Consider the following 67,992-nt stretch of genomic DNA (forward strand, 5'->3'; position numbering starts at 1 on the left):
CTGGGGAGACAATGAACACTTCTACCAAGAGTACAAATGAATCTGTCCATTTATTAATCTAAACAGGAAATGAGCATCAATCCATAGTGTGTATAAGAACATGAATATATTAACAATAACTCACAAAAGGGGATGGATAGGGAAACTTGTGACACTGTAAGATGTTAACAAGGGAGTCAGGATAACAAAACTGAGATCCTGAAATACTCTTAGCACATATATCCCTCACAGATGACCTCGTTATTTTGTGACATGAGTAAAACTCAATAATCATCATTGTGAAATCAGAGCTTGCAATACTTTCTTAATTTTCAGAGAGCTTCCCAACACTAAATGGGTTTACACTTTTTAGTCTCCCTGCAGTTTTCCTAGAAACCTCCATAAGTGATAGATATTTTAGACATCTCACTCCACTGGGGACTTGGGGACAGTCTTTTCAAATGTTAGCCTCTTAGTGAAAACTATAGAAACATAAATACCAACCACACGAAAGCTCATGGGGGGTTAAATAATAACATGGCTTCTGCAAAGGGACATTTTGCTTTGAGATTCATCCTAGTCTCATCTACTTTTACCTTTACTCTTCTCTCTTAGGGGATTCTTCAGCCTTCCAAAACTGAGGGCTCTCCTGAGCATTAGTATAGCCAAGAATAAAACAAACAGAACTGCAGTACGTATCAGAATCTGTTTTATTCTGTGCAAGCTATGTATTATTACCTCTTAGAATATATATATATATATTCAAAATAAAGTAGTCAGTATAAAGCATATACAACTAAATTGTAAAGAAAGTTTCATAAAATTATAAATCACAGTAAATTGTTAAAAGAGACAGAGTTTGCATTTGCATAATTAGATTTAGTCCTAAAAAGGAACCATTTATCTCACCTAATCTATCTATTATAAATCGCTATTTGTGTTTTATTATCTCTTTCAAAAACTATATTGTTCATGGAAGATCATTGCTAATTTTAATTGCAGTATAATTCCTATTTATGTAACTCATGAAGGAATTAATTTGAAAGAAGATACTTCGGCAACAAGGAAAGCAATAGAAGCGAATGAAGGTTGAAGGTTAGCCATGTGTGTGTGGGGGGGTGTTTTATTATGATTCATTTGTATACAATGTGTAGCCTCTTCAGGCAAGTCATCTGCTGTGAAGTCACCTACTCTGAGCTGGCAAATTATAGGCTAGAGATTGAGCTCCCAGAATTAGAAATACAGTCAGGCTGTCAGATGAAATCTTGGATTTATTTCATTTAGGAACAAATGGAATATTAAATAATACCAGAGAATCAGAGGAAAGTACAACCTTGAATTCCCACTCTCTGCTCAAACTTATGTTAATTATTAATTTATAGAAGCCACTGGGTACTTTTATTCCTCTTCAAAGTTAGCATGAGAGTAGAGAAAGAAGATCTTCTATGAAGAATAAAGTTTTTCTTCTAAAGAGAAAGTCATGTAGTGTATCAGGTATTGGTATAGATGAGAAATATTTGCATAAAGTTGATTGGCTACAGGAAAGTCTAAGATAAAAATGTATAGAGATGTATTTGTCAGGAAAAAGCAAGCTTATTTATAATCACTGACAGTGTTTCTAGTTTGGTTAGCTGGCTTCCTATAAGCACACCATTATGCTGACAGTATGTCCTGTTTTTACTAATAGCCTCTGATATGTTAGATTCTCTCAGAAGGAGAAAGAAGCGTGAAACGTGGCACCACAAATCTCGAAACAGGAAACAATCACTAGGGGATTTGAAAAGAGCCAAATCTGTAAGTTTGGGGAAACTTACATAGTTTCTAAGTTCTATATTTATAGATATTGTCTTACATTCCTATGTGTATCAAGGGTTATAGTCTGATACCATATGTTGTAATTACAACTCAAGTTTTTACATTTTTATAAAAGTTTAATTTTTTGAAATTGTTTTGAACAGTGGATCGTTCACTGAAAATTTTCAATTAAAGATTAGAAATATAACAGAATCTCACTAATTATAGGCCATGGTACTATAATTTCAGAACAGAATGCACATAATACCATAATTACAATGAATGGTTTTTCTCATATGATTATTATTTTCATTACAAAAAAGCATTGACAGTTTAAATATTTTTCAGTACTAATTAATCTGTTATATAAATTATGCAGGTTATGCGCAAATCACAGGTAAATTGTTACTAGAATTTGATATGCTAAGAACATTTATTTATTTATTTATTTATATACTTATTTATTTAATGTTTTTTGCTGAGGCTTGAAATCAGGCTGTTTTTCCCCACTTGTTTTTTTCCCCCTCACCTCTGGTATTCTACTGCTTGAGCTCCACCTTCCTCTTCTGGCAGTATGCTGTTTGATTGGAGGTTAGAGTTTCACAGGCTTTTCTCAGACTGACTCTCAAACTGGGATCCTCAGATCTCAGTATCTTGAATAGCAAGGATTGGAGTCATAGGCACCATCACCAGTGCTGGGGAGGGGAGGAGTATTCTAGTGAATGGTGAGTATTCCACAGTGTGCCTCTGGGTAAGAGGGATCTTCTGAAACAATGGGAAAAATGGGACAGCTATAAAAACTGACAAATGTGAACAGGGGAAGAAGAAGAGACCTAAAAAGCTACATGAAGCAAATTGGACCCAAAGAAACTCATGCTAGTTACATGGTTTCCCTTATTTGTCATAATTACTGTATGTCTAGGATACTTCTAGCAGAGGATCACAATAGCTTAATATCAATGTACATATTACCATATACCATGATGCTAATTGAAATGAATTTCAGCATATGGAAACAACTGGTTTTTTTTTCAATGCACTATGTCAAGTTATTCTTTTTTTCTTTCATTTATTTCTCTTGGGTTTATCCTCTTTTGTCACTGTTTTTGATTTTGGCACCCTGTGTTATGTATATATGCTTATCTGATTTGGAGAAGGGAAGAAGAAATACAAAATATTGAGACAAAGGACAAAATGTGAGCCTATACAACAGTGGTACTCACAAGACACTATATTGGTGAACTTTACAACTTGTGCTGTGGGGAGGGGAGATAGGCTAAGTACCTGCCCCTCATCTGGTGGTTTAGAGAACTCTGTCCCACCACAAAGTCAAAGAGCTAATGTTTTTCTTCTTTGACCCCCTGTTAAGTATCTAGTACACAGATTGATCCAGGATAATTGTCTTTGCTGACCTAAAAGATTCACAGGATGCCTTCTAGCTCCCTAATTTTAAGAACTAATATAGTTTAGTTATCAGAGCCATTAATTTATTTAAGCTCTTCTTAAACTCTCTCTGTTTTATATCTGTTCTCAGGGTTATAATTCCATGTTTACCATCTACAAAAAGTACCAAAAACCCATAAGTAAATACGAAGAACACTCATCCAGTAATATATAAATTCTTTTCTAAACCGAGGACAGTTTGAGCTTCATCAGTAGAACTGTTCAGTCTTTGGATAGAGTTAGTTGGTTGGCTGCTCAGTCACTGATTTTTCTTTTTGTCCAAAATGGTTAGACCTTTGTGTGTAGAAGCTGTGTTTTGGTTCTCTCAGAAAGCAAGAATTTGTCTGGTGACTTGAGAAGTGTGATGACCGTTGTGGCCTCTCCACTTGAGATACTTCTCAAACTTAAGTGGACATCAACCAAAAAAATTTGATATGAGAAACTATGGGACACTGACATGAGTTCCATCTCGTCAAAATTTTGAAACTGAATATAAGCTTCATTAAAGGGAATTTTGATGAGACCGAGTGTTTCTCTTTCTTCTTATTTTATGTAAGCCACTGAGAAGAACTCGTTTGTTAATCATTTTCTGTTCTTTCAAATCTGATTCCAACAAAGCTTTATCTAACCACCTATCTACTTCTTTGTCTTTTTGATTCTCCTCTTATATCTACATATATACATTTTCAGTAAGCAGCCTAGTTATTTCCTGGGAAATTTTGTAATGAAATAGATAATTTTTGCCTAAGGTAATACATGAAATTGTGGAAGTCATCAGTCCCAACTTTTCACAAAAGAAGTATTATAAACATTAAAATATGTTCCCCTCAACTATGAAAACTCAGGGTACAAAAAATCAAAGTCAGTGTGATTTTACTTGAAACAAGTAAATCTCCACGCAGTAATCTCCTCCTCTAAATAGATGTTAGATAAATAATTTTGAGACTTTGAAAATACATAGCTCAAAGACTTAATGTCAAAAGGAAGTGATCAGCAGAAAGCCAATAAAGGCATGTATTTGAATTTTACATCACTTATTTAATGCTTAACTCAATATTAAGATTCAAGAAGATAATCAGTTAGTTGGATGAATAGAAGCAGTATTAGAATATTAGATGGAAATTAGGAAAACATCATTACCTGACACCTGTCATACTGCAAATCAGTATTACTTGAAGTTGGGCTTAATTTCACCTTAACTCTCTGTTGAAAACTCTTGAGTACACTGTAAGTAATTTTAGGGAGCGTTGCAATTTCACAATGAGTTTCTCTGAAATTTGACATCCAGAAAATACAAAACAAGGAGGAGAGAATTATAGAGTAAGCTAATGAGTAGACTGTAGCCACAAGCATATAAAATAGGAATTCATCTACCTCAGTAACTTGATAGTAAATTTTATAAATATTTCAGGTAAAAGAAACATTTTTCAATGTATTGAAGTAAGTACACTGATATTTGTTGTGTATGAGAAACCAAGTTTCCTTCTCTCTGACAATTTTTTGTTAAGATTACTGTTAGCAGGCACCCAGTGGCTCAGGCTTGCAATATTAGCTATGGAGGAGGCTGAGATCTGAGGACTGCAGTTGAAAGTCAATGTGGGCAGAAAAGTCTATAAATTGTTACCACCAATTAATCACCACAAAAAGGCAGACACAGAGATATCACTAAAATATTTGAGCACCAGCCCTGAATACAAAAGCTCATGGTCAATTCTTGGTATAATTACCTGGCATTTTGTTTAGGTGCCATCTCTCTGTCAATATCACATTCGTGTTGGTTTCCAGTGTGTAGAACACCTTTGAGAATTTTTTGTAGTGCTTTTTTGGTGGAAACATATTGTTTCAATATTTCCTTGATGTAGAAGTTTTTTGTTTTTTTTCCCTTAGCTATGAATGAGAGCTTATCTGGGTACAGTATTCTTCATTGGTAGTTATTTGTTTTTAGGGCATGACATATATCATTCCAGGCTCTTGTTTGCATGGTCTGTGTTGAGAAATCTGTGGTTATTTTGATTGGTTTTCCTTTATACATGATTGTTCTCTTCTCCCTGATCTTGGTCTCTGTGGATCATGCATGGATTATAATGTGTGGGTGGGATGTCCTGTTCTGGTCAGGTCTGTTTGGGGTTCTATAAACTTCTGCTATCTGGATGGGCCTGTCTTTTGGATATTTGGGACATTCTCTGCAATGATTACATTAAGTAAATTAACCTACTGTGTGAAATTCTCTCTCTCTCTCTCTCTCTCTCTCTCTTTTATATATATATTTGTTTGTTTATTTGAAATAGGGAAAGAAAGAGGAAAATCAAGACGACTGGGAGGAGTTGGGGAGAGGAAAACTGAAGGAAAACATGGGAAGAGGTATCAATATTCAAGAAGTAAAGTACCCACTCCCTGAAGAATGTAACCATAACCTGTCTATTCTTCACCTCAACTAAAAATACAGTTGAAAAAAATGCTCAGGGTCAACACCCAAGTTTTGATTTCAAGCCCTAGGACTGGAACACATACCCAACACACACACACACACACAGACACACACACACACACACATACACACACACACATATTATTGTTAAAAAATAAAAACACAAAGAAACTGTGTATCCTAAAAACAGTTATGGATTTTCTCTACACCATGTAAGTAATGAATGGGTCAAGAAAATGAGATTTATTTATTTGTTAATTTATTTTTTAATGATATTATGCTAAGCTACTAGGAAGAATAAGGTATAATTATTGTATGTTATATATCTATAATTATGTATTATGTATAATATATAAGATAGATTATATAAAAATCATGTTATATATTATAATATATTGAATAGTTATATATTTTATATGTGTTTTATAATTATATAGTGTATATTATAATATATTACATGTTAATATATATGTTTATATAGTATAAAATTGCACATTATACAAAATATTAATGTTGCCTATCATATAATATATTAAATAAATAATAAAAACAGAGTAAATATACAATAAATAATATTATATATTGTAATTAATTGTTAATATATCATGTTACATTATACACATAATACATGGTGTAGTGATACCATTTAATTATATTATATTATTCTATGTGTAGTTGTATATATATATGGCAAAGTTTTCTGTCTCTGTCTCTCTCTAGGTCTTTATGTAGAGAGAGAAAGAGATCTATATAGAGAGATTATCTACACACAAACACACACACACACACATATATATGTATATATATGTATATATATATATATATACACACACACACAGAGATGGGGGGAGGGAGAAAGAGTTGCTATACATCCTATAGTAGAATTACTTGTGAAAACCTGTGATCCATTTTCATTTAGTAATTCTTTGGATTCTATTGGAATCTGAATTCTGTTTGGTCAAAGGAATGTCCATGGCATGCATAACCAAGATTTGTCATCAGTCAGTGCTGAGAAGAGGGAAGAGCACTTATAAGTTTCTTATGTCCTAATCTCTGCTGCTCTCTCTTAAGCTTTGCAGGAAGTGTCTCTTGGCATTTTCCAAGGCTGTACTCATCTACTCTCTAATCATGGCCTCTGTAGGCAGCAGACTTTATCATAGATCATGGACAGTTTGGGACCAATCAGGATGAGCTATGAGTGAGCTCAGCAGAGAGAAACAGAGTTTTTTTTAAGGCAGCTTTGGCTCTCAGCCATAGACAATAGAAGCAACGAGCTCTGCACCAATCCCTGAAGCAGCATGGATACAGGCTGAGACTAGTGCTGTGGCTCCAGGTGGCAAAGGCCTTCTTTCTTCAATACTTTAGAAATAACTAAGATACATTCCCAAATGTATCCAAGAGATTTCAATAGACCTTTTTTCATACTTAAATTAGTAGCAAGATTTTCTACTCTTTGGTAATGGAATAAAATTATTTTTTCATATATTTTTTATTGTAATTAATAGAAGGGTTACATGATATTTGCCAGATAGATGGTGCATTAATTCCCATACATTGATACCCTTTCACATGTCTTGGTCCCCATTTCCCTCCCCCCTACCCCCCCATCTTGTTTTCCCCCCTTCCCTATCCAATTTCAAATAACCAAATACAAATATATCCCATATATCAGGTAACAAAGTGAGATACTGTAACAATATGAGATAACCAAGGGACAGCAAAAGAGATGAGAGATAACATAGTACCTTGGCCGGGAATTTGGCCTAGTGGTTAAAGTGCTTACCTAGCATGCACAAAGATCCGGGTTCGATTCCTTGGTACCACATATATAGAAAAACCCCAAAGTGGTGCTGAGGCTCAGGTGGTAGAGTTCGATCCTTGAGAAAGTCCAAGGGCAGTGCTCAGACCCTGAGCTCAAGCCAAGGACTGGCAAAAAAAAAAACTAAAAATAAGAATAAAATTATTTTTATACCATTATTCCTATATTAGTTTTTAATGACTTATTTTTTCTTTTATTTATTAATATGTGAATGGACACTCATGTTGTTTTTATAGCTTTACTATTGTGAATAATATTAAAATAAAAACATATCTCTTTTTTCTTTTGCCAGTCCTGAGGCTTGAACTCAGGGCCTGGAAACTGTCCTTGGACTTTCTCAAGGGTATGCTCTCCTACTTGAGCCACAATACCACTTCTAGCTTTTTCTGTTTATGTGGTACTGAGGAATTGAACCAAGGTCTTCGTGCATGTTAGTCAAGCATTCTACCATTAAGCCACACTCAAGACCCAGTTTGCATATCTAGATTTGCACTTCTTCTTCTGTTAACTGTAAACCCAGTAATGGTATTACAGGATCAACTATTCTTAATTCTCAATTCTGTGGGGCTCTCTATTTTACTTTAGACTTCCTTGGGGTCAGTTATTTAAAACTAGAATGGATGTGGAAATGTCACTGAAAATGTCACAAAATTTACAACAAGTTTATGTTAACATCAACGGTAAGCATGTACTGATCATCCACGTTTTGGGTGTTATAGTTTAGAAGAGTACACACAGAAAATACATCAAACAAGTTGTTTACAATATAGTGAAAAGATGCATATTGGAAAGTATCTGTAACATATGGAGCCAGCTCTCTTAGGAATATAAGTAAATGAAGAAGGAAACGATTACTTCATCCCTGAAGGCTGGAACAGTTTTGACAAGAAAGGACATTTATTTCCTTCCCTCGCTCCTGAGACAATCTAATCTTTTAGTCGTATTTACCTGTGGTTTTCTCTTAACTATGTTGCAGAAAATTCATTGCATTCATTTCTGATATTTTGACTGAATTCTTTTTTTAAATGCCTTAATCTGTGATACTATAATTCTTTTTCAAAATTATTTTCCACTTTACTTAAATTTATTGACACTCATTACTCAGTCCTGCTATTCTTAAGGGTGATTTCTAAGTGCTCATAAATTTAACAATTTTCTTTATATTTGTAACGAATATGGTCAATCAAGAATTCAAATCAGGGGCTGGGAGTTTGGCCTAGTGGTAGAGTGCTTGTCTAGCATGCACGAAGACCCGGGTTCAATTCCTTGGTACCACATACTTAGAAAAAGCCAGAAGTGCTGCTGAGGCTCAAGTGGTAGAGCTCTAGCCTTGAGAAAAATCCAAGGACAGTGCTCAGGCCCTGAGTTTAAGCCCAGGACTGGCAAAAAAAAAAAAGAATTCAAATCATTTTATCCTAGGGGTTTTTAATTATCCAACTATACAAATCATTTACTAATCCCCTGTGGAGCTCGATTTATAGTTTGAAAACAGAATTTTTCTAACACTTCTAAAAGGCATAGATAAAAGCATATCACAGGATATGAATGCATTCTCTTCTCTTCCTCTGTTCATTTATTGACCTGTCCCCTGGTCTCCTCCCCACAACTCAATGTATCAGCATCTTCTTACTCGTTTTGTTAGACTGTGAGTTTGTTCTATCAAGAAATACCATCACTTGACTTATATATCATGCTTTGATCAAATAACCACTTTCATACTGCTGTGAAATATCAAAAAATTCATAGACAAAATAGTTAATACAAGTTATTTGTATGGAACCCATATGTACGAAGTAATATACGAATTACATAAGAAGGAATGACATTTTTAGTGGGATGGTTGTTACTTTGGAGATTAGTTTTGGAGTGATTCATTTTTTTGAGTTGTTGATATATTTTAGATACGAGGCCTTTGTCCGTCCTATCGTTGGTGAAGATCTTCTCCCACTCTGTAGGCTTCCTAATTAATTTACTAGCTATGTCCTTTGCCATACAGAAGCTCTGCAGTTTAATGCAGTCCCAGTTATCCAGCCTTTCTCTGATTTGTTGTGATTCTTGGTCCTTATTAAGAAAGTTTCAACCTGTGACAAGGAGGCCTAGTATATCTCCTATTCCTTCTTGTAAAGTTTTCAATGTGTCAGCTTTTACCTCCAGATCTTTGATCTATTTGGAGTTAATTCTAGTGCAAGGTGACAAAGAAGGATCCAACTTTAGTTTTCTGGAGGTGCTTAACCAGTTCTGCCAGCACCACTTCTTAAAGAGGCTGTCTTTCTTCCATTCTATTTTTTTGGCTCCCTTGTCAAAGATTAGGTGGCCATAGTTCTGTGGTTTAACATCTGGGTCCTCAGTTCTATTCCATTGGTCTTCAGGTCTGTTCTTGTGCCAGTACCAAGCTGTTTTGATAATTATAGCTCTGTAATAGAGTCTAAAGTTTGGAATTGATTGTTGCCTCATTCCTCTCACTGTTAGCATAGAGGAAGGCAGTTGATTTTTGAGGGTTAATTTTATACCCTGCCACCCTTCCAAAGTTTTGAATCAGTTTAGGGAACTTGAGAGTAGAGTCTATAGGATTCTTTAAATACAGAATCATGTCATCTGCAAAGAGGGATAGTTTTACTTCCTCTAAAGACTTAAGAGAGTCTTCTCTGAAGAAGAAACAAAAATGGCCTGTAGACACATGAAGAAATGCTCAACATCTCTGGTCATAAAAGAAATGCAAATCAAAACAGCGCTAAGATTCCACCTCACTCCATTTAGAATGGCCAGGATCAGGAAAACTAATAACAACAGATGCTGGAGGGGATGTGGCCAGGAGGGATCACTACTACACCATTGGTGGGAGTGCAAACTCATTCAACCACTATGGAAAGCAGTATGGCAGTGCCTCAAAAGACTAAACATAGAGGTCCCCTGTGACCCAGAAATTCCACTACTTGGCATTTACCCAACCATCCAGAATCTAGGGCATACTAAATCCACTAGGACAACAATGTCCACTGCAGCACTATTTACCATAGTAAAGATATGGAACCAACCCAGATGTCCCTCAGGTGATGAGTGGATCAACAAGATGTGGTATTTTTACACAATGGAATTCTATGCTGTTGTCAGATAGAAGGACATCGCCCCATTTGTTAGGAAATGGAAAGACTTAGAAAAAAATCATATGAAGTGAAGTAAGCCAGACTCAAAGGAACATAGGCTTAATGGTTTCCCTCATTTGTCATAATCAGTAGAAACCTTGGGCTCTCCTAGCAGAGATTTGCAATAGAGCAAAACCTTGATACATAAGGCCATATAGTATGATGCTAATTGAAAGGGCCTCTAGGATATAGAAACAAAAGCCATATAATGAATGATTGTTGTGTTTAATGTACTCTGTTATCTCTCATCTCTTTTGATGTCCCTTGGTTATCTCATATTGTTACAGTATCTCACTTTGTTACCTGATATATCGGATATATTTGTATTTGGTTATTTGAAATTGGATAGGGAAGGGGGGAAAACAAGATGGGGGGTGTGGGGGGATGGTAATGGGGACCAAGACATGTGAAAGGCTATCAATGTATGTGAATTAATGCACCATCTCTCTGGCAAATATCATGTCACCCTTTTATTGATTACAATAAAAAATATCAAAAAAGAAGGAATAACATGGTCAAAATTTAGAAAAGAAAAAAATCGTATAAATCGAGAAGTCCATGAAAAGTAGAGGAGAAAAAAATGTAAATGCAAAAAGTTTAGAGTAGAGCTAATGAACGTAGAATTTTTAGCCTATCTGATTTTCAGATTTTTACTTGGATTATTCAGTTTGCCATGGCTAGTGCTTACGTCATGCAAAGCGATGGTCTTCAACCAACACATTTCCTTAAGAATTTGCAATGGGCAAAGTGAAAGGCATAGGTGTGGCCTCCAAAAGAAAAAGAAACCCCGTGTTTCACATTCTTCTAAGAATGCTGCCAGCCATGGCACCAGGGATTACCTGTGCTCATTCATTATCTCCCTGTAGGGTTAAGTAACCCTCTGGCAATCTAAGTCCCCTGTGACTACAGGACTACTGCTTCTGTATACAACTCCTCCTTACTCTTCACCAGTGGCACTACAAGGCTCGTGGTTAGACATGGGTGTCCCAAAGAATCAAGAATCCACCCTTAATCTGCTTGAAGAATTTCTATGATAGATCATGTCTTTTCCAACGTGGATGCACATTCCTAGAAACTAAGGAATCAGAAATCTCTATGTTTTACATGAACTACTTGGACATATTCTAGAACTTTTCCTGAAGGTCTATTTCTTTCTATCTCAGACTCCAGTTTTGGATTTGTTCTCACAGGTTTTCCTGGCCTAGAAGTTGACTACCCCTGGATCTCCACCCCTTTTGTGGTCATCTATGTCCTGGTGTTCTTGGGAAACTGTCAGGTGCTGCACGAGGCCCACTCACAGCCAAGCCTGCACCAGCCCATGTTCTGGCCATGCTGTCAGTCACCGACCTGTGCGTGGGCCTGCCCACACTGCCCACGGTGCTGGGAGTGCTGTGGGGCCGGGTGAAGGAGGCAGGCCTGGATTTCTGCATGCACCAAGACGTTATTTGCATGGCCTGCTCAGACATCCGCTTCAACAGCCTCTGCGGTCTGACTCTGGTCCTCAGCAAGCTGCCTTAGATGCGGTGCTCATCCTGTTGTCCTATACGAAGATGCTGCACACGGCTGGGGCCATTGCTTCTCGGGAGGGGAGGATCAAGTCCTCCCAGACGTGCGTATCTCACATCAGTGCTGTTTCTGTGTTCTACATCCCGATCGTCGGCCTGACGATGGTGCATGGCTTTGGGAAGCACCTCTCTCCACTGGTTCATGTCCTCATGGACAACGTCTCCATTCTCTTCCCACCCTTGATGAAGCCCCTTATTTACAGGATCAAGACCCTGCAGACAAGAGTGCGAATCCAGAGGTTTTTCTATGTAAAAGGAACCTGACCTCTGCTGCACAGATTGAAGGGATTTAAAGGGAAGGAATGGCGTTTAAAAGGGTGACAGGCTGCCAGCAACTACATTTGCTGTTTTAGTTTAGGAACGGTTTTAAAATCGCCTTCCCTCTATCCTCCACAGCAAAGGTGTCAATATTTTACACATTTGGGAGATTGGTGATCAATGCTTATAAATTAGAACATATATTTTATTGAAGTTGCATTCATGTATGAATTTGATTGAATAGTGGAATTCATAGACAGTTTTTTCCTTTATTGAAATGATAATATTTTTTGCTTTTTAAAATTTATTTTGTTTTTGAAATTTAATTTTAATGTCAAGGTGATGTACAGAGGGGTTACAATTACATACATAAGGTAGTGACTACATTTCTTGTCCAACATTTTTAACCGTTCCATTATTTTTCTCCCACCGTCCCTCCTCCCACCCACCCTGTATAATTCATTTCCAACATATTGGCTTGTGAGTATCACTATTGCACTGGTTCATCCTTTGTCCTTTGTCTCACCAGTTTGTATACCCCCCCTTCCCCAAATTAGGGAAAAATATATATAAGACACAGGGTACCAAAATCAAACACAGTGACAACAGGGGATAAACCTTAAGGAAATAAAAATGAAAGAAAACAACTTCACATAGCACATTAAAAACAAACACCAGAAAGAAAGACATCTTTTTTAATAAGTATCTGGAGTTTATTTGACTGAATTAGCTATTGAACCATTGTAAACCTCTACTAGTTCTATTAAGCTTTTGAAAATAAAGGCCATTTCAATGACCATACATAAGGTCATCCATTATTTTTCTTCCTATTTCTTTTTTACTCTAAGTAGCCATTTATCTATGCTCACTAATCCTCATTTCATCCTTGTCCTCGTTGAATAAAGTCAATATCTTAGGTGAACTTCGAAGTTCAATAAAATAACACCAAGAACAACAACAACAAAGAAAGAATCCTGTTGCAAGACGGTGTATTTACTTAATTTCAATTCAATTCTTCCATATGAACAATTATGAAACTTGAAATAAAAGCAACTAGCAGCTCTTAAAGCACAAGCAATTCGATTTCCTCACGGGGTCTTTATTTATCTACTTTTACTGCCACTAAAAGAACATTTAAATCACTCGAAAAATGTTAACTTTGGTAGGAATTTTGTCTAAACTTTGTACACCCTTAGATGCAACTAAAAATAAACTACTTTGATTTACTGTGAATAAAGTATCTAAACTGGATTTCTAATTTAATATCTTTATTAAAATTTTCAGGTAGTATTATTTTCTACTTTATAAAATAATCTGTATAATTCTAACAGCAAAAATCATATGTAAATTATTTAGGAGATAGGTACTATTGGGATTTGGATACATTATTTCTTTCAACTAAATTGAAATCACATAGAACTGTTTTTCTGCTCCCTTTTTGTTTTCCTTTTATAAAGATTCTAAGTAATTAAGGCCTATTAAAGCATTTATATGGTTTGATGGATGCAAATCACCATGCAAGTATAGAAATATCATAATGAACTTCTCCTTTGTTCAACTGATATATGCCAATAAAAATCTTAATAAAAATTAAAAAGCTATTTATAGATGTGAAACAAAAACCACTAATGTAAATATAAAGAATATACCTTTTGATTGTGATTTATGTGTCTAAATGATGCAAAATGTGGTATATAAAATACATGCATAAAATATATCAACATTTTATGATTTATTAGTCTCGATAGCCACTTTTTCCTATTCAATCTGTGTGTATAGTTGTATACATATTTATAAAACTACTGACAGTTGCTGGGTGCTGGTGCCTCCTACCTGTAACTTTAGGAAGATGAGATCTGAGGAATGCTGTTTGAATCTAGCCCAGGTAGGAAACTCTACAAGACTCTTATCACCAATTTTATTACAAGGCAACTGGTAGAGCATTAGCTTTGAAAAAAAAGCCAGCAATCAAACTTAGGGATAATATCCTTACCCTCAGTTCAAGTCCCAAGACTGGCATGCATACAAAAAGTACTGATAGTCGTCATGTACTTACCAACAAAATAAAGCGGAAATATTTCTATCACTCTTATGTCTGTCTTATGTTTATCTCTCCTATCTCAAGACCTTGACCTTTTTCATATAGATTTGTCATTAAGGGAATATAAATAAATAAAAATAAAATAAAGTAAAATTAATAAATGAATAAAATAAAGACATATCAACATTCAAGGGAATTGTTGAAAAGTTACACTAACTCTTGCCATTTTGTTTTTATATCATTGCATATTTCTCCATCCAGTTCCTTATCTACTTTTAGAGGTAAATTTATGTTTGTAGTATGATGCTTATTTTTCAAGTATCTTCTTTGTGCTCACTTGTGTGAAGATAAATTTCTTATTTGCTATTTATCCTGTAACCTCCATTTCTTTTGGTTTTGGTGATGCTGATGTTAGAATTCATGTCCTTGCATTTTCAAGGCAAGCATTTTACCAATTGGACCATACCTCTAAGCCCTTTGCATGAAGTTTTCTAGAAGTGGATAGGTGAAAATCTGTTTCTATTATTCTCTTATTTTCTATCATCTTGTTACTGCAGGCATTGTCATTGCTATTAGCAGTAGTCAGAGTCCGAGGGGTGAAATTGTGCATCCCATAGTGAAATCATAAAGTGTCCAAAGTGTTAATTGTGCCCTCTATAGTTGTTTAAAGAAAAATGTAGAGTTTTTCGTTCCATTTAAATTGTTTTTATTAGCATGTGTGCCAAATTTTTGAAGTCTGTCTAAGTTATTTCTTCCTTTTCTACACTGAAAAATTGGAATGGTTTAATGTGACAGGATTAGGGAAAGTCATTTTACTGTATAATGTCCGATACTTTATGTAAGAAGGAAGAAGTAAAATGAATATTCCTTTTTTCTATATTTCTACATGTGATGAAGAATGATAATCATTTGTTTTTTTTAGAAGGTGCATTAATTCACATATATGGATACTCTTTCACGTGTCTTGGTCCCCATTACCCGCCCCTCCACCCCCCTCCCGTCTTGGTTTTCCCCCCTTCCCAATCCAATTTCAAATAACCAAATACAAAAAAATCCAATATATCAGATAACACAGTGAGATACTGTAACAATATGAGATACCCAAGGGACAGCAAAAGAGATGAGAGATAACACAGTACCTTAAGGACAACAATCACTCATTATATGGCTTTTGTTTCTATATCCTAGAGGTCTTTTCAACTAGCTTCATACTATATGGCCTTTTGTATCAAGGTTTTGCCCTATTGCAGATCTCTGCTAGTAGAGCCCAAGGTTTCCACTGATTATGACAAATGAGGGAAACCATTGAGCCTAAGTTCCTTTGAGTCTGGCTTACTTCACTTAATATGATCTTTTCTAAGTCTTTCCATTTCCTAACAAATGGGGCGATGAGCATTTCTTCATGTGTCTATAGGCAATTTTTGTTTCTTCTTCAGAGAAGACTTTCTTTAAGTCTTTGGCCCATCTTTTAATGGGATGGTTGTTACTTTGGAGATTAGTTTTGGAGTGATTCAATTTTTTGAGTTGTTGATATATTTTAGATATGAGGCCTTTCTCCATTGTATGGTTGGTGAAGATCTTCTCCCACTCTATAGGCTTCCTAATTAGTTTACTAGCTATGTCCTTTGCCATACAAAAGCTCTGCAGTTTAATGCAGTCCCACTTATCCAGCCTTTCTCTGATTTGTTGTGATTCTTGGTCTTATTAAGAAAGTTTCAACCTGTGCCAAGGAGGCCTAGTGTATCTCCTATTCCTTCTTGTAAAGTTTTCAGTGTGTCAGCTTTTACCTCGAGGTCTTTGATCCATTTGGAGTTAATTCTAGTGCAAGGTAACAAAGAAGGATCCAACTTTAGTTTTCCGCAGGTGCTTAATCAGTTCTGTCAGCCCAACTTGTTGAAGAGGCTATCTTTCTTCCATTCTATTTTTTTTGGCTCCCTTGTCAAAGATTAGGTGGCTATAAGTCTGTGGTTTAATATCTGGGTCCTCAGTTCTATTCCATTGGTCTTCAGGTCTGTTCTTGTGCCAGTACCAAGCTATTTTGAGAATTATAGCTCTGTAATAGAGTCTAAAGTTTGGAATTGAAATTCCTCCGGCACTGTTCTTTCTGCTAAAAAATGTTTTTGCTATACTGGGTCTTTTATTATTCCATATGAAATTTTGGATTGCCTCTTCTATTTCTTTAAAGAATGACATTGGGATATTGATGGGTATTGCGTTGGATTTGTAGATTGCCCTTGGCAAGATTGTCATTTTCACAATGTTGATTCTTCCAATCCAGGAGCATGGGAGGTTTTTCCATTTCCTCAGTTCTGCTTTAATTTCCTTTTTTAGGGTTTTAAAGTTTTCATCAAAAAGGTCCTTTACATTCTTAGTGAAGGTAATTCCTAGGTACTTTATTTTCTTTAAGGCTATTGAGAAAGGAGTTGCTTTCCTAATTATTGCCTCATTCCTCTCACTCTTGGTGTAGAGGAAGGCAGTTGATTTTTGAGAGTTAATTTTATAGTCTGCTACCCTTCCAAAGTTTTGAATCAGCTCAAGGAGCTTGGGAGTAGAGTCTATAGGATTCTTTAAATACAGAATCATGTCATCTGCAAAGAGGGATAGTTTTACTTTCTCTTTCCCTATTTGGATCCCCTTTATGCTTGCTTCTTGCCTTATTGCACTGGCTAGGAATTCTAATACTATGTTAAAGAGGAGTGGAGAGAGTGGGCATCCTTGTCTCGTTCCTGATTTTAGAGGGAATCGCTTTAGCTTTTCACCGTTAAGTGTAATACAAGCAGTGCGTTTGTCATACACAGCCTTTATTATATTGAGGAATGTTCCATGGATTCCTAGTTCCTCCAGAGCTTTTAACATAAAGGGGTGTTGGATCTTGTCAAATGCCTTTTGCGCAACTATTGAGACAATCATGTGATTTTTGTCCTTGCTCCTGTTGATGTGCTGAATTATGTTATTTGATTTGCATATGTTGAACCAGATTTGCCTCCCTGTGATGAATCCTGTTTGATCATAGTGTATAATTTTTTGATAAGTTGTTGTAGACGGTTGGCCAGTACTTTATTGAGAAGTTTTGCATCGATGTTCATCAAAGAAATAGGTCTATAGTTCTCTTGCTTTGATGAATCTCTGTCTGGTTTGAGAATGAGGGTTATACTGGCTTCATAGAATGAGTTTGATAAAGAACCTACATTTTCAATTTCGTTGAAGAGCTTGAGGAGTATTGATGTGAGGTCTGCTTTGAAGCCCTTATAGAATTCAGCTGTGAATCCAACTGGCCCTGGGCTTTTCTTAGGTGGAAGTTCTGTAATAGCCATTTCTATTTCAGAGCTTGAAATAGGCCTGTTTAGTTGGGTTAGTTTTTCTTGGTTCAGTGTGGGTATGTTAATATTGGCTAGGAATTCATGCATTTCTTCTAGATTCTCAAATTTGTTGGCATAAAGGTTTGAGAAGTATTCCCTCATGATATTCTGGATCTTGGTAATTTCTGTCGTGATATTACCATTTTCATCTGTGATTTTGTTTATTTCGATATGTTCTCTTTTTTTTGGTAAGATTTGCTAAAAGTCTGTCAATTTTGTAAATTCTTTCAAAGAACCAACTCCTTGTTTTGTTGATTCTTTCTATAGTTTTTTTGGATTCCAAATCATTTAATTCTGCTTTGATTTTAATATTTTGCTTCCTTCTACTGGGATTAGGGTTGGTTCGTTGCTCTTTTTCCAGGAGCTTAAGGTGAGACATTAACTTGTTGGTTTGCAATTTTTCCAACTTGGTGTTGTAGGCACTCAGAGCTATAAATTTTCCTCTGAGTACTGCCTTTGCCCTGTCCCAAAGGAGCTGGTATTTTGTGTTCTCCTTTTTGTTAAATTTCATAAACTGTTGGATTTCTGTTCTGATCTCTTCGATGACCCATTGGTGATTCAACAATGTGTTGTTCAGTCTCCATGAGTTACAGGATTTTCGTTGGTGGAGATGTGTGTTCAGTTCCAATTTGATGCCTTTGTGGTCTGAGAGCATGCCCGGAATAATTTCAGTGTTTCTGAATCTGTCCAGGTTTGATGGCCTAAAAGGTGGTCTATTTTGGAAAATGTTCCATGTGCTGCTGAGAAAAACGTATATTGTGTTGTTGCTGGGTGGAATATTCTACAGATGTCTGTTAGATCTAGTTGATCTATATAGTTGTTCAATTCTAAGTTTTCTCTGTTGAGTTTATGCCTTGTTGATCTCTCCATAGGTGAGAGTGGTTTGTTGAAGTCACCAACAATCACTGTGTTTCAATCTATGTATAGTTTCAGTGAAAGTAAAGTTTGCTTGATGAAGTTCGGAGCTCCGGGATTGGGTATGTAGATATTTAGGATCGTTATGTCTTCCTGGAGGAAAGTAGTATGTAGTATGTAGTATGTAGTAACCTTCTTTGTCTTTTCTTACTAATTTTAGTTTGAAGTCTATTTTATCTGATATGAGGATGGCAACTCCAGCCTGTTTATGGGGGCCATTAGCTTGATAGAGTTTATTCCAGCCTCTCACTTTCACGAGATGTTTGTTTTTTTGGGTAAGATGTGTCTCTTGAAGATAGCAGAATGATGGATCTTGTTTTTTGATCCAGCTAGACAGACTATGCCATTTAATTGGAGAGTTAAGTCCATTGATATTGAGAGTTAGGATTGAGAGATATTTATTAGTCCCTACCATTTTTAAAAGCTTTTATTTGGGCCTGTGTCTTGACAGTTCTTGTGGTCCTTAGATTGTATGATGTATAAGTGCCATTTCTTTCCCTATATTGCATTTATTTTGGTTATCTATGTGTAGAACATCTTTGAGAATTTTCTGTAGTGTTGGTTTTGTTGCTACATATTGTTGCAGCTTTTCCCTGGAATGGAATGTTTTTATTGTTCCCTCAGTTATGAATGAGAGCTTAGCTGGGTACAGTATTCTTGGTTGGTAGTTATTTGACTTAAGGGCATGACATATATGCTTCCAGTCACTTCTTGCTTGCAAGGTCTCTGCTGAGAAATCTGGGGTTATTCTGATTGGTTTGCCTTTATAGGTTATTGATCCCTTTACCTTGGCTGCCTTTAGGATCCTTTCTTTGGTCTCTATTGATCCAGTTTGGATTACAATGTGGCGGTGGGATAATGTTTTCTGGTCAGGTGTGTTTGGGGTTCTAATAGCTTCTTGTATGTGGATGGGCCTGCCCTTCTGGGTATTTGGGAAATTCTCTGAGATGATTCCCTGAAGTATATTTCCAATACCATTGACCTCTTTCTCCAGACACTCCTCAATGCCAATTAGCCTTAAATTAGGCTTCCTAATTGTATCTTGGACCTCCTGAAGCACTTTCTCATATTTCCTAGATTTGGATTGACTCATTTTCTGTTCTTTCTCTATAACAACTAAATTATCTTCAGCCCCGGAAATTCTCTCTTCTGCATTGTCTAACCTACTATCAAAGCTATCTACTTTATTTTTCATCTCCCTTGCTTCTAATTGCTCATTTTTGATGCCTTGCATCTCTTCTTTTAGATCATGTATGGATTTCTTTAGCTCCTTGATTTCCATTTGAGTGGTTAGCTCAGTAGCTTTATTTTCTTTGGACATTTGCTGGAGTTCAGTCACCTTTTAATTTGTGGATTCTATGAATTCATCCATTTTTCGTTGAAAAACCTTTATTATGGCCTCCTTTATGGCTTCTTCTTTTTCACTTATCACCTTGTTTATGGTTTCCTCTTGTTTAACTATTGCTTCCTCCCTTATCTCTTTCTTTATATTTTCATATTTTTCATTAATGATGTTTATCAATTGCATTTGTGTAGCACTTGGAAGACTCTCCTCTAGGTTTGCCAGTGACTGTTCCATTGTCTGTTTATATTGGGTGGGGGATGTTATTCCTTGATTTGACATTTTTCTTGAGTTTCTTGTTCTGCCCATTTGAAAATGGGAGCAAGATTAATACTAAACACGATTATAGTTTTTCAGATAAAACCAACCTACACCTCTGTAGCTGGAAGACACTAGATGTTCATAATTTTTGATTGGTGTTATCACTGTTTCTTTTTGTACACTTACAGACCAGTCTAATACAACCATTGCTAAGTGTTTTATGACCAAAACAATAAGCCTCTCAATCCAATCTCTATTGTATTTAAGTCCCTCTGAACCTAGAGTATAATTGAACACCTAGATATACAGTATTGCTCAACAGCCATCAAGTGTAGATCTGTGCATTATAATGGTTGAAAGACGAACAGAGGACCAGAGATAGAAAAAACAGAATGAGAGAGATCAGGGGAGGTATAAGAGGATTAACATAGGAGTGTAAGATTATTATAGTAATGAAGAAAAGGTATAGCGTAAGGATAACTGACCTAAGTTGGTAAGTAGGTAGCTCATTTGAGTACAAAGTTTGGAAAGTATTAGATAAAACTTATGTGTTGCTGCATGACTAGCTCTCAGCCCAACCAGTGGCCTCACAGTGGGCCGTGGGATGGATCTGCGAGCTTCAGTCTGAGCGTGCTGGGCAGACATTTTCCTGTGCTGCTTCCAGGGGCGGCCCCAAGCCAAGGGTCTGGGGTTTGAGAGTTTCCAGGGGCTCTCAGCTGGACCAGCAGGAAACTGCTCTGTTCCCAGGGAGGGGGCCCAGCTGAGGATGTGGGCTCCAAGGGCGGAGCCGCGCCTTTCTGATTCTCAGAAGGCGAGCTTGGCTGCTGGTAGGCCCTTCAGATCCCTGCTGTGTTTCCACTTCTTTGTCAGAGAGTCTGTGACTGTGGGGGGCCCCTCAGTGCTGTCTTACTCACAGGATTCCCAGCTGGAGGATGCCCCGCTCAAGATTTGAGGGGGACAGATGCTGGCTCCTATTTTCCTGCACCCCTACCCGCTGCTATAAGGCAGGGACTCAGCGCCCTCCACTCTCCAGATCCAGTGGCCTGGGAGAAGAACCTGTTGGGTGGGTGGGAGCTGGGATAGCTCTGCCTCCCCTGGTGGGGTGCTGAGTCTTAGTGTAGCCCGCCTGTCAGTCTCCAGTCAGTGGGCTGGGAGTTGAGCCAGTTGGGCGGGTGGGAGTTGGGACAGCTCCACCTCCCTTGGTGGGGTGCTGTGTCTTAGGATAGCCCACCTGTCAGTGTCCAGTCAATGGCCTGAGGGAGGGGGCTGTTGAGGGAAGGGACAGGATTCTAAATTCTTTGCCCCCCTGCTCCTGCCAGTCTTTCTCAGGCTGGGTGGAGGGGTCTGAGTTAAGTTCTATTGCTTGGCACCAGCTCTGCTTTCCCGATCGATTTGGGGACCCGCTGTGTTACTCATGCCTCTGCATTCCATCTGTGGGTGTTCCACAGTGGTGGGGAGTCTTTCACTCCCCTCGGGTCCCCTCCACCACCTGTGTTCCGGGTCTGGGGTACGCTGCTTGCTGTTCTGGTTCCGTGTCTGGGTTCCGCTGCTTCTGCGGCTCGCTGGCCCGGTCCTGTGTTGGTTTCTGCAGCGGTCCAGGCTGCCGGGCCCGCGCCCTCCGCCGCCACTTTTTGCGGCTCAGAGCCAGCTGGGAGGGGTGGAGGAGGGGTCCTTGCATTCCGAATTCTTTGAGATAGTTGGATGTGAGCTTTATCTGGATTTCTTTTCCGGTTTGAGTCCTTCTCCGGTGCTTTTTGAGTTTGTTGTTGTGGATTTCTTAAGGTAGTTGGCTCATGGGACTCTCTGGTTCTCTCTTTTTGTGAGAGAGAGCTAGGCAGCATCCCTATTGTCTCGGTGCCATCTTCCATCCTCCAATAATCATTTGTTAATAACAAAAAATAGAGAAGATGCTTAAATTTTATTTAATGACAGATACTACATTAAGTACCATATTCTTATTTTTATTTTTTCAGTCAATCATATTTAATTGGCTTAAAGTTATATACATACATATAATATAAATATACACATCTAAATATATGTACATATATTTGTATATATGTGTATATGTGTATATGTATATATCATTATTTACAGAAGTACACAGAAGCAAAAAATGATGTATACTCTTGGTCAACATCTGGAATTTTATTCTTGAACTCAGAGGAGAAATGCTAAGTTGCTAAAACCTTCAACTAAATATTAAGCAGGACTAGTCTGTATAATCAGTGCTTTTATAGTCTTATTTTTTTAAATAAAATTATACCTTTAAGAGATTATACAATTTTGTTTTTCATTTAATCAGTGTTTGGGAATAAGCTGCAACTTCATGCTTCTTCTTTCTGTGTAAATATAAGATTACCATTGAAAGTCATATCTATTAAGGTTTTTGTAACAAAGATGGATATTATACAGAAAAGAATTACCCTTGACCTAGTAAATTTTTCAAGAAAATTAGTGATAAGAGTTGTCAGATGCATAGGAAGGGCAAATATAGTCAAACATTTCCCATACATATGGGATAATGGAACAAGGAAACTTGTTGAAACTGGTTGGGAAAGCCAAAGAGGGTAGGAAGGAGGAGAGACAAGGGTTGAACAAACGTAGCAGTGAAACTCACTAGACACTGTTGAAAGTGAGCTATACCACTTGTGGATGGAAACAGAAGTGAAAAACTGGGAGAGAGTAAAGAAAGTGGTGACATTATTCAAAAAGAAATATGTATTTTATCTGATTTATAAATCCGTAACTCCTCTGTATATTACCTTAGGATAAGAATAAATAAAATGAAGACAAAACCAAAAAGTTAAGTAAATATGTACTTTTTAAGCGGAAACTCAGGATATAATTATATTTTTTCTCAAAAAAACTGACTATTCTTGCTTGACAAGATTTGTTTCACTATAAATTTGGATGCTTTTCAATTTTTGAAGTATAATAATAAGAAAAGAGAAGAGCTAAATAAATTATTTAAAGGAGAATTTTTAAAAGTTGGTTTAAATCAACAGAGTATATTGCTAGTAGAAAAGACTTGTGCAGCTCTGTCTTGAATTTTCTTGGTCTTGACTCCATAGATGATGGGGTTGAGACAGGGTGGTATCACCACATAGAGATTAGCAAGAAGGATATGGACATGAACTGGTATACTGTGGCCACCAAATCGGTGAGCAAGAAAAGAAAAGAAAGATGGGGTATAGAACAAGAGGATGACACAGACATGGGAGCCACAAGTACCCAGAGCCTTGTGTCGGGCATCTCGAGAAGGGATTCTAAACACAGTACAAAGAATAAGTACATAGGAGACTATGATAATGATCACATCTAGGAATGTGGAAAACAGAGCCACAATCACACCATAGTAGATATTAACTTTGATGCTGTCACAGGCCAACCTGGCAATGCCCATGTGTTCACAGTATGAGTGACGAATGATGTTCCTCCCACAGTAGGTGAGCCGATAAACCAGAAAAATCAAGGGGAAGCAGATGAAGAAACTCCTGGTTACAGAGGCCACGCCCAACTTTCCAATGACTGAGTGGGTAAGGATGGTAGTATATCTCAGTGGATAACAGATGGCCACAAAACGATCAAAGGCCATGGCCAGCAAAATGGCAGACTCTGCCACAAAAATGAAGTGGAGGAAAAACATCTGAGACACGCAGCTACCAAAAGAAATACCCCCAGCTTGGAACCAGAAGATGGCTAACATCTTTGGTGTGGTGACTGTGGAGAGTAAGATGTCTGCCAGAGCCAGCATGGAGAGGAAAAGGTACATGGGCTCATGAAGGGTGCGCTCAGTGAAGACCAGGAATATTAAGAAGGTGTTGCCTACAATAGCTATTATGTACATAGTACAGATGGGGATGGAGATCCAGATGTGTGCATCTTCCAATCCTGGGATGCCAATCATGGTATACCAGATGTCTCTGAGGTTGGTGTGATTTGAAGAAATTAGAGAAGTTATCATTTCCTCTGGGCTCTGATGGTGGAATCTGGAATTGGAAAATGAAGAGAAATAGAAAAAATATCCCTGTCTTCACAGCAAAGTTATTGTCTTAAGAAGTGATTAGTATCCATTGATGTTTTAAGGATAAGAAACCAGTGTCCAGAAAGTTACCACAATTTTTTAAGCATACTATAAATAGGAACAACAATGGTAAAAAATATAGCAAATTTTTGGTGTAATTATAAATGTCTTCAAGATACACTATTCCAGAACTTATTCTCATTGTATTAGCATCTATTCAACTGAAGACTCTCCCATGTTATGGTTCTTTTCTAAAAGGACTATTTCTTTTTTAATGATTGATCACAATTCTCTTCCATGGAACACTAAGAATATACTGATTAGATTATAGTTGTGGTCTTTTTTGAGCTCAAGATTATGCATTAATTGTCATGAATATACTTTGTACAACCACAATTAGCCTTATACTTCATTATGGTTTGTTACATTTGTAAAATAGTTAATAAAATGCATATGCATATCTATCACACTGTAAAGACAATAACATAAAACCATGTAAAGTCTGTTCAGTCTCTTTTTTAAGTCAGACTTGTGACATTCCTATGTCTCCTGATTACTTTGGTGCATTTTTTTCCATTTAAAAATATATTTAAGTGATTATACAAAGCAATTTCTGTTTAATGAAGCAGTTTATGAACATGATATATCTTGATCAATATTTTTTAAAGAGGCGCTCTTTTACTTTTTGTAGTAATTTAATTTGACAGAAATAAATATATTTGTAAACACAGTCTGCAAATAATGTTCTATTGTGACATTGGAACCAGGTTTTTGTTTTTATCATCCCAGTGGGTGTATAAGTTAAATAAATAAAGTACAAAATGGCTATACATACAACACTATTCCACCTCAGTATAGACTTCTCCTATGCCATTTTACATTCTTTCTTCCACCTCTCCATATACTGATTTTATTGCATTATTTTCCTTCTTTTTTATTTTTATATTATTATTTTGTTTCTATCTTTATTTTATTTTATGCTCATATTTCAATATTACTGAAAAGTAAAAAGGCAACTCCTGGTAAAAAAATATAACAAAATTGGATTCAAAATTGGATTCAAAATAAGCAAGTCAGCTAAGAGTTAACCTTACTTTTTGTACAGCATATGGAAAAGAAGATATCAAACAAAAAACTACAAATACTTTCCATCTCAAAGTTTTCATACTCCAAATTATGCAATAATCACTAACTTCTAAAAGCAGTACAGGATAGTAATAGTGGAAAATATTCAATATTTAACTTAAAATATTATTCAGTCATGTGTATTTATCAACCGAGAACAGACATTATTTTTAACCAGCTGTCATTGTAAAGAATCCAAAGTTTTCTGATTAAACCTGAATCTGAACATTTATCTTTAGAGAAAGACACTCTTGAAAAGAACAAGCAAGACAAGTAAAACTCTTAAATGCAGAATGAAAATCACTGCATATCAATACATGAAGCATGTTGAAGACTTAGAGCCAATAAAGTATGACCAGCTAAGTAGACTGTCTTGTCTATTTCAACATTAGAATCTTGACAAGAAAGCTAAGGGCTTAACAATTCCTATCAAATATTTTTATCAAAATATGTAAGATTTTCCAAATTATCCAATTTTAAAGAAAAACAGACCATTACCAAATTATGTTTTATTATTTTATAGAAGTCTTTCCTATAAAGCATAGATCATTTATTTTCTATTTCAGTATTCAAGTTATACACTTACAAAATCCCAATTACATATGTTGTATTATTCTTACCAATATGCCTTAAAACCCAATGACAATGCGCATAATTACCACTTGTAACATAATAAAGTTCTGTCAAGTAAATAAAGTTCTGTCAAGACATTAGAAGAGAGGAAAAGTTCTGGATAATTCTCCCAATGTTCAAAACGGAATAAGAAATAAAGCCTCAGCTGGATGACTCATGCCTATAATTCTAGCTACTCAGGAGGCTGAGATCTGTGGATCACAGTTCAAAGGTATGCTGGGCAGGAGACTTAATCACCAATTAAGTCCTAAAAAAGCCAGAAGTGGAGCCATGGCTCATGTGGTAGAACATTAGCCTTGTGCAAAAAAGCATAGGGACAGCACCTTGAGATTAAGCCCCACAACTGGCATGAAAAAAAAAAAAAGAAGACAAAGAAGAAGAAAGAATGAAGGCTTCAGCAGTAGAAACAAAACTTTTTTTAAGTGTGTAAAATTAAGTGTATGGATTAGTATATGTTTTATGATAATCAGTAATGAATAGAGATGAATAAAAAATTTTGGCATAAATTTGGTACTATATTTTCAATATGAGAGACAAAGTGGAAATTGTAGCATGTGAAAATAGTCAATAAATGGGATATCTAGCTGAAGGAGGCAATTGATACATGATACATATTTTATATATTTGGACAGAACAATCTGGAAATTAATAAATACAGAAGATTTTCTAAGACTTGTGCTATGTACTGGATAAATAAACAGACTGTATTTGCTAGTCCATTTAAGTTATTACTTCAGCTTTTTCATCACCTAACCCTGACCTGGATTGAGGCATGTAATCTTTCTGAACTTGCAATCTACATAGCTTGGTAAGCAAATAACTCAAATCTACATTCTTTCCTAGACACAAAATCTCAGTTGATCATGAATTGGGACTTGGAAGACCAATAAACAAATAAAATATAAAGGAAAACTTGTTGCATTTTAAAAATTATAATCTAAGTCATGACTTTAGATTCAAACAAGAATGATTGGAAAATAAAATTATGGGCACTGGACCTTCCCCTTTTAATTATCTTGGCACAGAGACTATTTTGTAACAGTGAAAGTTCTCAACCTGCTATACATTTTTTTTGACCAGTCCTGGAACTTGAACTCCAAGCCTGGATACTGTCCTTGGACACATTTTTGCTCAAAGCTAGCATTCTGTCATTTGAGCCACAGCACCACTTCTGGCTTTTTCTATGTATATGGTACCGAGGAATTGAACCCAAGACTTCGTGCATGCTAAGGAGCACTCTGTCTCTAGGCCATGTATTCAGCCCTCAACTTACTATACTTTAAAATTCAAAGAATATATTTTAGTACTCACATTATGTGTTAATCTTTTCTCAGCATTTCTCCATGAGATATGTAATTTAAGCTTCATGAACTACCACTCACTTATTGTATTTATTGGAATAAATCAACTGTCTTTCCTAACATGATTTTCATCTCACATATTATAAAATAATGGCACAGCCAGGTTCTGTTGATTCATACTTCCTTTACTAGCTACTCAGAAGGCAGAGATCTGAGGATTGTGGTTCAGAAAAGTTCTTGAGATCCTTATTGCTAATTAATCACCAAAAAATATCATAGGTGGAGCTAGGCTCAAGTTGTAGATGCTTAGAGATGGTGCTCAGCCTCTGAGTTCAAGCCCCAGGACCAGCACACATATGCACATACACAATAAAAAATTTAAATTATGTACAAGAAAATTAAATACTTGCCCAAGGACACAGAACTATTATCTACCTAAGTACAGATGAGGATGGAGATTCAGATGTGTGCCAAGGCATATCACCTTATGTGATCCACATAGAATGCCTGGTAGAACATCCATGCTTACAAAGGAGGCTACATAAGATCTTTAGAGTCAAGTGGTTTTTTTTTTTTTTTCAACAGACAAATCCTGTTTTCCAGGATTAAGGAGTAGGCAAGGAGAAAGAAACAGGTCATGTCATCACAGAAGAAGCCTTGTTGTCAAGCAGTTAAAAGTTAGGCTGCATAGAAGAGAAAGTTATTCCACAAACTGAAAGCAAAACTGGGGAAACAAAAGAGAAATAGCAGGTTTTATCTGAAAGAATGTTTTCCCTATTCATTTGATGTTAGTCAGTAAAGAGGTTCTATATTCTGTCTTTCCACTCTTTTTCTTCTTTAACCCATAGCTGACCTTTTAAACTAATATCATCCTCTTTGTGTTCCTCTATTAACGTTCCTTTAAAAGTACTGAATCATACTCCAAGGACTGTTAATACATTCAAAATGAACACATAAGGACAGAAATTGGTTGATTACTAGCTTATATAACAACTACACAACAATTCACAAAATATACTGGTATAGTGTGATACTTAAAATCACAACATGATCTATTCTCTAGTTACTTGATTCTGGTCTGACAGTCATATAAAGAAAGAACTGAAATATTTTTTTTGTTTTTCTTTTTTAATTCAATGTTATTTGTCAGGGTGATGACCAGAGGGTTACAGTTCCATGGACATTCGTAAAGTAATGAGTACATTTCTGTGGAACATGGTTACCCTCCCATGTTTTTCTCCCACTTTCTCTTCCCTCCCTGCCCTCCTCCCCCACCAAATTGTAAAGTTCATTTCCACCATATTGTCTAATGAATATCACTTACATATATCACCCTTTGTTCTTTGTCTCACCATTTTGTTGTTCTCCTTTCTTTTCCTTTTTCTAATTCAAATAAATGTATACACAATACAATATATCAAAATCACACACAGTGACAACAAGGGATCAAACATAGGAGGAAAGAAATGAAAGAAAAAAAATAAATAACTTAGCTTAGCACCTTAAAAACAGTAACCACAAAGAAAAGCCTCTAGTTTCCATATCCTAGAGTTCATTTCAGTTAACATCATTTTATATGATCACATATACAGAGCTATTAAGGTAATGTGATCTTCTGCTAGGAAAATCTTAGACCTGTACTAATTACTACAAATGAGGGAAACCATGGAATCAATATATCTTTGGGTCTGGCTTACTTCACTTACTATGATTTTCAGAAATGAAATATTTTTATAAGTATTTCACTAATTTCTTCTTCTATCTTAATAACTATTGCCTCTCTTTCTCTCTCTTCTTGTTTTTGGAGGAGTCATGGGGCTTGAACTCTTGCCTGAGTGCTGTCCCTGAGCATTTCAGCTCAAGGCTCCCAACCTACCCTTGAGCCACAATCTCACTTCCAGTTTTCTAGTGATTAATTATCATTACTACACTGTTGGTGGGAGTGCAAAATCATCCAAACACTATGGAAAGCAGTATGGCAGTGCCTCAAAAGACTAAACATAGAGCTCCCCTATGACCCAGCAATTCCACTACTTGGCATTTACCCAATCATCTAGAAACAAGGACATACTAAATCCACTAGCACAACAATGTTCTTGCAGCACTATTTACCATAGCAAAGATATGGAACTAACCTAGATATCCCTCAGTTGATGAATGGATCAACAAGATGTGGTATTTGTACACAATGAAATTCTATGCTGCTGTCAGAAAGAATGACATTGCCCCACTTGTTAGGAAATGGAAAGACTTAGGAAAAAATCATATGAAGTGAAGTAAGCCAGACTCAAAGGAACTTAGGCTCAATGGTTTCCCTCATTTGTCCTAATCAGTAGAAACCTTGGGCTCTCCTAGCAGAGATTTGCAATAGAGCAAAACCTAGATACATAAGGCCATATAGTATGATGCTAAATGAAAAGACCTCTAGAATATAGAAACAAAAGCCATATAATGAGTGATTGTTGTCCTTAATGTACTGTGTTATCTCTCATCTCTTTTGATGTCCCTGGGTTATCTCATATTGTTACAGTATCTCACTTTGTTATCTGATCTATTGGATATATTTGTATTTGGTTATTTGAAATTGGATAGGGAATGGGGGAAAACAAGATGAGGGGTGGGCGGGAGGGAAATGGGGACCAGGACATGAGAAAGGGTATCAATGTGTGTGAATTAATGCGCCTTCTATCTGGCAAATATAATGTAACCCTTCTATTAATTACAATAAAAATATATGAAAAACACTACTTAATAAACACATCTGAGCCTGTAAAAAACAAAAGACTATCTCAGCTTTGTATTGCCTGGGCTGGCTTTGAACTTCAATCCTCAGATCTCAGCCTCCTGAGTATCTAGGAATACAGGCATGAGCCACACTGCTGGCCACTGCTGTTGTTTCTAAAGCATTAATCCATTGTAATTTCAGGATTATGTTAGATCCATAGTTCAGGAGGAAGAAGAAATAAATGTGAGCAATTGGTTTTGAAATCTATAATCCTCCAGAGATAATTGCTAACATTCTATTTCTCATGCACAGTTATTATGAGCAATGATGCTGCATGTGATGCTCCACCTTGATTTTTGTCCTTATACATAAGTACATCTCTCTCATATACTTGGATTTTTGTTTTGTGTCATAGTCTACCTTTTCTATTTTTACTAGCTCTACCCTGCCCCTAGAAAAATAGATATCATTTCATAATAAACAAATGTGCAGGCAAAATTAAAGAAGAAAATTTCAAAATACAATCAGCTATAAAAATCATTCTGAGGTTTCAGCTCTTCCTGTCTTGAGAAACAGACTTTCACACCCTTACTTCCTTTTCTGTTTTGTTTGAAAACAGGACATCTCTTCTTTACCAACTTTCCAAAAACTCTCAGTATCTTTTTTTTGCCAATTATTTCTTTTTTTAATTAAAGATTTTATTAACATTGATTTTTACATTGTATTTCAAATGATATGTGTAGCGAACAAGTATTCACGAAGGGAATCTCTATATACAATCACTGGCACTTAGATTTTAGAACATGATTTAAATTAGGCTGACGGTTTGTATGTCATAGATACATATTAATCTATGTAATAAAACATTATGTGTATAGAGTCATAAGTTTTTATGTCTATGTAGTTGTGTTTATATTTCCATTACCATGTTTACAGCATTGGGTATACAAATATTGAGTCCTCACTTTTGTACTGTTTGGATCTAATAGCCACATATTAAGGATACCATGCGCCCTTTGTTTTTCTGGTCTTGACTTGTCTCACTCAACATAGTTCACTCTAGATTCATCCACTTCCCTTATATCTTGAATATAAGAAAGAAACCGCACAGAAGCCTGTGAAGTAGAATTTGCATAAACATCAGGAATGCGTTTCTTTTGAGGAAACTTATCCTGGGATTAAATTATAGCTGTGGCAGCAACAAACTCTGAGCTTTTTACTTTTCTTGATTCCTAATTAGGGGAAAATTTTTTTCATTCTGTAATAATTCTTTCTCTTTTTTTCTTTTGCTCGTTCTGGGTCTTGAACTCAGGGCGTAGGCACCGTCCTGAGGCCTCTGTGGGCTCAAGTCTATCACATGCCTCCTCCAGCCTTTTCTGAGTATCTTGCTTGAAATAAGAGTCTCACACACTTTCCTTCCCTGGCTGGCTGAGATCTTAGCCTCAATAGTAGCTAGGATTATAGACCTGAGCCACTGCTCCCTGGCTATCATAGTTCTTCCTCATGAAAATCATCTGTTTAAAGGGGCATAAACCACTTCCAATGAATTCTTCACTAGCTGAAAGAATATGGTCTAGAGACATAGCCACACATGATCATTGATAATTAGTATTTCGTAATCCTGAAAAATGAGTCATCTCCAGACTTCATTAATCCTGACCAATCTCTATAACAATGACAGGCATAAAAAGTTAAAACTCACGGTCCCTTTACTCAGATTCAAGTGTGTACTTAATCTAAAATTTGACCCTTGTGGGATACCATCACAGCATAACAGCCATCCAGTGTCTGGTATACAGCATGGGTATTGTTACCTCTACTGTGCAATTGCAGGTTTCTTAATGGTCTGAAAGGTAGGCTGTCCCTCTTCAGTTTAGGTTTTAGCTCTAGCTCAGAGGTTGGCTATATAGCTTTCTCTATCCCAGGAGCCCTAACACTCAATAGAATTGGGAAAACATCTTACATTTAAACAGGCTTTGGGGAACAGCATATTTCTGAGATCGTCCTGAGGGAGTAATAAAAGTTCTACTAATGGAAAATATCTACACTCTGGCTACTCTGACACAAGTAGAAAATAAATAGAATTCTTGCATATTGTTGTGTTTTCCACTTTTCCATGAATGAAGTTTTGTAAGAGTGGCTTTGCCAGTGCAAGGTGTCTTATTCATCATGCTAGAAATACACTTCTTGGGCAATTAAGACATCCTGAAAAATAGAACACAATCCATGGAAGTAAAACTAATGTACAACTCATTATCAATTTGTTATGGTTCAATGTTCAAACTGAAGATCGTGTACATCTTCAGTGAGTGATTTACCATGGAAATGTATTTTCAGTGCATCAATATATATTTTGACTTTTTGTGTGTTAGATGTCACAATGTTGACACAGTCTAGTGACAATTAACTTGCTTTCCTAAGACATTTTCATACTTCTTAAACCTTTTTCACCAAGGCTGAATCAAAGAGGAACTAATAAAAATTGTATTTTTCTGGCCTAATAATCTCTCCCCAACTGTTTTTGTAAGTGTTCACTCTTCTTTAACAAGCTTGTGTGTGCTACTAATATGTTTATAAAAGCTGGTATCTGATCCATTATGTCTTCCATTACCTTTTCAAATACCATGCAGAAGCCCCCCGCCCCAAACCTTTCTCTTTGGGTCATGGAAGATGTCTTGGGGAGGGGATAAGCAGTACATACTGGCACTGTACACACAGGTACTGCAAGGCATGAGGTACATCAAGGACTTTGGCCTATAGATTTTTGTTATAGCTATTGTGCCTTTACCCCTTTTGGTGTGAAATTACCCATTTTGGTGTGAAATTAGTTTGTATCATAAGTTTGGGGATATTCTTTTCCTTTTTATTTTATGGAATCATTGAAGGAATGTTGTTAGTAGTTCCTTTTTAAATATCTGATATGATTAAATATCTATAATCTATAATGGAGATATTATCTGCAAGTCTATGCAGTCCTGGGCCTGAATGGATGGGAGAATTTTTATTATTCTTTCAATGCTTTTGTCCATTATTGATCTGTTTACATTTTAAAATGTATTTTGACTCAGTCTTTGTAAATCACAAATGTTTAGAAGTGTTTCCATTTTTTCTCAGACTTTTCAATGTATTAAAACACAAGTTTTCAAAATATTCCTGTTAGATTTCATTGATGAGTACAATGTGTTCTCCTTTGTATCTCATATCATCTGGCTGTGTTTTCTTCATTTTGCTTTGTCACTTCTACATGCCACTTCAAAGACTCATTTTTTCATTTCAATGATTCTTTTTATTATTCAATTATCTTCCTTTTATTAATTTCATCTTTAATATTTATCATTTCTTTTATTGTTTTAATTTTGGAATTGATCTATTTTTTCATATATTTTTATTGTAATTAATAGAAGGGTTACATTATATTCACCAGATAGAGAGGAATTGACCTATTTTTCTAAGAACATGTTATTCCTATTAAAACTAATTCAAGTTTCTGATTTTATACTGTGCTATATCATCTCTTAAACACACACACACACACACACACACACACACACACACACACACACACATATATATTGCCAGTCTTGGGGCTTGAATTCAGAGACAGGGAACTGTCCTTGGACACTATTTGCTCATGGCTAGCACTCTGCCACTTGAGCCACAGCACCACTTCCAGCATTTTCTGAGTATGTGGTACCAAAGAATCAAACCAAGGGCTTTGTGCATGCAAGACCAGCACTTTACCACTAGGCTATACTCCTGGCCCACTTCAAAATATGTTATGATTTATATCCATACAGCATTTGCAAATGATTTTTGTGGTCATTGTCATACATTAGAGTTATAGAGATGAGTTTTAGCTCATTTATTATGTGCACAGGATTTCCAGAAGTTATTATGTCATTTAGTAAATTAAATTTTGTGTCAGAGGGAGAAAAAAATCAGGCCAGCTGATTATTCAAGCACTAGTAATAAAAAAGAATTTGAAATACTCCCTCACATTTACTATGCTCTTACACTGTTTTAGGGGCCTTAAGTGAATCATCCTGCAAGCTTTAAAATTACCCTTTAATAGTGATAAAACTATAATTCTGACCATTATGTAGATAAAATACTTAAAAGCTGAGAAAGTAAGATTTTTTTTCTTGATTGGAATTCTTGCTACATCTTAAGATAATACGAGATTTGAAAAAATTTCTTCAGTGTGAAGGGGGATCTACAGTTTCCAGTTTTCCCGTGCCAACATAGAATATTAATATGCTATTTATTCAATTTTTATGCATTAAACTGTAACAGATTTATACATAAAAGTTACATGGTGTATAGTACAGCTCTAAACAAATGACATATTAACCATAGAAAGTTAATATTGCATCATTTATTCATATTGAGCATGATAAGTTTAGAGTCATTTCAATTATGGGTAAATTAATGACTGAGCTTACTAATCTAAATCAACATGGTATCTTGTTTAAAGCAAAGGCTTGAATGAATCTCTCTTGGATTTTCTTGGTCTTGACTCCATAGATGATGGGGTTGAGACAGGGTGGTATCACCACATAGAGATTAGCAATGAAGATGTGCACACTGATGGGTATGCTGGGGCCTCCAAATCGGTGAGCAAGGGAGGAAAACAAAAGTGGTGTGTAGAACAGGAGGATGACACAGACATGGGAGCCACAAGTACCCAGAGCCTTCTGCCGGGCATCTTGAGAGGGAACTCTAAACACAGTATACAGTATAAGTACATAGGAGAAGATAATAATTACCACATCTAAAAAGACTGAAAATAAGGCCAAAATCACACCATAGTAGATGTTGACATTGATGCTGTCACAGGCCAACCTGGCAATGCCCATGTGTTCACAGTATGAGTGACGAATGATGTTCCTCCCACAATAGGTGAGCCGATAAACCAGAAAAATCAAGGGGAAGCAGATGAAGAAACTCCTGGTTACAGAGGCCACGCCCAACTTTCCAATGACTGAGTGGGTAAGGATGGTAGTATATCTCAGTGGATAACAGATGGCCACAAAACGATCAAAGGCCATGGCCAGCAAAATGGCAGACTCTGCCACAAAAATGAAGTGGAGGAAAAACATCTGAGACACGCAGCTACCAAAAGAAATACCCCCAGCTTGGAACCAGAAGATGGCTAACATCTTTGGTGTGGTGACTGTGGAGAGTAAGATGTCTGCCAGAGACAGCATGGAGAGGAAAAGGTACATGGGCTCATGAAGGGTGCGCTCAGTGAAGACCAGGAATATTAAGAAGGTGTTGCCTACAATAGCTATTAAGTACATAGTACAGATGGGGATGGAGATCCAGATGTGTGCATCTTCCAATCCTGGGATGCCAATCATGGTATACCAGATGTCTCTGAGGTTGGTGTGATTTGAAGAGATTAGAGAAGTTGTCATCTTTTACTTTGGATTTTCACTGGAGCCTGGAATATAACTATAAATATATAAGGGAAAATCAGCATAAGTGTGTCTGCTGGCATTGTGGTACCATTGCCTTAAGAAAGGATTTTAATCACTCATAATCAAAGTTAACAAATATATGGGCTGCATGAAATTTATCATGGTTTTGTAAATCTTCTGCTATTGGTCACAATAGCAATGGAAATCCAAGTCAGTTTTTATGAGATAATAATTTGATCCAGGCAATGTATTTATTGTACTCTGCTCCTGTGTTGTCTTAGTATTAAACATAAAACCCTCTTCTATGGTGTTTTTTGTATATAACAGGTTTTATTGTTGTTACTGTGTTTAAACTTATCATTTTATGCTTCCAGAGTTGTTATTAACACCACTTCTCATGCCATCAGCCCATAACTGGTTATTTCTGTTGGTTAATCATTACCTTTTTGGACCTCTGGAAATACACTAAACGTTTATAATATTCACAGAGGACATAGACATTATACATCTATATATGACACAATTTAAGAAAGTCATCAGCTTAGTCATTTATATAAAGCCTTCCTTGCACGAGCTCTCCTTTTTCTCTCTCTGCTAATACATTGGGGGAAGATACAGAGATAAAATAAGCGTTGTCTTACTTTTCACAATTAATTTAATATTGTAATAATAAAATAATATTATTGTTTTGTATGGTTGCAAGGTTTGTCAGTTGAGCCAACTGTCTGCAAAGTGAAGACCCAGATAACATTCTTTTCTTTCAGACTAGGGTATTTTCTCCTGCTGTTTCTCACTTTTATTAGCATTAGTTACTTTTGCAAGGATGCTTCATTTTGACATGCCCATGTATGCATGCAACACACCTACATTAGACTCAGCTCTCTATCAGTTTCCCTTAGCCCTCTTTACTCAATTAATTTCAATAAGTTTCATTATCATATAGGTACATGAAGTATTTTTACTCTGACAGGTATTCTGTCCGTTTGTCCTCACCCTTCCCTAAATTCATTTTTGCACATACTCATTATTCAAAATGTTCTAATTTTCTCTCCCATTCATTTAGACTTATTTGTGATTATGTATTCATTTTTCCTTCTTTTTTTTGCCATTTCTATATAAATGTCTCTATTACCAGAGAAAAACAAAAATTAGGCCAGTCAAAACAATGTCAGACAAGAAATGATCTACAACACATGAATCAAGTTAACAATCATTTATGATCACTGTGAATTAGAGTATGCTAAATAGGAATTAGATACATATCACAAGAACCTTCAGTTTCAAGGATTTTATTCCCTTGTGATAACTCAAAACATAAACAACCATCACTTAAGACAAGGTAAGGATGGTAGGAAATTTGCAATCCCATTTGATTATCAATAAAGAATAAATATTAACTTTAAGAAGGGTTGGAAAGAAAAATCATGAAAGTGCTGTCAATACGTCAGTAAAAAATTCAGGCTTTCAAAGCTGTATACCCATATAAATAGGCTTTCATTCTAATACGATTAACATTTTCTTCCTAAGAACATTCAAGACATACAAAACTCTTAAATGTAACTTTTCGATTATTATTCTTAATGTGCAATATGAAGTTATTTCTTTTTTCTTTTTTTCCCTTATGATTAATCCCAGGGACATGAAGATTATAACTAAGCAAATAGATCGTGACCTTGAAGATTCCGAGTTTCGATAGGAAAGATAAGGAATTTTTTATATCTTCATGCTAAAATGATATATTAGTAAAACATATATGAAGAATATTCCACATTACATAAATAATAATCATTTCACAAGAGTGTTTTCTAATGAATATTGTGGATTTTCAAACATACAACTTAAAATACTTATTTGGAAATACAGGAAACTTTCTCAAGGAAAATGTCTAATTAAAAGCCTCTCAACAAATCCCTTCAAGAACTTAAAAGAAGAAGTTCTAGACAGATGATGGTTGATAACAAATATTTCATAAGCCTTTGACATGCTTTTACCCCCAGTCCTATGTCAGTTTAAGACACTGTATTGGAAAAGTGTGGTAGCATGCGCAGACATAGCAGGAAAATAGTCATAGTCCCTTTCCTGAGAATCAGGTGTAGACTTAATTTGACATGTAACAATTATGGAATAATTCCATACTTAACAACCACTTACTATTCAAGTAAGAATACTAGGTGTAGTTACCTCCAGTTTACCTACTAGGTATAGCTTGTAGCAGCTGCAAATTCCTTGTTCTGCAAGATGAGCTGTCCCTTCTTGATCTAGATATGTGCACCGGTGGGGAGGATGATTTTATAGCCTTCTCCATCCCAGGAGCCCTAGACTCAAGTGGAATTGAGGATCAGGAAGTGTCTATATCCTTTTGAATCCTGAATTCCCTTAGTAAAGCAAAGAAAAACAGATCCATTAGGGATTATAGAACAGCGTCTTCACTGGTGACAATGAAACCCTGGATCCTGGTGTGGTTTCCACTTATTAAATTCATGAATTTTTATGAGAAAAGAATTGCAAAACAGAAGAGTCCATTAGTTCTAGAAAGGTACTAGAAAGGTACTCCTGAAGAATTTACTCCTTCCTAAAATACAGGGTTCACTGAGGATAAAACAATGTGCAGTTCATCAACCTCTCTTTAAAGGCACAGCCTTTCTTTCTTCTTTCCTTTCTTCCTTCTTTCTTTCTTTTCTTCTTTCTTTCTTTTTCTTGTGCTGTTCTGTGGCTTGAACTCAGAATCTCATTGATGTGCTCAAGAATAATGCCCTACCACTTGTGCCATAGACACATTTCTGGATTTATTTTAGTTATTTTGATATGAGTCTTAAGGACTTTTCTACTTAGGCTGGCTTTGATTTTCAATCCTCATTTCTCAACTTCCTGAGTAGCTACTATCATAGGCATAAGCCACCAGTGTCCAGTGTATTCTTATAGTACTATTAAAATGGTGTGAATCTGATTGCCCATGAAATGATACAATAGCATTCAGAAGAAAGCAATGTCCAATGCCTACAATGAAAGAGTGCTGAGATAAAAAGGATGATAACATCAATGATAACATCCAATAACTCCATAGTCAGAGCCCTCCTTCACTAAAGTGTTTAGCTGGTCTCACTAAAGATATAAAGAGTCACCATAAGAAGTCAATCAAGGACACCATGTATGATTTTGTTATATCTTGGACAGAGGATATAAACTCCAAAAAATTCAGCAGTAACAATATCTCAATTTCCATGGAAATACCAGGATATAAAGCAGTATTTTGTGTTAGTTATCACTTTCATTATATTATTTTAGATAAAATAAAATAAGCCCATATAAGTATTCAATAAAGTTGGTTGAACATATTTGCAATCAAATTGGAGAAGAAAAAAGATGTGATTTCTTTTGTGCAGCTATGTCTACTTCAGGATTCTAAACTCAATATATTGGATCATTAACTCTGAGATACGATGTTTCAAATAAGTCCTTAGGCATGGTCTATGTTTCTATGAATTCTTTCAGAGCTTTATTCTCTTGGAGGTTAATGACTTTTTTAAAAAAGATTTTCATTATTTTGGGAACTGTTGTTTTAAACATTGTATTTATTTGAGGATTTACATATTTATCATCCTTTTTTTTTTCGGTCATGGGGCTTGAACTCTGGGCCTGCGGGCTGTCCCTGAGCTCTTCAGCTCAAAAGTTATCACTGTACCATTTGAGCCAAAGCACCTCTTTCTCATCCATTTTTTCTATATCTTCTCAATACTGTGAATAAAACTGTATATATATATATATAATAGTCACAGATATTTTGTGCTATTCAGCTTCTCAGAGAAAAGACTGAAAATTGCATTTCAAAATTAGTCATCTCTGTAACAATTTACACCAAGTTCAGGCACTAAACAGTTTGCTATCAGGAATAATCACTTGTAAAGCAAAACTCCTCATGTGTTGTGGTAGACAGTAGTGAGTTCCATGAATTACTTTGTGATCGATTATAAAGACTCTGGGGAACTAAAATGGAAATTGTTGTCTCCTTCAGTGGAAGCAATTTGTTTTGTGGAATCTCCTGTGTGGTATATTTTCACAAGTATCTCATGGGGAATTTTTAATAACATCCCTCTGGAATCTTCCATTTTTGATTCTCTATTTCTTGCCAAAAATTATTCTGCTGCAAGGTAACAGAAATTCAGAAGCTGTGGTCTTCAAAGATTCCACTCATCCTAGTCTACACCAAACAGGTGAGATGGAAGGAGGACTGTCATTTGTCTTGTTTTGATAGTTTGATTTTATTGGTAATGAAGTCACATTTGTTCACTTAAAAATAAACAACAACAAAACCAAAGATGTGCCACTGTCTTTAGAAGTTGCTTAAATGTTTCTTTCCCCCTCCCTCTTTTTCCCTCTCTCTGCCTGATTATTGAGTCTGTTTTCTTTCCACACTGAAATTTGGATGCTTTATATTGATAGTTTTGTATTTCACTGATTTTTCTTTCTAGGAATTTTTCAGATAATTTATTCCTCAGTTCTAGCATTTCCAACTGGACAGTTTTCCTCTCCCCATACATCTTTTTTTCATTAAACATATATATATATACATATATATATATACATATACGTGTGTGTGTATGTGTGGTATGTGTGTGTGTGTGTATCTATCCTGAAAATTGCTTAACATTATTTCTACTGATTAAAAAACTCAATTTTTTAAAGATTGGTCCTGGGCCTTGAACTCAAGAATTGGATTCTGTCTCTTAGATCTATCAGTCAAGGGTGTAATGCTACCACTTGAGCCACAGCTCTACTTCCAGCTTTTAGATGGCTAATTTGAGATGAGTTCACAGATTTTTCTGCCCCAGCTGGCATTGAACCAGGATCCTGATATGTCAGTCTGTTGTATAGCTGCATTTTGTTTGCTCATTTTTAAAATGAAACAAAAAATCACTAATTAAAGTTTTGAATAAAAAAGAACAGGGAAAAGTTGTAAAAAAAAGTCTATTGGAGAAGTGAGAACATTACAGCTGTTAACTTCAATAGTCAGAGAGGCGGAATTGAACAGATATTTCAGAAGCAGAAGTAGACTGGAGGAAGTATATGTCAAAAATGGATTCATGAAAGATTAAAAGGAACGATACTGATTAGAATGGTGATATATCCTTTGTATCTCCAGGAAGAGTCTCAGGGAAAGCTTCCTGGAAATGGGAAATCTAACAAATAGAAGCTGCATTAATTCACATACATTGATACCCTTTCTCATGTCTTGGTCCCCATTTCCCTCCCTCTTTTCCTGTTTTCAAAAATAGTAACATCTACTCTTCAGTTTTCAGTGAGCCTACAGGAAAATATGATTCCAAAGTCTTTCAAATTGGAGTTTAAAGTGGATTTTGGGTTATTGGTGAGTTTTATATACATAGTGGAAGGCCTATGTTACAATTAGGAATGTACAAAATCTTATTTGTTTAAACAAAATATACAGTCTCCACTGTTGGTACAAACTATCCTGAGATAAGTAAAGGCTGCAATCTCCAAATTAAAGATATTTAAACTGAAATTGGGTAAGGTATGGGACACTCATTAGGGCAGTGCATTTAAAAACATATAAAGTCAAATATGTAAGAAAGTATTGCAATGTAGAAGTACATTCCAGAATTTAATGGCTGAAAGAAGTCTTATGAAATGGGATAATCATAAGAATATTTAAGGTATGCTGTATTATCTAGTGACCTTACATTAATGATTTTTTTTCATTGTCAATTGAGACAAAGCATGGAATTTGAGAGTGTGTTGAAAAGATGCAAAAAAAAAATTCTGATGTGAGAATGAAAATGATATCTAGTGGGTTGAAGCACCAATCTTCAGACTGAAGACTGCAACAAAACTAAATTAGTTGAAGAAAAAATAGTCACACTGGCCATAGGTATAGATATAAGAAGTATTAAAAATGAAATAAGATCAGCTGCTGATTCTTCATTTCTATAAGCCTACCTATTCAGGAGGCTGAGAACTGAGGACCACAGGTCAGAACAACCCAGGCAGACTGTGAGACTGTGAGACTTTAATTGCCAGTGAATACCCCTGCCCTCCCCCCCCCACAAAAGACCAGAAGTAGAGATGTGCCGCAAGTAATAGTATTTTCAACTTTGGCATGAATAATCTGCATCAAAAAGTCTTTTTAAAACAACAGTTGTAAAAGCCGGGTGCCAGTGGCTCATGCCTGCAATCCTAGATACACAGGAGGCTGCTGAGATCTGAGGATCATGGTTTAAACCCAGCCAGGCATGAAAGCCTATGAGACTCTTATCTCCAAATAACTACCAGAAAACCAGAGTGGTGCTGTGGCTCAACATGGTAGAGCACTAGCCTTGAGCTGAACAGCTCAGGGATAGAGTCAATGCCCAGAGTTCAAGCCCCATGACCGACCCCCCCCGCCAAAAAAACACCCCAAACAATCATAGGTAATGTTTCTTCTGATTTCTTTATACTGTATTGAGAGGAAATAATATAGTTTTCTCTAATGAGGCTATTTTAAGGTATTTACTAAATATTGATGTTTATTGATTCCCAAATGCAATTTACTCATATTTTGGAGTGGATACATTTCATAATCTTTTCAAGAAATTATTTGTTAATGTTTGATAGTTTTCTAACATCATCTGAGAAGTTAAAAAGCTAATGATTTTGTCCTTCTCTCATATTTTAGTAAGCTTTCTCATTTGGAAAAAAAAAGTCTATCCTTTTCAAAGAGAATATCAAATATAGCCTGGAACTGGTGGCTCACAGCTGTAATCTCAGATAGTCAGGAGACTGAGATCTCAAGATCAGGATTTAAAGCTAGCCCCAAATGAAAAAATGTCCATGAGACATTTAACTTCAATAATCTACTTAAAAAGATGTAAGTGAATCATGTCTCAATTACTAAGAGCAGTGGCCTTGAACAAAAGAAGTTCAAGGACAGAGCCCAGGCTTTGAGATAAGGCCCCAGTAGCTAAAAATTTCACTCTAAGAATGGAAGTTATGTGAAATTCCATAAAATGCCTCGAGCATTATTCACATTATTGAAATATTCTGTGATTTATTTCTGCAAGGAGAAATGCTAGAAAAAAAAGTATCTGTTTCGAGATACCTGAATGTCTACAAGTATAAAGTTGATGTGCTAGAATCCCCCCAGAGTTTTGACAAAAAGAAAGAAAAACTAAAGCAGGTTCACATATAACTAAGCGTACTCTGATAAATAAGGACTTCCAAAAATGATTATTTCCCCTTGAGGCCCAAAACAAATGAATTCCAGTAGTTGTTAGGTTTTTAATACCATTTCCCCTGGTTTCCAAATTCCAGATAGTTATTCAAATGGGTCTGGAAATCTAAAGATTATTTCCTAAATGTAAATGGAACATGTCCAATTGACACTCTTTCAGAGGAATTCGATGCACTATCTCTTCCTATCTTAACATCTTTGCCCCTCTTCCTACAGGCCATTGGAAAGCATATCTGAGCTAACCTTCATGGAGCTTAGCAACAATAGCTGGTTTCAGCCACCCACTCTTCTTCTCACAGGCATTCCAGGACTGGAGGCAGTACAGATATGGATCTCCATCCCGCTGTGCATCATGTACTTCATTGCCCTCCTAGGAAACTGCACCATCCTCTTTGTCATCAAAACCACTTCCAGCCTTCATGAGCCTCAGTACATCTTTCTGTGCTTGCTGGCAGCTACTGATGTGGGTCTGTCGTTATCGACTTTGCCTACAGTCTTCAATGTCTTCCTCCTGAATCACAGACTGATCGAATTCCACTCTTGCCTGGCACAGATGTTCTTCATTCATACCTTCTCTTCCATGGAGTCAGCTATCCTGCTGGCCATGGCCTTTGACAGGTTTGTAGCTATTCACAACCCATTGCAGTACACTGTAATTTTATCTCCTTCTCGGATTGTTGGTATGGGACTTGCAGCTGTGATCCGCGGTGTGGTATTGATGGTACCTCTGCCAATCCTACTCAAGCGGCTGCCCTTCTGCAAGGGTGTCATTCTTTCTCATTGTTACTGCTACCATCCTGATGTTATGAAGCTGGCCTGTGGACGTGTCAGGGTCAACATCATCTATGGCTTGTCTCTAGTCCTCTGCTCTTTTGGAATTGATTCTGTGTTCATTGTCATTTCCTACATCTTGATTCTGCAGATGGTGTTGGGCATCGCCTCGGGAAGTGGAAGGCTCAGGGCACTTAATACTTGTGTTTCTCACATCTTCACTGTCTTCATTTTCTATGTGCCACTCATTGTGTTAGCACTGATTCACAGGTTTGGTTCATTCACTTCTCCTCTTCTCCATGTCACCATGGCCAATCTATTTCTCTTCTTGACTCCTGTCCTTAATCCTTTAGTTTACAGTCTTAAAACCAAACAGATAAGGGCCGCAGTGTGTAAAGTATTCAAGGAAAGGGATATCGTGCTCAATTAGTCACATAAATTCTGAGTGAGACAAAAACCCTTCCTTTAGCTTCTCATCTACTCCCAAGAACTTTGACATCACTTCCACATATGTTTTATTTTATATCATATGAAAAAATGAAGGTATTTTGACTGCTGTTGTGGAAGAAAACTGCCAAATGCATAATTTATCATACTGTGAAAAGAGAGATACATCTATTTTTCCCTCTTTTAAAGAAACGCATAAGATATGTAAATCTTAAGAGACTGTCAAAGAACCAATCAGCTAATTAATCAATTACTAAAAACAACAAAAGTAGGATTAGTCATTTTAAATATTTTTGCAAGGCATAAAAATATCTGATATTCTGGCTGGGAGTTTGGCCTAGTGATAGAGTGCTTGCCTAGCATGCACGAAGACCCGGGTTTGATTCCTAGGTACCACATACATAGAAAAAAGCCAGAAATGGTGCTGAGGCTCAAGTGATAGAGCTCTAGCCTTGAGAAAGTCAAGGACAGTGCTCAGGCCCTGAGCTCAAGCCCAGGACTGGCAAAAAATATATCTGATATTCTAAGCTGTGCTGGACAAGTTTCCCAGAAAGACCAGAGGAAGACTTTTGCCACTTGTTATCTCACATCCTTATTGTGTCATTTATTGTGGACCTCCCTTGGCATAACTATAGTTCTTTAAATCAGTCATAAAAGTTCCTTAGTAGCAGGTCAGTCCTGAACAATCTCTACCTCTGGTTGTCCCTGATTTTCAACTTAATTGATTATAGTCTTACCAGCAAGCATATTCATGTTGTTCTGACAATTCTTGCTAAGATAATCAATTATTGAATATAATTACCATAGTCTATACAATGCAAATGAATTTTGCTCTGGTGGAGATAATGAAAGAGAGGGCGACAAAATATCTAAAAGAAGAGACTTCTAGTCAAAGGACAGATCAAAAGACTGGTCTCAGATGGAGAAGAGAAAGACTGAAAGGTAAACTTGAGTGAGTGAATTAGAGCATCTTCCTGAAATCATGGTGAGGTGGGGCTGAAGGATTTATGAAAGATACAGTTTATCAAGAACCTTAGAAAGTCACTGAAGGTTTTGAAATAGTGAGCTATAAGATCAAATTTTCATTTTAGAAAACTCATTCCAGTTAACTCTGTGGAGAATAACAAAAGGGAAGAACTGGAGGAGAGGAAAATGAAACATTTTGAGACTATTTCCATGTCCTAGTGCAGGGTTAGATTATGTTTCACAATGGAGTAAAAGTTTATTATACCACAGTTTAGAAGAGGGTTGGCAAAATTCTTTCTGCAATCACTGATATAGTAGTAAATCCTCCAAACAATTCTTCCTTTCTTTCTTCCCATGTTTTGTTTTGTTTTGTTTTGTTTTCATTCTTGGGGCTTGATTTCAGGGTCTGGGCACTATCCCCGAGCTCTTCTGCTCAAGTCTGGGGCACTGAGTCACAGTGCCACTTCTGGCATGTAAGTCATTAATTGGAGATGAGTCTCATAGGGACTTTTCTGCCTGGGCTGGCGTCAAACCATGATCCTCATATCTCAGCCTCCTGAGCAGTCAAGTTGTCTTCCCCACATATAAATGGTTGTTTGGAGAACAAAATTCAGAACCATGTACATGGAAGCATTCTTCCCTACCTCTGTTTATCAATAGGAGAGACATAGATTTACAAAGACAAAACATATTGTATCTCCACTTTTTGCCAGGAAGAACAATAGTTAAGGGGCAAGACAGGTTTAGTTTTACGTTAGCCTTAAGATGATACCAAAGAAATTTCTATACTAAGCTTTCTCTGCCATGTGTTCTGACTTTCCCAGAAAGATTTTCCCCTAAGACTCAGTGTCCAATATTAATTTTTCACATTTGACCTTCACTCATGGATTTACAGTGTGAAAACCTGATATGAGAATTGACTATAAGGTCTGTCTACACTTAATGTAATATGAATGATACCAGAGATGCTGGAAAACAAATCTATGCCATTGTTTTAAAATGTCTCTGCATGGTTTTACTCTGACAGTTCTGGAAAGAGGCGATCATCTCCAATTTTAAAATATAAAACAAAGAAAAGCATTTTTAAAACATCATGAGTTATTTAAAAATTTCACATAATTCACTTATGAGATCACATTTCAATCCAAAAAGTCATATAAATATATAATTATTTTTTTCAGTCCTTGGGCTTGAACTCAGGGCCTAGGCAGTATCCTTGGGTTTTTCCTCAAGACTAGCACTCTTACCACTTGAGCCACAGCAACACTTTTGGCTTTTTGCTGTGTATGTGGTAGAAAAAAATTGAACCCAGTGCTTCACACATTCTTGGCAAGCACTCTACCATTAGGCCAAACTCCTGGCTAAAAATATAATTTTTGCATGTGCTAGTCCTGGGACTTGAACTCAGTGCCTGCACACTGTCCCTGAGCTTTTGTGCTCAAGACTGGCACTCTGTCACTTGATCCACAGCTCCACCTGAAGCATTATGCTGGTTAATTGGAGATAAGACTCTTACAGACTTTCCTTCTGGGCTGGTTCTGATCTACAGTGCTCAGATCATAGCCTCCTGAGTAGCTAGGATCACAGGCATGAACCAGTGGTTCATGGGAAAATATTTTTTGAAGAGAATTCCTCCTTCACATTTATGTGAATTAAATCTAACTAAAATCATTTGTGCTGTTATATAAATATGTATTATTGGTGAAAATTTTGATAGATAAAAATATTTCACACAAGAGAAAAGAAGGTTCATTTTTCATAATTTTTACTTAAGTTTGTATTTTTACAAATCTTATTCTGAAACTATTCCAATAATAATCTCATCTAATGTAAAAATTGGGAGATTACAGAAAAAATACAATGAAAGCAATACTATGAAAATTGTTACCTAATACATACTGGTTTCCTCAGTCTGAGTTAAATTGGATTAAATTTTTAGTTAAACAGTATCTTACCATGTAATCTGGTATCTTGTATATATGTTTATTTGTTTATTTAAAATAGGGAAGGGAAAGGGGGAAAACAAGATGAGGGGAGTGGGTGGGGGAGGAAAATGGGGACAAAAACATAAGAAGGGGTAACAATGTGTGTGAAGTAATGCTGCTTCTATCTGGCGAATATAACAGTAACCCCTCTATTAATTACAATAAAAATATATGAAGAAAAAAGATTGACAATATATTAACACATATAAAGATTGACATATTTTGACATATATAAATATTGACATGATTAAAATTATAACTTATCTACTATGTCATTTAGGACAAACAGCTGCAGAGTTACCTCAGTATCCAAATCTATGTCAAGAAAATTATATTATTAAATGCTGTCTACTTATAAGAAATACAAAAGGATAACATCTCTATCAGTTAGATATATCAAAGGTAACCAGAAAATACTATTGTTTCCCAATTCAAAAAGTTCTTGAATTTCTGTAATTATATTTTGCTGTGAAAGTCATGTGTTTGAATACATGCTAAAGTCGCTTCATAATTGTATACAATATATTAAACTATGTGTTTTGTGCTATGAATGTAAACTCAAGGAAAGACATCACATTATTTATTCATGCCTATATTGTCCTTTAATCTTCAATATGTTTTAAAAGAAAGTTAATGTTTGCTTGTACTGCAACTCTAAATGAGCCTCAGAAGATGAGAGTTACTTCTTTGTTTTGAAACTTAGGATAAAATCTATAAATATGAAGCTGAAAGCAAAACAAAATACGAATAAATTAAATTTATGAAATAATATAATAAGAATGATCAATTCTCACACTCCTATTATTTCTTTTCAAAAGGCTTCATTATATTTTGTGAATCACTGAAAGAGGAAAGGGCCAGACAGTCTCTACCACATATACAATCATAAATGTATCATCAATTTGGGTTTTTAAAATTATTATCTTTAAGCAGTTGTGGGGAGAAAATTGCCACTTAACAAAGCCATGTTAGTGAATGCAATGTTGGTTCCTCAGCTGGAACAACACTGACATTTGGAATCAGCTGCCATCTTGCATTTTCTGTCAAGCCCCACCTTGACGCACCACTGTGCAGTCCAGTATTGGACTCCACAACAGAAGCGGCGAGGCTGTGACACTCATTCAATTCATCCTTCAAAAACCAATGCAACTGTGCTTCCACCATCGCCTTCGTGGTCATTTCTATCAGCGTGCTGCCTGCCTTTCCTGCTTCAGTTCCCTTTCTGAAGGAAAGGCCTTGGGACGTGTTTCGCGTGTGAAGTCACAGAGCCGTGCACTGATTGCACTTGGCACACAGTAGCTCCTCAAGAACAGTACTGGCCCCTTCTGCTTGGCAGGCCAGTCTCACTCCCCAGCCACAACACGTTGCACCCAAAATCTCTTGCGCAGGGCCGCTTGGATCTGCCGGGACTTGAGACTGTAGACCAGAGGGTTCAGCAGTGGTGTCACCAGGAGGTAGGCATTGCTCATGGTAGTGTACAGAAGTGGGGATGTTTCCTCACTGTAACGATGAAGGACCGCCAGGCTCAGGAGGGGGAGGTAAAACACCAGCACGGTGCACAGGTGACAGGCGCAGGTGTGCAGGGATTTCCAGCTTCTGTCTTGGATTCCCAGCTTCATCAAGGTGCCCACGATCTTCATGTAGGAAGCGAGGATGAAGATCACATCCACCGCAAAGGTGCAGAGGACACAGACCAGACCGTAGACACTGCTGAGAGTGACGTCTCCACAGGCCAGGTTCAGCACGTCTGGGTAGTAGCAGTAGGAGTGGGAGAGGACGTTGGCCCCACAGAAAGGAAAGGTCCGGAGGAAAAAGGGCAGAGGAGCCAACAGAGTGGCCCCTCGGAGGAGGGCAGCCCCACTGAGGCAGACAACAGTGTAGTGGGTCAGGATCCTGCTGTAGCTGAGAGGAGCACAGATAGCGACCAAGCGATCGAAAGCCATGGCTACCAGCACTCCGGATTCGACTGAGGAGAGAGTGTGGATGAAGAACATTTGAGCCAGGCAGGCATCCAACCCAATATGGTGGATGTCAAACCAGAAGATAGCCAAGACACTGGGCATTGTGGACAATGACAGGCCTAGGTCAGTGAGGGCTAGCATAGCCAAAAAGTAATACTGGGGCTCGTGAAGGTTCTGCTCTGATCTAACTAGCAGGAGGAGGAGAATGTTGCCCCCCAAGGCTAGCAGATACAAAAGACAGAAGGGAATAGAGATCCACATGTGTGCAGACTCTAGACCAGGGATACCAATGAAGGAGAACGTGGGCCAATCAGAAGTGTTCCCGGGAGCTGACATGATGCAAACCTGCAAAAAGAAATCGTGCGTGAGCGAAGCTTGAAGAACAGATTCGAGGCACCAGGAAGGTTGTTTAAAGACCGAATGGTAAAGTCACGTTGCAGGGAACTCAAAAATAGAGCACTGAATTCTGTTAATGAGACTATAGAACAACTGGAATTTTCAGGCATATATATCCCCTTTGGGAAAGAATTCAATACTTTATTTTAAAGGTAAATATGGATTTATCATATAGTATATGTTACTCAGACATTTCACTCCTAAGGAGTTAGACGAGAGAAATAGACATGCATGTCTGCAAAAAGACATGTAAATTATTTATAAAAACCTTACTTATAATGGCAATGACCTGGAAGAAGATCAAATATAATCTTGTTATTGAATGACTAAATGAACTAAATTGCAAAGGGAAGATATTATGGAGTGATTAAAAAGCAGAAATTGATTACTGGCTGTTTGTGAAAGAAGATAAATACACAATAACCAAATACTATAAAATCTTGTTTATATAGAAAAGAAAATTTCACAGCAATGTACCCCTAAGCATAGGAAGTAGAGAGAAAGAAGAGCCTGGCTGTGATTTCATAACAGTGTCCAAACCTTCAGAGAGATGAAAATGTTCTTATTATGGTAGACATAAAGAGTCCATATTTTACATATTTAAAAATATCGGAGATTACACTCAATTGATTACTTTTGTCTGATTGACTAAAAATATCTATATAATAATATCAAATTTGAAGAATTTAGACAGATGTTGGATATCTCCATAACTCACTCATAAAAGAAATAGCATTTGACTTTGTAAATAGTAAAATTCATTACTACATATCTGTGTGTGTGTGTGTGTGTGTGTGTGTGTGTGTGTGTGTGTGTGTGGTTCCTGGAGCTTAAACTCAGGGCCTGCGATCTGCCCCTTAGTAATTTTTTTCTCAAAGTTAAAGCTCTTACCACTTGAGTCACAGCTTCATTTCTGGCTTTTTTTTTTTTTGCTTATGGGTGTATTTAATTACAGATAGGAATTTCATGGATTTTCCTACCCAGTTGGCTTCAAATAGATCTTCATTTCTTAGACTCCTGAAGAACTCAAATTAAATTAAAGGAGTGAGTCACTGATCCAATTTAAAACAAATGAATACTCAAAATAAATTATATATATATTGTGAAGCATTATTCTTTATATTCACCAGAAATCATTAAACTTATTTCTGAAAAACAATGAAATGTATACTATGTAGTCTAATATTTTCATATTAAAACTCTTTTTGTGTTGTACAGAGTCTTCAAATTTGTGGGTAGAGACAGGAGGGAAAAATTGGGAGAGAGCAAGGAAAGGAGTGATATTGTCCAAAAAGAAATGTACTTTTCACCTGACTTTTGGAACTGTAACCCCTCTGTACATCACCTTTTCAATAACACTAAAACAACTATATTATTATTATTAAAATAATAATAAAATAACAATAAATGAATGATATACATGAGGTTATAGGAAATATATCTTTAAATCAATCTAAACTTCTTGATTTATTGTCTATACTTTGGAGGACATTGTAAATATGCATGATTACTTTATCAAGATTTTGGCTACCCAGGGTAGCTTAAATACTTGCTGCATTAAAAAAAAAAAAAGACAGGAGAGGGGCCAGGAATTTGGCCTAGTGTTAGAGTACTTGCCTAGTATGCACGAAGACCGGTGTTCGATTCCTTGGTGCCATATACATAGAAAAAAAGCCGGTAGTGGTGCTGTGACTCAAGAGTTAGAGCACTAGCCTTGAGGAAAGCCCAAGGACAGTACTCAGGCCCTGAGTTAAAGCCCCGGGACTGGCAAAAAAGACAGCAGAAATAAAAAAAGATGTGGCAAGAAAAACATAATAGAGAAAGAAGTAGGGGAAAAAGAATGAGAATTTTTAGGAAAAATAATTAAAGACATTTTGACATTATGGACCCATCTCCATATTTTACTGGTGAGATTGGTACATGTTTAGTAAATATTAGCATTTGAAATTCTATTAAGCAAATACACTTAGTAATTACTAGTAAGTGAAAAATAACTTATATATTTAAATGCTTTATAAATGTTTAGTAGAGGTGTGAAGATTTTGTTTCCCTTTAAAATCTAACCTAAAAACAAACATGCTCTCAAACAACTTACTTATGTGACAATACTCCTGGTACTCACAATTCAAAACTATATAACAAATTTAGTTATTAAAATATCCTGTACTTACACATAAATCTACTCTTACCCAGGGATTTGTTATATACACAGATATATCTTAGTTATCTCTATGAGGATACTTTTATTTTGTCAGTCCTGGGCCTTGAGCTCAGGGCCTGACCACTGTCCTTGGGCTTTCTCAAGGCTAGAACTCTACCATTTGAGCTACAGCACTATTTCTGGCTTTTTCCTATGTACCGAGGAATCAAACCCAGGTCTTTGTGCATGCTAGGCAAGCACTCTACCACTAGGCCAATTTGACTCCCAGCTTCTCTGCTGTCTTTTTTTTTTTAATGCAGCAAATATTTAATGCAGGAAATATTTAAGCTACTGGTAGCCAAAATCTTGATAAAATAATCATGCATATGTACAATATCCTCCAAAATATAGTCCACTAGGCCAAACTCCCAGCTGAGGATCCTTTTTTTTTTCATTTTTTTTATTGTAATGTATAGAGGGGTTACAGATATATTCGCCAGTAGTAGGTACATTGCTTCTCACACATTGATACCCTTTCTTAAGTTTTTGTCCCCATTTCCCTCCACCCCCCTCCCAATCATCTTGTTTTCCCCTTCCCTTTCCTATTTCAAATAAGCAAATAAACATATACACAATATGCCAGGTAACAAAGTCAGATACTGTAACAATAATGGATTAACCAAAGGGCAACAAAAGAAAAGGGAAATAACATAGTACATTAAGAACAACAATCACAAGATAAAGCTCTTGTTTCCATATCCTGGAGACCCTTTCATTTAGCCTCTTCCTGTATGGCCTTATGTATCTAGGTTTTGAGCTATTGTAATTCTCTGCTGAGGATACTTTTTAGTAATTTTAATTTCTAGCTTCTATTCTTTTTTTATTCCTGTGTAATTTTACCTAACTTTATTTATTTTATTTTACTTTCTTTTATGCATTTTATACCTAGTCTGAAACTTTTTTATACATAGTCTAAATTTTGTTCCTGTGTATTTTATTATCTAATTTTATTTATTTTATTTTTCTTCCTCTTATGTATTTTTATACCTAGTCTGACACTTTTCTTATATTGCTGGAAGCAAAGTTTTGTCACCCCTCCTTCTCTTTTGATTATATTGTGGTAGTATGTTATTTTATGCTGCATTATGAATTACCTCCTGTATTAATTTTTGTATCAGATGGAATTAAAAATACCGAATGAAAATTTCAAGCATAAGTGATACATAAAACAATAGTAAGAAAGGATACTGAATCACTACAGCTCAAATATTACCTTTGCTACTTCATCTTTATATACTGAAGATCATTTAACCTTCCTGAGAATATTCCTTATTGTCAGAATATGTATAATCATGTCTACCTTTTTGTGTGATTGTTTTTCTTAATGTACTATGTTATTTCTCATCTCTATGTTGTCCCTTGGTTAGTCTCATATTGTTACAGCATCTTACCTTGTTATCTGGTCTATTGTATTTATGATTATTTGCTTATGTGAGATAGGAAAGGAAAGGGGGGAAACAAGATGAGGGGAGAGGTTCGGGGGAGGGAAATGGGGACAAAAATATGAAAAGGAATATCAGTGTGTGTGTGTGAAGTAATGCACTTTCTATCTGGTGAATATAACTGTAACACTTCTATTCATTACAATAAAAAAACTAAATAAAAAAAGAAAAGGTTAGATGAAAACAGAAAAAAACAATACTGATGAAATTGAAAAAATTCACAAGTTGCTACGCTAAAGGATCAAAGGTATATACCACATTTATATTTGCAGTTATACCACTTTTTAAATTTTAGACTACAGGGAAATTTTTCATGTATAAATTGGAAACTGAGTGTTGAAGAAACATCAGCTGGGGAAGGGTGCATGTGTTTCCTATACTAAGATACAATATTTATATATGACAATGACTTCAAAGGACTTACATTAAAATATAGGCATTTTGTGTTATTCAAGTTTGAAGTTGTAAATCATGTCTCACAGCACTAGAAGAATAATTTTCCACCAGGATCCATTTTGTATAATTTATTTGGAAATTTAAATGTGTGTTTATTCATGATTATGATTTTAAAACACAATCTTCTATTTGAATATCTTCGAACTTAAAAATACTCATTATCTGATGTATATAACTGTAACTCCTTTACAATAACAATATAAATAAAAATTTTTAAAATTCAAAAATATATTTAAAATAATACTGTTCAAAATGAAATATAATCATTGTCTGACTTACATAGCTAGAACTCCTTTGTATATCACCTTTACAACAGCAAAAATGAAACTAAAATAAAAAGGCAATTATCACCAGCAGGCATATCCTCAACATTTAGAGTGTAAACAGCTTTATTAAAAGCTTAATGTGGGAACTTGAAAAGACTATTCACTTTACTTAATTCAGTAACTAAAAACAGAGTGGTTGATTTATTCAAAGATAATGCTTAACAATTATATTCATGATACATTGTTTTCAGAATTCAGAAGTCTGTTACCAAAACAATATGCAGTTTGTGACATTGGGAAGGTTTTAGATAGATCCAACTTTTTAAACAAAATATACACATATAGCATCAATCAAATTCACATTGAAAATTGTTGAGGAATATAATATGAATGGATTAGAATGAAGATAAGAACTAGATAAACTGAAACAATCATTTAACTTTAAAGTATTATCAGTTAGACACAAGTTTTCCAAATTATTTAAACTTTAACTCATATACTACCCATATGTGTTTCTCCTTCAAACCATGGCTTACTTGTTGAAATTTCTAAATGTTTACTTTTAATGTGAACTATTTTTTGTATTAACTGAACCACATGGATTTTTAGAGTTAAGATAGTAGCTGATATAACTTAGCTTTAACATATTTCACTTACTGTATAATAAATGGCGCTTGTTGTCCTTCCCTGCAAAACACAGAATGCCTCATATCAGGGTAAAGAAGTTCAGCCTCACTTCATGAGTTTTAAGGTGCTTTCTAGACCTCCAGCGAGAATACCTCAGGTATCTAAAATGCTCTTCTGAGATTTTAAAAGCCTTGGGGAATTTCCAACTAGCCTGGCCAAGCAGTTAGTAATTAAAATCCCTATTTACCTAAATACACATGCTTTGTGTGGCATTTTATTCTGTTTATATATGTCAGCAGTAATACACTGATTTTGCAAATCAGAAACAGTGAAATGATTATACATACAGGTCAAGTTTTCTGACATACAAATGAGACACACATAAACTTGATTTTGTAGAATTCCATGTGGTACTTTTTCAAAATAGATCTTAAGTTTAACTAAATCCTAATCTAATATGGCCACTTGTAGATAATAATGTAGTCTCATAAGAGCCTACACATGTCTCCTATAATAACTAAATTGATAAATTATGAGATTATCCTTAGTAGAATGAGAACCAGCATCTTCACCCCTGAACCACTGTTGTTTGAGTGGCTTGGATAAAGCCAAACACTCTCTCTCTCTCTCTCTCTCTCTCTCTCTCTCTCTCTCTCTCTCTCTCTCTCTCTCTCTCTCTCTCTCTCTCTCTCTGTTACTATTTTTAAAAAATATTTAATTGACTGAATGTGCAGATATAATATTCTTCACCATCACTGAGTTATCTTCAGTCAAAACCAGTTCCTCTCTTACTGAAAGCAAAGAAGACCAGATTCAGATGATCCCAGGGGAGGCAGCAACGAGATAAGAAGAAATCGTAGAGGAATCCAAGCAGGCTTTTCTACAAGATTGAGGAATCACACAACCAAATTACATTCCTATGATTCATTGTGGACGCTGGAGATTGGGCAGAACATCTTTATTTTATATATCTTGTTCTCTTTAGCTTTTACACTATAATAGAATGTGCATATAAAATAGAAGGAAGCACAGCTGAGCAGGTAGTATGCTATCTTAGCAAAGTAATTGATCATGGACAGGCTAACAAGTAGGATGTAAAAGAGAAGAACTGTATGTATATGATGGATACTGGTGGCTCACAAGTGTAATCTTCACTACCCAGGAAGCTGAAATCTAGGGCTTGAAGTTCAAATCAGCCCAGACTGGAAAGTCAGCCACCAAAATGACAGAAGAGGAGCTGTGGCTCAAGGTTAGACCACTATCCTTCAGCAAAATAGCTCAGGAGCAGCTCCCAGTCTCTGAGTTCAAACTCCACAACCACGAGAAAAAAAAGCAAGAAGTGCAGCAATGGAACTCACAGGACTGGATTGGCAGTAAACTACACAATTCATGGGTAGAAACAGGAGAGAGGGATTGGGAGAGAATGAAGGAACAGAAGACACTGTATGAAAGGAAATGTACTCATTTCCTGGCTCATGGAATTGCAATCCCACTGAACATCACCTCTGGAGTAACAATAAAGTAAGCTAATTAAAGAGGAACTGTACAGATATAGGAAATACTGATGTGGAATGCTCTCAAGTACTATTATTGAAAGCAATGCTCAATACTGTCTTGAGATCAGCAAATAGGAGAGGGTAATGAGCACCGACTCTACCCCAATGCAGATAGCATACAGAGGTCAACTGACAGGGGTGCTAGAGTGCGACAACCTTAGCACATCAGACGAAAATATGAAAAATGAACATCCACTGGCTGGAACTTCAGTCTTCCATGAAACACATTTAGGGACAGATGGAAGTCACATGGCCAGCCCAATAGCCTCAATGTATTTGGCTATGAAAATGCTGGCATTGAGTAAAGGCTCTTCAATGGCCATGTGGTCATCTCAAGTCTCTGCCACAGACTAGCTGATTCAGTAACTGAGAAAATGGGGATGAAAAGTCATATGATGCATGCTGCAGGTTCTCTCTTCTTCTGGTCCTGGAACCAAATAGCTACCTTTAAAAGCAGAGTGGAAGTGGAGAGGCAGAGGCTTAGCCAATGACAGAAAGAGAAAAAGAGTTGCATGGGTGTTAGAGGCTGATCACCAACAGGGCAAGGTTCTTTAAGGGGATGTAGTCAAGTACAGAAAGTACTTAGAAGAAGCAGATGGGAAGAGATGTCCAACAATAAGCTGTCTATAGCCAAGGACCTTCATTAACATGAAGATGCTGGCAGTATAATTTTAGGAATTTCTCTACCACTGGGAAGGGATTGCCATGTAAAAATCATAAATACAGCCAATGCTATTTCTTCTTTAGTTAGATAATTTCTTTTGTTTTATTTTATTCTTGGGGTGATGTACAGAGTGGTTGCAGTTACATTTATCAAGCAGTAGGTACATTACTTCTGGAATTTGTTACCCCTTCCTACATTTTCCTCCCACTTTCCCTCCTCCCCCTCCCTCCACTTCCCACTCATCTTGTTTTTCCCTTACTTTCTCATTTTTCAAATACACAAATAAACGTATATACAATATACTAAGTACCAAAGTCAGATACAGTAACATGAGATAAAACTTAAGGGGAAAAGAAGAAAAAAGAAATAGCTTCACCTAGTATATTAAAAACAATAATCCATATCCTGGATTCATTTAGCTTAGCCTCATCCTAAATGAACATATGTACATAGGTTTTGAGCTATTATGATCCTCTGTCAGGAATCTTAAATGTGTGTTAATTGTTCCAAATGAGGGAAACCATGGAGCCTCTGCTCCTTTGGGTCTGGCTTACTTCACTTAATATGATTTTTTTCCAAATCTTTCTATTTCCTTACAAATGTGGCAATGCCATTCTTTCTGATGGCAGCAAAGAATTTCATGGTGTAAATATACCATCTTCATGATCCATTCATCTACTGAGGGGCATCTGGGTTGTTTTTATATCTTAGCTATGCTGAATAATGCTGCAATGAATATAGTTGTTCTGGCAGGTTTAGTATGGCTTTGTTTCTGGATATTTAGGTAGAGGCCCAGGAGTGGAATTGCTGGATCATAGGGGAATTCTATGTTTAGTCTTTTGAGGAAACTTCATACTGCTTTTCATAGTGGATAGACAAGTTAACACTACCACCAACAGTGCAGTAGTGATCCCTTCCGGCCATATTTCCACACTATTTCTTCCTATGACTTTCCATATTGTAACCACAATGAAGTTTCCCACATGCTCTGTATAAGCAAAGAAAGCAAGATCTGAACATGTTTTTAAGTGCACATATAGAAGTACCTTCTTACACATTTTGAAGAGTATAGTTCACAATGTCTCACATTATATTTAAAGTCAGAGTGTGAATAACTGATTATGTTCAAACTGATGAGAGATTTTAAAAGGTAGTTGACGCCAACAGAATCTGCTTGAAAATGTTTGCAATACTATGATTTTTAAAAGAAATTCTAACTATAGACAAAGAAACAAGAAATTTTAGATTTAAATAGCCATATGATTTCAAATGTTCTGCTAGAGATGAGAGGAAAAGATCAAAATACAATATACTCTCCTTTTAGAGTTAAACAGTCATTACTGACATGACTCAATCACGTGGGGTACAGCATCCATTGTCTCCTAGAGATTGTTGCCTTGCTAAAACTCTTCCTCCAATGAAGCAATATTAACCCAGTGTATAACATACATAAAGAATTCCCATGACATCCTAAATATTATATGTGACTAGGGAACTTTCACATTTTTTCAGAGATGTCTATGTTCCAAATCTCTTCATTATCAAATTTCCAAGATACTGCTGTCCTTGAGCTCTAAAATAATATCCTGTGTAGATATGTATACATTAGTGAATTTCTAAGGTTGGCATTAGTCATATTTTCTATTTGGAATAGCAATTCCCTTCATAGGCCTTAATTGATATGTATAATTTCCCCAAATTTAGACTGGATCTTACTCAACATTTTTTATTACTGCTATTATGGCATACTTTAACTCAGTTATACATTGTTTGCGTGAAACTTCAATTAAGTGGAATATACATCTATTTTTCCCAGTGATAAAAATCTCAGATAAAAGACATCCATAAAGATAAACACGCTCTCTTTGTTCTCCTTGCAATATAAATCTTGGTTTAACGGCTCACTAAACAAATATCATAACGAATGTTTTTATTTTTCCTTTAATGACTTTTTAATGACCTTGGGTATCTTCTATGCTGGCTCTGCCTGAACGGAAGATGCGCAGAATCCTCAGACGGATCTGTCTGGTCTTGATGGTGTAAACCACGGGGTTGAGCATGGGGGGTGTAAGAAAGTGCAGGTAGGACAGCAAGACACGGCTGCAGGGGGAAGCCCACTTCCCAAATCGGTGCATCATGGACAAGCCAATCATAGGTGTATAAAAGAGGAGCACAGAGCAGATATGGGAGACGCACGTGTTGAGGGCTTTGAGACGCTCGGCCTTCGAGGCAATGGACAGCACTGTCCGCAGGATTAGCCCGTAGGAGAGAACAATGAGCACCGAGTCCAAACCCAGGGTAGAGAGCACTACAAAGAGGCCATAGGCACTGTTGATGTGTGTGTCCGCACAGGCCAGCTTCATGACATCTGGGTGCAGGCAGTAGGAGTGGGACAGCAGACGCTTCTCACAGTAGGGCAGCTTCTTCAGCATGAGTGGGGCTGGAACGTGGAGACCAACACCGCGTACAATGATAGCCAGGCCCAAGCTGGCAATCCGGGGATTTGTGAGGACGGTGCTGTAGCGCAGGGGGTTGCTGATGGCCACAAAGCGGTCAAAAGCCATGGACAGCAGCACAGAGGACTCCATGATGGAGAAGGTGTGGATGAAGAAGAGCTGGAGCAGGCACATGTCCAGTGCCACCTCCCTGAGCCCCAGCATGTAGATGGTGAACATGGTGGGCAGGGTGGAGGCAGACAGGCCCAGGTCAGTAACTGCCAGCATGGACAGGAAGTAGTACATGGGCTGGTGTAGGGAGGGCTCAGACTTCACCACCCACAAGACCAGGCTGTTCCCAGCCAGGGAAGCTATGTACATGGCACACAGAGGGATGGAGAGCCATATGTGCACAGCCTCAAGGCCTGGAAGGCCTGTCAAGAAAAAAGAGGTGCTGGTATGATTAAAGCTGGACATGATGTATCAGAGGCAGGCTTGCAGTAGGAATCACAATCACTGGCCCTAGATTCAAATGGGTTGCTAGTTCAGAACATCTGTAAATCCAGATCTTGCAATGAGTGCCTCCAGTATTTCTTTGACAAGCATGGATTTATTATTTATCCAAGAGTTCATTAATCCAAGGCCATTTAGTAAAGATGAGTTTTTTCCTTGTTAGAAGAAATCTTCCACATGTAGTAACCTCGGCTCAGGTACTACACAGTGATGTTAATTCCAAAATAATAGAATGGACTTATGCAATTTTGTTTGACATTCTTCATTCTACATGTTAGGAAATGCACTTGATTTCTATCAACATTTGTATATCCGGTATGGGCATTCTCCCTATTAATTTCTCCACCTGCCTTTTCTTTATGCTTTTCTTTAATTCTGCGAGTTTGAGAATTTAAGGGAATTTTATTGCTTAAACCAATGCAAAACAAATTAACACACCTTATCCATCCCACACATTTCTATGGACATACAACACAAAACTATTTTATGTTGTAGTTAAAATGTCAAATAGCAAAAACTTATATCCAAATTCCCAGAGTCAAAATATAATCTATGATTTTTTCTTGCATTCTTTTGAACTTTTGTCTACTTTATTTCTTTTTGTGTGAAAGTCATTAGTGAAAACCACAGGACAATTTTAATTGGAAGATTATATTTAATCAAATATTTAGAGTTAAGCAGGAGTTTGTTGTGTTTTTCCCAAATGACATTAACTCTCTCTTAGTCCTACCACCCTTTCTGTCCTGGGTTTAGGATATATGATCGTATCCTCCCCCTTTAAAAAGTTAGGCCATTTAACAATTCTGCTTCTTTTCCTTCTTTAAATAGAAAATGTACACATTCAATTTATCCCCTAATATTTTACTTAATTTATCAAATAGTTATAGATACGTGACTTTAAAGTCCTTTAACCCTTAGGTGTTGACAAATCACTTTCCTACATTAAAATTTATTCTAAAAATTTCAATTCTGCAAGTTTATCAACTGGGTCATCAGATAATGGCTGGATTTAATTCTGGCCAGCTTCATGGTTCGCTTCCTGAATCTTGAGGTATAGAGCTGAAGAAAAATACCGCCTACTAACAGGATCTGAGAGAGTCACAATTCTTTTTATTAAATTCAGCTAAAACTTCCATGGAATTTTAATCTTTTCATTTGCTGAGTGATGAACATTTCTGATTTTCTCCTTGGAATTTATCATATTAGAGAAACGCACTTATTCTTTCATTAATTAAACTGCCTGAGATGCTGTTTCAGATGCAAGGATTATAGCTATGACAATCAGGAAGGTCCCAATAATGAAAATCAAAGAAAATGTTATTTAAGATGTGTTGAGAAAATAGAATAATTCAGAAAGCTTAAGAGCTACTTTGATCAAAATTCAGGATATAGTTTTCTGAGGATAGAAAATTTAGCAAAAGATTATTCAGATCACCAGCATCATGTAAGATGGCAGAAACCAATCTTTATTTTTCTTGTTTTTTTGTGAGTGGGTGGACTAATTCTTTAATTCTTTACTGTGATAGCTAAATATATCTATTACGTTTAATATTGTGCCCTAGGACTAGTGGCATATTATACATGGAGATTTATATGACATGTAATTTTAGCTCCCACTAAACCCCTCATAACTCAATATGTCCTGGGTCAAAGGCTAGGATATCTTAGAAAGATTTCTGACGTTTCAAAAAATCTCTTGAGATAATTTTGATGCACAGAAAGTCTGACAATTGGTGCTCTCATTAAGCAGAAAATTGCTCTGTAATTAGATGACTGCAATGTTGCCAAATTCCTACTAATGGCGGTAAGTTGAGAAGAAGTAAAAGTTAGAAATTAAAAGAGAAAGAGACACTTTGAACCTTAGTACAAGGCTCTGAGAGGATTCCAGAAAATACACTTAGGTAGTGAAATAAGTTATCTAACAGTTTTCCTAAAAATGATAAACTTGATCATTAAATATAGTTCTGTGTGTGTGTGTGTGTGTGTGTGTGTGTGTGTGTGTTAAAGTCACTAAGGCTTTCCTGACACTTTATTCTGTAAAGTGTACAATCACTAATAAGGTAATCTGTGTGAGTCTTAAACTCTATAGTTATTGGAACTTCAACAAGTTGTTTAACCCTTCCATATGCAAATTCATGCATGGCTTGGGTCCTGGCAGAAAGAGCAATGTGAAATGAGTGATGAGAAATGTTTAGAAACACACTTGAATGTAACTGGGCACGCATCAGAAGTGCTTGAATATGCTCCACCTCTAAATTCTTTACCTCACATTTACTTCTATTCCACATTGCTTTTTTTAAATCAGAGACTCATGCAGAGACCTATAGTAAAAGGAGAATTCTATGGCTTCACCCACAAAGCTCAGACATCCTCGGTATAAACAGCACCAAATTTTCTTCCTTTATTTTGCTTTGTATTTGAATGAGGCTAAGTCAGACAACGAGATTCTCATAGACATTAAGTGTGTTAATTTTAAGTTTTTCACCTCTTCAGATTGCCAAGAAGAGAGCTCTATAAGTGTGTCTGTGCCTATTCATTTTCCTTATTTTAATTTTTAAAATATCTGAGTGAGGGGATTTAGAAATAAGAAGCATAAGAATATAGAGGAAAATGTACAGTATCTGTTTCTGCTTCTGTCTGGCACAAACACTTAGGTGAAAATATATATATATATTTTATAAAACCTTGAGCCTCAGTATGAGGTACTCTTTTTAAAAATGCTAAGAAGACAATGAATGAGCTTATCACTTGAGGGAAGTACTCCATGTGATTGGCCATCTGATTTTCCCTCAGCTGTGAATATTGAGCATCAGGAAGGTAACCAAGGTGGAAAGACATAATAGTAAAATTTCCAAATTAATGTCTACAAATTTGGGATACAATAAATAAAAAACAATATTCTGTAATGGTAAAATATGAGAATATTCAGAATTTGACCATTAAATATATTGACAAATAGTATATATGATATCAATAATGCTAAGGCAATTTCAATCATCTCACAAACATAACAAAGAAATTAGAGCATTATACTAATTATCTTAGCATATAAATCTAGTAGTTATTTAATGACAAAATACTTAAAAAAATTCATTGCATTCTATGAAGCAAATAAAATACAAATTTAAAATTTAAAGCATAAGCAGGAACTGCTTGCTCATACCTGCAGCTTTATCTGTTCAGGAGGCTGTGGGCTGTGGTTCAAGATCAGCTTGGGTAAGAAAATCTGCGACTTTCATCTCCAATTAACAACAAAGCCAGAAATAGGTCAAATTGTAGAGCCAAATGCCTTGAGCATAAAAGCTCAGATACAACAGTTAGGTCCAGAGTTCAAATCATTGAACCAACACTAAGTAAATAAATAAGTAAAAGAATAAAGTAAATTGTACTTACATACATTTACCTTTTAATTTTCCTAAGTGTACTTACCATACAAGATTTCAATACTTTTCTCAAATGTGATAATCCAAAGATCTAGAAAGAATTGCAGTTAATCTTGATCACCAGAGGTTTTAAAATTTATTCTGATCACTTTTTTCTTGCCTTCTGTCTGTGGGTAGAAAATGGAATAAGGAAACTAGGAGGAAAAAAAGGGAAGTGGTATCAATGTTCAAAAAGTAATGTACCCATTACCTGATGAATGTAACTGTATCCCCTCTATACATCACCCAGCAATAAAATACAATTAAAAAATTTCCCAGAGTTCAAGCCCCACAACCAACAAAAAATTCATTTACACAAAAAAGAAAATGAAATAAAATTGTTGTACTACTCAGGAGTCCTCAAGGAAGGAACATAAAATCAGACTTTCAATAGATTAATCTATATTCGGCTCATGATAGATTTAAGACAAGGGGAATTTGCTGGTCATACATTACTTAATGTATCAGTAATGTTTAAGTCATTGTCTAACTAATTGCCTTAATTACCTTTTAATTTCCCTATACTAGTAGTTTTGAAGTATTCAGTTCATCTCTTACTTTGCTCTAAGATATTAACTGAAAAAAACAAAAACAGAAAAAAAGTCCATTTCCTTTCTCAATATACTTTCCTTTTCATGGGTGTAATGCAAAATATTTTAACACCTCTAATAATCCTGGAAATGGCTTTAAAACTTCCTTCTCCGGTATTTTCTACTCATCTCCAAGATGGCAAGAATGAGGATGTTTTTTCAGACTCTTCAGGAGTCCATATAGCATTGAGTTCTCAATGCAGAGAGGTTTTATGGCAGATTAGCTCATGTCCTGACCCTGTTACTGATGAATGCCATGGGGACTATAGTCTCGGTCACAACAACTGCCTTTAACCATGTCCCTGCTAAGCAAGCTATGCACTTTTACAAGGGACTTCTTTGTGATTGGAAATCTGTACACAAGTCTGAGTGGGTCAGCTGAGGATTGCCCCTCTCAGTGCAGTTTAAAAACAATTGACTTGTGAGTTTAAACTTCATTATAATGGAGAGTTGAACTGAAGATAATATCCACTGCTTTTAATGATCTAGGTTGCACAAATACTGTCTTATTTTATGCTCATAAAAGATACTAATGCAACTTCTGTAAGACAGTGGATAAATGGCAAACATACACAGTCCTGGGATTACCTGTGTGACTGAATCTTCGCTATCTCATGTAATATCCCTTGGGCATTTGATTATCTTGTTTTCCTTCTGAATAACTCTGGTTTCTTACTTTATTCACAATTTCTTTAGAATAGTTACAAAAACTAATATATTGATGTTTTCTGAGTGCTAAAGGATACTTGTAATCAGTCAAGTAACTACTTCTTTTCAAGAAATACCTCAAGATATTTGACTATGTAAGTATATATGTGTGTTGCTTCCCACAGCTCATAAAAATTCAACATTTTAGAAATTGATAGCATTAATTTAATACAATTGAATAAAGAAGCTTCCTGTAATTGTCACACAAATAATAAGTGTAATAAAATATTATATATATACTACATAAATCGATTTGTGAGCAAATTAATTTTTGTGGGAAAATTATTAATTAGCATTGTCCTGAAATTCTTATTATCTTAACCACATGATAAAATGCTTAAATTATAAGTATCTTCTTAATGCATTAATTACTTGTTTTATTCTGGGTCTACCAAGCTAAAAGTCTATGTGGTAGTTTTATAAATTCAAAATAATTATTGTTTGCTTTCATACAATTGATTCTATCTTCCAAGCAGCTCTGTGTACCTTCAATTCTAGTGAAACTCCTTCAATAATACCATATCTCTCTATATATGGTTGTATATGATATGGCTATTTGCATACTATGTATAGCCATATAGTATATAAATATATAATTATGTATGGTCATATATACATATATTTAAACCCTTCAGTTCCTCACCACAATAAAAATAAAAAATTACACCCATACCTATCAACCCTTCCTGTCTCCTTCTGATCTATTCTTTTGGTGCCATTCTTGGCGCTTGAACTCAGGGCCTCTGGAGGTTCCGGTGTCTTTTAGCTCAAAGCTGGCAGTCTGCCACTTGAACCACAGTTCCACTCTGGCATTGTTATTATTTTGTTTTGTTTTTGGTATGGTGGTTAATTGGAGATGTGAGTCTTGTGGACTTTCCTGACTGCGATGACTTTGAACTGCGATTTTCAAATCTCAACCTCGTGAGTCTATAGAATTAAAGGCATCAGCTACGGATGCCAACCTTCTATGCTACCTTTTTTTTTTTCACTTGTGCTGCAGAAACTTTTAATTTCAAATAATCCTATTTGTCTAATTTTGTTGTTTCTGAAACTTCGGAGACATATGTAAAACTGTGTTAACTACACCAATATGCCAATGATTTTCTCCTGTATTTTCTTCGACTTTTAGCTTCATCCCTTAGTGATAAATCTTTAAATGATTAGAGGTGCATTATGGAAGAGACAAGACTCAAGTTTCAATATTACACAAATGGAAACCAGTTTCCCCAGTACAATTTTTGAACCCGCTTCTTCTTTTCTGCTTTGCATTTGGGCATCATGGTTGAGAATCAGCTAGCTGAAGTTTCATGCATTTATATCTAGGACTCCTTGTTCATTGGCCTATTTTTCTGTTCTTTAATAATTATTTTATTTCAATGTATAGAGGGGTTACAGTTATATTTGCCAGATAGAAGGTGCATTATTTCTCACACACTGATATCCCTTCTCATGTTTTTGACTCCATTTCCTTCCCCCTCTCCCCTCATTTCCCCCTCCTATTTCAAATAAACAAGTAAACATCTATATAATACACCAGGTAACAAAGTGGGATACTGTAACAAGCTGAGATTAACCAAAGGGTAACACAAAACAAGAGAGAGAAAAAATAATACATCCAGTCACTTATAATTAAGCTCTTGTTTCCATGTCCTGGAGGTCCATTAATTTGGCTTCATCCTATATGGCCTTATGTATCTAGACTTTGAGCTATTGTAATCTTCTGCTAAGAGAGTTCTAGACGTGTACTAATTATTACAGATGAGGGAAACCATTGACCCTATGTTCCTTTGTGTCTGGCAATCAGGAAAGCAACTCCTTTTGCAATAGCCCCAAAGAAAATAAAGTACCTAGGAATTAACTTAACTAAGATCGTAAAGAACTTTTTTGATGAAAACTTTAAAACCCTGAAAAAGGAAATTAAAGCAGAACTGAGGAAATGAAAAAGCCTCCCATGCTCCTGGATTAGAAGAATTAACATGGTGAAAATGGCAATCCTGCCAAGGGCTATCTACAAATTCAATGCAATACCCATTGATATCCCAATGTCATTCTTTAAAGAAATAGAAGAATCAATCCAAAATTTCATATGGAAAAATAAAGGACCCTGTATAGGAAAAACATTTCTTAGCAGAAAGTACAGCGCAGGAGGAATTTCAATACCAAACTTTAGACTCTATTACAGAGCTATAATCATCAAAACAGCTTGGTACTGGCACAAGAACAGGCCTGAAGACCAATGGAATAGAACTGAGGACCTAGATATTAAATCACAGACCTATGGCCACCTAATCTTTGACAAGGGAGCCAAAAAAATAGAATGGAAGAAAGATAGCCTCTTCAACAAGTGGTCCTGGCAGAACTGGTTAAGCACCTGCAGAAAACTAAAGTTGGGTCCTTCTGTGTCACCCTGAACCAAGATTCACTCCAAATGGATCAAAGACCTTGAGGTAAAAGCAAATACCCTGAAAACTTTACAAGAAGGATTAGGAGATACACTAGGTCTCCTTGGCACAGGTTGAAACTTTCTTAATAAAGGCCCAGAAACACAAAATTAAAAATAGCTTGGACAAACGGGACTGCATTAAACTGCAGAGCTTCTGTATGGCAAAGGACATAGCAAATTAACTAGAAAGCCTAGAGAGTGGGAGAAGATATTCAGTAACCATACAACAGACAAAGGCCACATACCGTCAATATAACTACAGCTAAAAAAATTGAATTTCTCCAAAACAAATCTCCAAAGAAACAACCATCCCATTAAAAGATGGGCCAAAGACTTAAAGAGAGACTTTTCTGAAGAAGAAAAAAAAATGGCCTATAGACACATGAAGAAATGCTCGACTTCTCTGGCCATAAAAGAAATGCAACTCAAAACAACTCTAAGATTCCACCTCACTCCATTTAGAATGGCCATGATCAAGAAATCCATCAACAACAGATGCTGGAGGGAATGTGGTCAGGAGGGATCACTACTACACTGTTGGTGGGAGTGCAAACTCGTTCAACGTCTATGAAAAGCAGTATGGCGTTTTCTCATAAGACTAAACATAGATCTCCCTTATGACCCAGCAATTCCACTACAGGGCATTTACCTATTGGTCCAAAAACAAGGACATACTAAATCCACTAGCACAACGATGTCTATTGGAGCACTATTTACCATAACGAAGATATGGAACCAACCCAGATGCCCCTCAGTTGATGACTGGATCAAGGTATTTATACACAATGAAATTCTATGCTGTCATCAGAAAGAAGGACATCTCAGCATTTGCAATGAAATGGAAAGACTTGTTTTCTGTTTTTCTATGGTACCTTTTTACATCAGTCTATCCTAACATTCATTTGGTAAATACAGCTCAGTTTTGTAAGTTCCATTGATGTGGTTCATATAGTAACTTTTACTTTAACATTAGGGTAAGTAAAAATTTAAACCTGATGTCATTTGGTTTTAGACATAAAAACTGCTTAATATTTTTCATATTATTTTGCTTATCTGAACATGTCTTTCTTTTTCAATGATTATAAAACATTTATTAGATCACAATTACAAACTACAAAGCATTTTGTTATACCACTTTAAAAGATTCTCCTTATCTGAAATTTCTTGCCTCATCAATGAGAAATGTGCATTCTTCTCTTTGCAGTTTCTTACAAGTTCATCCAGTATAATTTCAGAATTGTTAATCTGTATTTCTGTCAGAGAAATTTACCAATGCAAATAAATATGGTTCCCCTCACCTTAAATATTACAATGATCAAACACCTTTTTATGTTTTGAATT

At 36.2% G+C, this 67,992-nt stretch overlaps 5 protein-coding genes and 1 pseudogene across 5 annotated transcripts; 2 read left to right on the forward strand and 4 right to left on the reverse strand.

Moving 5' to 3' along the window:
* The first annotated feature begins 5,836 nt into the window (after positions 1-5,836).
* LOC150053369 (olfactory receptor 51V1-like) lies at positions 5,837-12,435 on the forward strand (annotated as a pseudogene).
* Positions 12,436-23,348: 10,913 nt separating this feature from the next.
* LOC150053370 (olfactory receptor 52Z1-like) lies at positions 23,349-24,314 on the reverse strand. The gene has a single exon (XM_090349055.1). It carries the CDS (start codon positions 24,312-24,314, stop codon positions 23,349-23,351), a length of 966 nt encoding a protein of 321 aa, XP_090205181.1.
* Positions 24,315-34,609: 10,295 nt separating this feature from the next.
* Positions 34,610-35,575, reverse strand: LOC150053371 (olfactory receptor 52Z1-like). The gene has a single exon (XM_090349056.1). It carries the CDS (start codon positions 35,573-35,575, stop codon positions 34,610-34,612), a length of 966 nt encoding a protein of 321 aa, XP_090205182.1.
* A 7,475-nt stretch (positions 35,576-43,050) lies between these two features.
* Positions 43,051-44,004, forward strand: LOC150053372 (olfactory receptor 51A4-like). The gene has a single exon (XM_090349282.1). The coding sequence runs from the start codon at positions 43,051-43,053 to the stop codon at positions 44,002-44,004; it is 954 nt and encodes a 317-aa protein (XP_090205408.1).
* Positions 44,005-48,315: 4,311 nt separating this feature from the next.
* LOC150053373 (olfactory receptor 51G2-like) lies at positions 48,316-49,269 on the reverse strand. Its single transcript, XM_090349057.1, has one exon. It carries the CDS (start codon positions 49,267-49,269, stop codon positions 48,316-48,318), a length of 954 nt encoding a protein of 317 aa, XP_090205183.1.
* A 9,223-nt stretch (positions 49,270-58,492) lies between these two features.
* On the reverse strand, positions 58,493-59,452 carry LOC150053374 (olfactory receptor 51G2-like). The gene has a single exon (XM_090349058.1). The coding sequence runs from the start codon at positions 59,450-59,452 to the stop codon at positions 58,493-58,495; it is 960 nt and encodes a 319-aa protein (XP_090205184.1).
* Positions 59,453-67,992: the final 8,540 nt, after the last annotated feature.

The sequence above is a fragment of the Megascapheus bottae genome, chromosome 16, assembly GCF_031878675.1.
Source record: "Megascapheus bottae isolate mThoBot1 chromosome 16, mThoBot2.hap1, whole genome shotgun sequence".
NCBI lineage: Eukaryota > Metazoa > Chordata > Mammalia > Rodentia > Geomyidae > Megascapheus > Megascapheus bottae.

What these genes read in the sequence shown, in the direction of transcription:
- LOC150053373 (XM_090349057.1), bottom strand. Translation starts at nt 49,269, where the DNA reads ATGTCAGCTCCCGGGAACACTTCTGATTGGCCCACGTTCTCCTTCATT.
- LOC150053370 (XM_090349055.1), bottom strand. Translation starts at nt 24,314, where the DNA reads ATGATAACTTCTCTAATTTCTTCAAATCACACCAACCTCAGAGACATC.
- LOC150053371 (XM_090349056.1), bottom strand. Translation starts at nt 35,575, where the DNA reads ATGACAACTTCTCTAATCTCTTCAAATCACACCAACCTCAGAGACATC.
- LOC150053374 (XM_090349058.1), bottom strand. Translation starts at nt 59,452, where the DNA reads ATGTCCAGCTTTAATCATACCAGCACCTCTTTTTTCTTGACAGGCCTT.
- LOC150053372 (XM_090349282.1), top strand. Translation starts at nt 43,051, where the DNA reads ATGGAGCTTAGCAACAATAGCTGGTTTCAGCCACCCACTCTTCTTCTC.